General features: G+C 41.1%; 1 protein-coding gene, 1 long non-coding RNA gene and 1 pseudogene across 2 annotated transcripts; all 3 read left to right on the top strand.

Annotated features, from left to right (window-relative positions):
* The window catches only part of LOC131232375 (myosin-17-like), a 7,260-nt pseudogene extending 4,804 nt beyond the window's left edge, over positions 1–2,456 (top strand).
* A 44,728-nt stretch (positions 2,457–47,184) lies between these two features.
* LOC131233180 (glycerophosphocholine acyltransferase 1-like) lies at positions 47,185–71,847 on the top strand. The gene is made up of 8 exons (XM_058229797.1): positions 47,185–47,338; positions 47,478–47,597; positions 51,283–51,340; positions 51,444–51,544; positions 52,246–52,341; positions 52,429–52,522; positions 70,433–70,676; positions 71,301–71,847. The coding sequence occupies exons 1-8, from the start codon at positions 47,270–47,272 to the stop codon at positions 71,620–71,622; spliced, it is 1,104 nt and encodes a 367-aa protein (XP_058085780.1). The 5' UTR covers positions 47,185–47,269; the 3' UTR covers positions 71,623–71,847.
* Positions 54,761–55,410, top strand: LOC131233181 (uncharacterized). Its single transcript, XR_009165113.1, has 2 exons — positions 54,761–55,163; positions 55,332–55,410. It is a non-coding gene; the product is annotated as an uncharacterized LOC131233181 (long non-coding RNA).
* Positions 71,848–72,089: the final 242 nt, after the last annotated feature.

The raw sequence follows: 72,089 nt of genomic DNA, 5'->3' as shown, positions 1-72,089 counted from the left end.
CAAGACTTCTTTTTTTTTTTTCCCCTGCAACTTGTATAATCTCTCTATCTTGTGGGAGCTCATCTGATGGAGTTGGTGAGGGTTACTATTTTTGTGAGTAATGTATTAAGGGAAGTTCTCATAGCTATGAATTATCTGCTGATATTTGCTAGAAACTTCATGCAGAAGTTAAAATTTGGGAAACACATCAGCCACCTTTTCAGGCATTAGTCATCAACAGTCATCTTCAGTTTCTTCACATCAGTCTGATGTGTATGCATGGAATTCTATTTTTGTATGGATTCAAGCTTGACATCAAGATGCTAGATGTGAAACTAATGTGTATGGAAGAATCAGAAGTTGCAATTGATGTACACCTCTATAGAATGTTTATTTATGAACTGACATGCTTCATCATTCTAAATACTGGAATAACTTGCATCAACCACATGCTAATTGGTGAACTTCTATAATTTTTACAGGCTTTGCTTCTGATAGAAAGGCAGAAAACACATGAGGCCAAGCAAGCTTCTGCTGAAGCTGAAAGTAAAAATGGGGAACTGGTCAAAAAGCTTGAAGATGCGGACCGGAAAGTGGAGCAGCTTCGAGATTCCGCACAAAGGTTCTTGACAGAATTTAAGAAATCGATCTGTTTTGGATTTGTTATATTTCACCAATAATCTGCTGTCTGATTCGTCTACTAGTGTTTTTTTCATTGCAGTTTCCTGTTCATTCTTTTTAATCCTTAGGAGCCAATTTTTTGACTTCTACTTGCTAGAGCTCTCTTTTGCTGCCAATGGCCGAACATGGATGCTCTGTGTTATGGAAGTAAAATTACTTGTGAAGTATTGTTCCTTCCAGGAATAGTGGGTCTGTGTGCTCACTCTCTTTGTATGATCCAGTCTCTAGGATTCTGACACACACAAGAAAACCCAACCTCGCCCTGCAAACCCCTCGTTGTCACTCTCTTTCTCAGCATCATCAGAAGCTATTTTCATCTTGCTATTTACAAAAATTGACCAAGTAATAATAGAGTTACATTTTGCAAAAAAAATAAAATTATTTCAGACTTGAAGAGAAACTTTCCAACCTTGAATCGGAGAATCAAGTTCTTCGTCAGCAGGCACTTGCCATTTCCCCAACTGGTAAAGCCTCATCAGCACGGCAAAAAACAACCATACTTCAGGTATATATGTTTAATGAGTTGTCGTGCATCTCTTGAATATCCCACATTTATGTCCATGGAAATGCGTACTTAGTGGTTTTTCTCTGAGTTGCAGAGGACTCCTGACAATGGCAATGATCAAAATGGTGAAACAAGGATGGCATCGGTAAGTGGATACCTTTGAGATATGTATTGCAGCAGTTTGCTAGTTCATGTGCATGTATAGCCAGCCCCTCCACAAACCGCCACATGTGCCAAGCTGGCATGTACAGTGAGCATCCAAGACATCCATCTGGTGCACCCACCGTGTAGATTTCCCGTGTCAGAACCTGGCTTAATCATTCGTCATGTGCGCTAAGTTAAAAAGGCAAGGTACAGCTAATAGAACATGTTATAGCTGTTCATTTGTTTCCCGTTTCCTACCATTTTAAAAAATGTCTCAGGATTTGAGTCTTGTTGTATCTAATCCGAAGGAGCTTGAAACTGAGGAGAAGCCACAAAAGTCACTTAATGAGAAGCAGCAGGTAAGCCCTCGAAAATTGTCTACTCCGCCAATAAGAAATTTGTCGCTAAAAACACTCTGTATATTCTGTATTTCACATCAAACTTACCATCAGCAAATTTTTTATGGTTCATTTTCATTTCTGATGCACTGCTTGCCATCTGTTTTTCTGGTACAGGAGAACCAGGACTTGCTGATTAAATGCATATCACAGGACCTGGGATTCTCGGGTGGACGAGCAGCTTGTGTAATATACAAGTGCCTTCTTCATTGGAGGTCTTTTGAAGTTGAAAGAACCAGTGTTTTTGACCGCATGATTCAGACGATAGGCTCAGCCATAGAGGTATCACTGAATCCTGTGTTTCTGTTTAATTCCATAATCTATATTTTGGTTAGTGAAGTGGGGCCATGAAAATTTAACCCTGAATACCTTACACTTGGTACAGCTCAAACACAGGACTTCACGATGCAATCACACAAGTATTCCCACATGCCAATGAGCAATCGATCAGACGCCTTACTATGTTTGTATCAGATGTTGTTCCTGTATTTTACTGATATTTGCTATTTGTGTTGCCGAAGGCCCAGGATAACAATGATTTATTATCGTATTGGTTAACAAATTGATGGGGACATCATGCGCACATGTACGCCCCTAAGCATGTACACTAGGAGGAGGAGGGCCCCACCATCGATTTGGATCGATAACGATGTTCAGGGAGGACCTTCTAGCTAGAGGACTGCATTTTGGTCCCTTGGAGTAGACCCGAACGTTATGTGAATCCTGCCATGGGTTCTCATGATCGTGTCCCATTACTTTGAGTTTTGGTTATTTTTGTTATTAGGAACATCATGGACAGTTTAGATTGCTTTGATTAGTTGTTATTTGTGATTACTCCATCTCTAAGTAATAGGTTGCGCACATGGCGCGAGTTTTGGGGTATAGGATTTTATTATAAATAGACACCCCTTGATCATTGGATGGCTAGCTTTTTTGTGGCTTTATATCCTTTTCCTTTATATGTGGAGTTAAGATGATACTCAGGTCCGCTTGAGAGGATGTATGAATGATGTGAGATATTTGGATGATGTCTTCAAAATGTAAGTATGACGATGTGTATTTTTAATTTTATTTTATTTTTAAAAAAAAAAAAAAAAGAAAGAAAGAAAGAAAGAAAGAAAGAAAGAAGAAGAAGAAGATGGAAAAAAAGAAAAAAGAAAGAAAGATTGAAAATATTGGACTATTTTAGAAATGTAATTGGAATTACCTGTCTTTCCCTCTTTTCTGCCTCCAATTTCCTAAGGTTTTTGAAGTCAGTGATTACATACCTTGCATCAGAAAGTTGGCAATCCTTGATGTTTTTACTACCATCAGATAAATCACTAGACATCTGTATCTGTGGTTAGGTTATTTCAAATATCAGGGTTCTGATGACAGAGGACTCAAACAATGTAGTCAGCAGTTCTTTCTTATTGGACGATGATTCCAGGTAATGCTTTAGATATTCCCACGAGCTTTAGGCTTCATTTGGAAAAAGCTCTCAAATGGGCATTCTACCTGCTACTCACTCTGCCCTTGTTTGTTTGGAAAGCCCACTGCTTGGAAAATGATAAGTGCTTTCAACATTGAGCGGAGATTCACTAGAATAAATCCATCCCTACATATTGGAATAGGATATGGCGGGACTATAACCATTGGATCTGGGATTGTCTGGTGATTCAGACCATTTACAAGATATGCCTTGCGGTCAATTGAGTATACCTAATTGTAAACGCACAGATTTGGAGAATATTTTTCTGTATTTCAAACAACCCTAAAGGGTTGAATATATAGAGTTTTACAACGACTATACAAGGTAAGATGATAAATACAAAATCTTCTATACAAGGAATGTGGGCAATCTAACATCCCCCCTCAAACTAATGCTTGTCATCAACAAGTAATAGTTTGCTAACTAGAAATGAGTGGTGTGCAGACGTGAGGGACTTTGTGAGAATGTCAGCAAGCTGATCATGAGATGCGACATGTGGTAGCGATATGATCCGAGACTGAAACTTCTCGCGGATGAAGTGACAGTCAACTTCAATATGCTTTGTCTGTTCAGATGAACCCAAGTCAGAAAGAAGTCCACGTAACCAGATAATCTCATTACAAGCTGCTGACATTGCTCTATACTCGGCTTCTGTGCTTGATTTGGAAACAGTGGCCTGCTTCTTACATTTCTAAGAGATGAGAGAAGTGCCGAGAAAAACACAATAGCCAGTGGTATACCTATGTGTGAGAGTACAACCAGTCTAGTCAGCATTTGAATAAGCACGAAGGTCCAGAGGAGAATAACAGAGATCAATCCAGAGTTCCATGTAGATACCGTAAGATGAGCAATACTGCAGTCATATGAATAGTTCGAGGAGCAGAAACAAATTGGCTGACAACTTGGACCGCGTAGGCAATATCAGGACGAGTCATTATTAAGTAAATCAAACTCTCAACCAAATGACGGTATAAGGTGGGATCTGCAAGGAGTGTACCATCGTCACGGCCATATTGAACGTTAAGTTCCAAGGGAGTCTGAATTGTCTTCCGATCCGTTAAGAAGGCCAAGGCGAGAAGATCCTTGGTATATTTATGCTGGCTGACCAGGATTCCACATACAGTACGCGAAAATTCAAGTCTAAGAAAGTATGTCAAATTACCCAGGTCCTTCATCTTGAAGGATGACTTCAGAACTTCCTTTAAAGCCAAGATACCAGTATCATCACTACCAGTCAGAAGTAGTTCATTAATATATATAAAAACAATTACAATTCCATGCTTAGTGGTGCACAAGAATAATGATGGATCATAACCACTTTGAGTAAAGCCAACTCCTGTAACAACATCATGAAAACGTTGGAACCATGCCCGAGGAGCTTGTTTGAGACCGTATAGGGCTTTCTTTAGGCGACAGACTTTATTGGCAGGGATTAAAGATCCAAGGAGGAGGTTTCAAATAGACTGTTTCTTGGAGGTCTCCATGAAGAAAAGCATTTTTCACGTCCATCTGAGTGAGGGGCCAAGAGCGAACTGATGATACTGCCAGAAGAGTGCAAACAGTTTTCATCTTGGCCACAGGAGCAAATGTCTCATCATAATCAATTTCGTGTTCCTGTTTGTATCTCTGAGTGACAAGCCGAGCTTTGTATCGATCCAATGAGCCGTCAGACTTGAACTTCACTGAATAAATCCATTTACTGCCAATTAATTGGTGGTCAGGAGGTCGAGTAACAATGTCCCACGTATGGTTATCATCCAATGCTGCAAGTTCTTCTACCATAGCCTTCTTCCAACAATCATGACTGACTGCCTGATGATATGAAGTAGGAATAGATACAGTATCCAGGGTAGTATTCATGGCAGACATAGAGTATATCAAGCGATCAGGCTGTCGATGTTCATGAGTGGAACGACGTACCAAAATAGGATCTGGATCGGTTACAGGTATAGCAAGTGCAAGAGTAGTAGGTGATGGATTTGTACATGGTCGTCATGAATAAACCTGCAATGGACAAGAAGGTGGACTCGATGCAACTGGAATGTTAGAAAAAATAGTAAGACCAGGAGAGTCTGGTATGGGCGAAGGAGGACTAGATGAATGGAAGGCAATATGCTCAAGAAAAACAACATGTCGTGATACCCGTACACGATGAGAGACCGGGTCATAGCAACAAAAGCCCTTCTGAGTTTCTCCAAATCCCAAATACATACATTTTACTGATTCTGGGAAAAGTTTGTTATGTTCACGTGATGCCAGATGAACATAACATACACAACCAAAAATACAAAATGTGGAATATGTAGGAAGAGAACCGGTGAGAACAAAGTAGGGAGATTTACTATTCAGAACTGTGGTTGGCAACCGATTAATTAAGTAGACTGAATGCACCATAACTTCCGCCTAGAAGGAACGAGGAACACTCATAGCTGTTATTAATGTATTGGTAGTTTCAACAATATGGTGACTTTTGCGTTCAACCACCCCATTTTGTTGTGGAGTATCAGAACAGGTGGTCTGATGAGTAATCCCATGACCCTGAAGATATCTACGAAAATTGGTGGAGAGATACTCTCCCCCTGAGTCAGAGCGGAGAGTTTGGATTTTTACTTGAAATTGTGTGTCCACCATAGAATGAAATATTTTAAATTTTTCAAACACCTGTGACTTCCTAATATATCTTCCTGATATATGTATGGCATCCAAACTGTCATCCATTTTCGTGAGCCCCACCAGGTATGTGCTATGTCAAGCCACCCATCCATTTTGAATCCCTACCGTCCATCTGATTTGATGGTGGACCAGCGGCGGATGTCAGCTGCTGCTGCAAGCACCCTGGGACCAATGGAGCAGATTCACTTCTCTGGTGGGCCACCTACGTGGACCCCACCCCCTGATGTATTTGGATATCCATGACATCCATCTGTTTGGAGTAGCACCCACCATGATGTATGAGTTTTATTCCATGCTGTCCAGCTCACTGGACGAGTGGAACCAACCCTAATGGGACGTGCTCTATCCCTGTCGTCCATCCAACTAGCGTGCTTACGGCCCACCTGGTGTATATGAGGCCCGTTGGTGTATAAGAGGCCCGTTGGTGCAGCCCATTGATACGGCCCACCTGGTGTATAAGAGGCCCGTTGGTGCGGCCCATTGATACGGCCCACCTGGTGTATATGAGGCCCGTTGGTGCGGCCCATTGATACGGCCCACCTAGTGTATATGAGGCTCGTTGGTGTGGCCCATTGATACAGCCCGCCTTGTGTATAAGAGGCCCATTAGTGCGGCCCATTGATACGGCCCACCTGGTGTATATGAGGCCCGTTGGTGCGGCCCATTGATACGGCCCACCTAGTGTATAAGAGGCCCGTTGGTGCGGCCCATCTGGTGTATATGAGGCCCGTTGATGCGGCCCATTGATACGGCCCACCTGGTGTATATGAGGCCCGTTGGTGCGGCCCATTGATACGGCCCACCTGGTGCATAAGACGCCCGTTGTGCGGCCCATTGATACGGCCCACCTGGTGTATATGAGGCCCGTTGGTGCGGCCCATTGATACGGCCCACCTGGTGTATATGAGGCCCGTTGTTGGGACCCATTGATATGGCCCACCTGGTGTATATGAGGCCCGTTGGTGCGGCCCATTGATACGGCCCACCTGGTGTATATGACGCATGTTGGCGCAGCCCATTGATATGGCCCACCTGGTGTATATGAGGCCCGTTGGTGCGGCCAATTGATACAACCCACCTGGTGTATATGAGGCCCGTTGGTGCGGCCAATTGATACGGCCCACTTGATGTATATGAGGCCCACTGGTGTGGCCCACGTGACACGGCCCATTGCGATGTATATGTGGCCCATGCGATGCGGCCCACTTGATGTACATGAGGCTTAGGTGATGCGGCCCATTATGATGTATTTGAAACCCATGGGTTGTGGCCCATTATGATGTATTCAAGGCCTATGGGCAAGGCCCATTGTGATGTATTCGTGGCCTTATAAGACCCATTAATGCGGTCCACTTGATGTATATTGAGGCCCATGGGTTATAGCCCATTATGATGTATTTGAGGACCATGGGTCGTGGCCCATGGTGATGTATATTAGGCCCGTGTATTCGGCCCATTGTGATGTATATTAGACCGTTGTATGAGGCCGTGGGCCTACTGTATGCTCGGCTGGCCATTCCTTGGGAGCAATGTTGGTTGATGGGCAATGATGGTTAAATGTCCACATTGTGACCTTCCCTTAGGCCTTGTTTGGCCACCCTCATTAATGCCAGTTGCCGATTCCGATTATCGAGGCCGATTATTGATCGATTCCGGTTGTTGTGGCCGATTGTCGATTCTGATTATTCATCAATTCCGATTGTTATGGCCGATTGTCGATTCCGATTATTGATCGATTCCGATCATCGTGACCGATTACCTATCCCGATTATCGATCGATTCCGATTATCGTGACTGATTGCCGATTCCAATTCCGATTGTCATGGCCGATTGCCGATTCCAATTTGTCGAGGTCGATTGTATAAGCCGATTCCGATTTGTCGAGGCTGATTGTATAGGCCAATTCTGATTGTCAAGGCCGATTTCAATTTGTCAAGACCGATTGTATAGGCCGATTCCAATTGTCGAGGCCGAATATCGAGGCCGATTCCGATTTGTCAATGCCGATTGTATAGGCTGATTCCGATTGTCGAGGCCGAGTATCGAGGCCGATTTTGATTTGTCAAGGCCGATTCTGTTTTACCGAGGCTGATTGTATAGGCTAATTCCGATTGTCAAGGCTAATTCCGATTGTCGAGGCCGATGTCGATTGTTGAGGTCGAGTGTCAAGGCTGATTCTGAGTCTCGATTCCGATTGTTGAGATCGATTTCAATTATCGGGGCCAATTTCGATTACAAAGGCCGATTGTCAAGACCTATATGATGTATATGTGACCCGTAGTTGAGGCCCATTGTGGTGTGTATTTGGCCTGTGTGATGTATATGCAACCCGTGTTTAAGGCTTAATGTGATGAATATAAGGTCTATTTGATGAGGCCCGTTGTGATGCATTGGAAGGTCATGTGATGGAGCACATTGTGATGAGGGCCATGTGAGAGGCTCATCGTGATGTGTATTAAGCTCTTGAGTGAGGCCTATGGTGTTGTATATTAGGTCCTTGTGTGAGGCCATGGGTCCACTATATGTTAGGCTCTATGTGGGACATTTCTTGGGGGCAATGTTGGTTAAATGTCCACATGGTCGAGGCCGATTATCGATGTCAGTTATTGATACTGATTATGAGTATGTGACAGCATAGCATAATGATACATGCCCATACGCATCATCTGCATGTTTGTTATGAGATGTAGATGATCATTGCATCTGTCATTGGGCAGGTTATTATGAGACTCCTTGATAGGCGGAGGTTATCTCACATGAGTGCACGGTATGCGCAGGATTGATGCATGACTGGATTGTATTAGTCATGTATCTTGCATTGTGATTACTGTACGCCCTAGCGACATCAGGGCCGTAGCCTCCACAGGCATGTCGTAGATGGCCAGATGGGACACCGAAAATCTATTCTAGCATCGGGCTGCCATAGATGGCCCTGGGTGAAAATTTCTAAACCCTCTGGGTACCAGAGGATGCCCCAACATTGAAATCGAGTGGATATATATGAGCACATGAGGGTCATATACTAATAGGTCGCGTCTCCCACTGTATCGTGGTCGATTGGGAGGGAGTGTGGCCTTACCCGCCTGAGGGAGTAGGCATAGCTAAGCTGAGTTTGACCAGCTCGTGAATGGGTCCGCTATCGACGTGCCGGGTAAATATTGGCTGACTACTGGTCAGGCGAATAGTGAAGTCTTTTCTACTTACCCAATTGTGCGCTTGATAGGGCGGCAAGCTGGTGTAGAGTGTACTAGACCCCGGTGATGATCCCAGAGATGAACAGTACTGATATGTGGACTTATTGGGCAGGAGTTATATATTCATTCATTCTTTCTTTCACTATCCACTCGGGCTGGTGGTGCGTAACTATTTATTACATGTACCTTTACATGGCCAGGATTTCGGTTAGGCACGCAACTAACCTGAGATCAGGAGTTCACCACATTGAGTCTAACTATCTAAATTATGTATAGGATTAGTTTGGATAGAAGTCCATTATGATGGACCCCATAGCCTACGATACTACGTACTATCATCCCGACTTCATACTCTAGCTTGGTCATTTCATTTGCATCACATATTGCAATACATCCGCGACATATGGCATTTTGAATTACTGTGTTTCTGCATTTATATGGTCTAGGTATGACTGATGCTATATGTTAACTCATCAGAAATTTTATATTACATTGCATCATCGGCATCTGGTATTTGGCTCTTTATGACTCCTCATTTGCATAGCTGATCTGTATTGTGTATTCTAATATTGATTAAATCATGATCTTACCAGTATTTACGATATTATATAATTATGGCATTGTATCGAATACTTGGCACTTACCTTGTGTACACATTTACACCACCCTCTAAGCTTTCTATAAGCTTATGCACAATAAATGCGTGTAAGTGATGTTAGGTTGTAGCAGCGTGGAGCTTGGAGCATGTAGCCGACTTCTGGAGCTTTGATTTTGACAAATGTATTTTCCTTTCAGCATTATATTCAAATGTTTATATTAGTGGATATGTGATGATAATATTGCTTTTGTGATTTGGGTAAACTTGTGGTTATGCTTCTTACGAGATAAATGTACATTAGAAAATCCTCCTTGTACGATCCCAGGATCAGAACCTGGCATATAGGCGCTGGGAGCTGAGAATGGGGAACTATGGAAGCTGTCGGCACTAAATTCGACGATCGAGATTCCTATGAATTCAATTTTCGGGTTTGAAACGTGATAGAAATTGGTATCCGAGCATAACTTGGGAATTCCTGAAGATAACATCATCTACTGATAACTACCCTACACTATATGATTGTTGAGAACCTAGAATGGTTAGATCCCCGAGTTCAAATAACTTAGAGATTTTCTAATATAGCTCCCGACCGTTAAGATCATGAGGCTGCATAGCATTCCAGTTTCGATCATTTCTGATCCGGGATCCAAGGTTCAGTAGAGTCACTAAAGTGTTGATCATGCGTCTTAGGAAGGCGAGGTTGAGATTAGGGAACACTAGCTTCATTCTTTTGTAAATTGATTGAGCCTTGACACATATACTTGATGATGTTTCCTCTTCCCTTGTCTGTTCTGTAAATTTTCAAGATGAAATTTTTATTAGAAGGGGAGAGCTGTAAGACCCGTATCCTAGCCCATACCATTCCATAAGCCTTTGCGGTCCTCCATTTTGGTGACCCGCGATCTGTTATCGGCATTTGCGCATGATCTTGAGTTGTGTCCCGTATATCAAAGTTTGCTCGATCCGAGACTTGTACCCTAACGACCGCACCGTCGCCGCAGTTCCGACACCGCATATTACGCACCGAGGCGATACCCAAGCCAGGAGATGTGGGCCAATGTTTAGTTTAAGAAAAACACCGCGTGTTGCAATTTTCAAGAGAATCTCTACCCTAAACGTCACATCAATCTATCAATCAAAGTCTAAGTACACAACCTTACCTGGCCATCCCCTTTTCACCAACAAGGCATGGCACCCTCTTTCACCCAAAAGTCAACAAGCACCATGCTCCCTCATCCCATCACCCCATCCATCACCACTCCTCTCGCATTTTTTTTCTCACTCCATCCCAAGCAACTCTTATGTGAGTGGACGTCCAAGCTCTCCATGGGAGAGAAGCTAGGTGTGGCCCACCTTCCTACCACCCAATCCCACCCTCTAAAATCAATCTTAACCGTTGAAAAACATTCTTTGCATCTATAGAACGCGTTGATGGAAGAAGGAATAAGAGATCTTGAGGTGGGTATTCATCATCTTGATTTATTTATTTTTTTAATTTGAGGGCCCACATATGGTGGGACCCATTTTGATGTATGCATTTTATAGGGAGGGCCCATAGTGGCGGTGTCCCTCCCCTTCACACGTCTCTCTCTCTCTCTCTCTCTCTCTCTCTCTCTCTCTCTCTATATTTTCACTCCGTACCTTTGGTACTCGGGTGTTACCCCTGATAACCCGGTTATTGAGATTAAAAGACAATTAAAACTCTGCGCGTGTAGGTCAAGACTCTCATCCAACAGTAAAGCCAACCACCACGATCCGTAGGAGCCAAGTTGAACCCAACCCCAGCTCGGAAAACTCAACAATTCCTTAGATTCAAACACGCTATGAACACAATTAATCAAATTACATTGTCACCATGAATCCACTAACCACCTTAGAATAAATTACTACGGCCAACTAGGCACTTGGAACCCCCTTGAATCCCTGTTCCACCGTTAAAACAAAACCTCGTGCCCATCTGACCATTGAATCACAACCTATGGACAAAGTGAGGCTCTGAATGGCATAACATGGCCCACCTGGGCCTAACCTGTGCCCCAAACAAGACCAGGGGCCCTATATAGGGGACCCCTAAATGAATGATCGGTGTAGATTTATCACAAACATCACAATAAACCCCACACAAGGTGCATGTGCACCTTGGGCTAATGTGCAGGATGTGCACCAAACCAAGCAGCTTGGTCAAATGGCCTTTGACCAAGCCAAAAACGAGAGAAGTCTCTCCCGCCATTAGAATTCTGAATCTAGAAGATTTTGAGCCCTAAAGTGGGCCATCATAGCCACTTTCTGGAAGATCCAAACCGTCCATTTTAATCACGTGGGTCTACTGAACAAAATGATATAAGATCTTAGACCCATGCAATGAAACTGTGAAGATCAGTTCCAACCGTCCAAGCCCTTCAAGCGTGGCTAACATTCAATGCGAGACTTGAGATGCACGCTAGCATGCCGTTATCCACGGATTTCAGCCGCCTGGTCGCCTGCACACGAGCTGCCAAGGTCCCCTCATGGCCTGAAATGGCTAGACAAGGCCAATTGACGGTTTCCTTTTGTAGGTTGGGGAGGGCGGTGACACAACCGCTGTCTCCTGGCTGCATAAAGACCCACCACCAAGCCTTGTCTCTATCTACCTATATAAGGAGAGGCCCAGCCCTCTCAAACCTCACACAGAAAGAAAAGTAAGGGAGGAAGCAGGGAGAGAAGTGAAGAAGAAAAACAGAGGGAAGAAAGGGCGTTTTCGGTGAGTCTGACGCTCATTGCCCCAACTCAGTCCGTGAAGAACGGACTGAGCCAAGTCAGTGAGTGTACACAGCAACACCATTTGAGAAAGGAAGAAAAGAAGGAGAAGAAGTAGGTGAGACTAGTGGGTGTGTGCGTGACAAACCAAGACCGGGTCGGACCCAACTGCACCAGGTAAAACTTCTTTCTCTAGGAGCTCTAAAAATGAACTTGAACTAAGCTCCACCATGCCCCTCCTGCACCTCAAACAAACCACCAAACATAGCCCTGTTCGTAGCTGAAGAAAACCCATAGCAGGAACCATACATAGAGCCGAAACAGGCTCTGTTTTAAAGCTCAAAATAGCCTGCGTGCAGGCACTGTGTTAGGACCAAACGTGGCCTGAGTTTCAGGCCCTGCTTAAGGTCAAATAATGTCATGCAGATGGCCCCAGCTAGGGGTTGAAACTCCATCCAGAACCAGCTCACAAATGGCTCTGTTTGAGCTGCAACGAGTCCCAGGGAGCGGACTGATATCAGTCCAGAAACTCGGCTAAAAATGCCCCTGTTTCGGGCCGCTCTTTAACGGATTAAGTGGCAGCCACCGTACCTCCGTTTGGGCGCTAGTATGAGTTGAAAAACGGCCCGGAACAGTGACACGGTTGAGCTAGAAATTAGAGCCGGGAATGGTCTCCAAAATGGATTCCATGTCATTGCAGGGGGGACAGCCCTGTGCACTGTAAAAATAGGCGGGCTGCATATGGGCTTCACCAAAACGCAGGTGGGCCCCACCTAAAACCAGTAAGCTGCCCTAGTGTTGGGCTCTGTACAAGTGAAATTGGGCCACACCCTGCATCAGCAGATGGACCCCACCCTACCACAGTTGGTGGGCCATGTATGTGGCCCCACCTTGATGATGTAGCTCAACCAGGCCGTCCATCAAAAGCCAAGCCCTTGGCGTTGCTGTATGAGAAAGAAGAAAATAAAATAAAATAAAATAATAATAATAATAAAATAATAATATATATACACACATGCAACTGTACGTGAGTTATAGAACATTATAACATATAAGGCCTCGCTGGTATGTGCAGCACGGTGCACGTGGATTTCATCCAAACCGTCCATCCATTTTAAAAGCACATGGACCCCCACTTGTCTCACCCTGGCCGTCCATTCCAGCTCATCCATCCGTGGGAGTCCAGTGCTGGACGTTTGAATATAATATATATATATATATATATATATATATATGTGTGTATATGTACACCTGTACATGAATGCAAACTCTAAGGTACCTCTGATACATGAGATCCATCAAAGCGGCGTGAGGTACGTAGATTACATCCTGACCGTCCATCATATAACATATGCACGTGGTGAGCCCATGTGGGACCCACGCTGACATCATACTCAAATAAATAACAGATGCATGTGATATGGATGATATTTACATGTGATATACATACATCAGATGCTTAGGACGTCAGATGCATGCATACCCACATATATACCAGATGCATATGACCTGATATAATATTTTAAATATGTACCAGGTGCATACGGCGTTGATACAACATTAGACACATGAGGTGGGCCCCATGTGGAAACCACGTTGATATGGTATTGGAACCTACATCAGATGTGTATGATATATAATAATTAAATATGCACCAGATGTTTAAATATGTAAGTATATAAGTGTGGTATATAACGCTTAAATATATCAGGTGCATGTGTGATGGTGGGGTTTACCCAAACCGTCCATCCTAATGGAAGTGTCAGCTTAAAGCTTGAGACAAAATAGGACAGATCCATCAGGAGGATCACAATGCGGTAAGCAGTGGAGATTAAACGTCCAACATTGGAACCATCCAGGTCACAGAAGTTTTGTGATCAATATGATAACTAATTATTTTCCCCGGTCCGGATCCTTGTGACTCTATGGACGGCTTGGATGGAAAATAAAACATCATGATGTGCCCTGTGGGGTTCAACAGTAGGGATCGTTGCTGCCACCGATATTTGTAATATTGTCCAGGTGGTCCTTCAATTTGATCTGTCCCCTTGAAAATTTGCTGCAGACAACTTGTAAAGACCAAATGCAATGAATGTCATGGTGAGCCCACTGGCTTATAGAATATGTACACCGCTCACCGGCCATGATGTATAGGCCAGTCCCACTTGGGTCAAATTTGGACCCAACACTTGGACCCAAATTGGGCCCAGTTCGGCCTATAGTGGTGAGCGCAGTTAGGCTACCCTACTTGGGTAAGTAAGATGGGCCTAAAGCCTAGAAGACCTTAACGTCCCTTAAGACTCTTCCCTCATTCACATTAGTAGACAAAAGCATGGAAATGCTTGACAAGATATAAATGGTGATTTTAGGGGACTCGTTTGGTGACCTCAGGCCACAAAAGGACTCGGACCAAGTTCGAGAACACTACCATACAGGTGATGACTTTCCCCTTGAGCTTTCCATTTCTTAATTAGCTAAACCTAGTTTGCACTAGATTATCATTATTGTGATACTTGTTTCCACTATATGAAAGGCTCACATGCTAGTTAACCCTTGATCACTATTCACATAACTTGGTAATTTATCTCCATGAGTTGTTAAACTCTTGATGCTTCTTTACATGTCATGTATTGTCACATGATAACATGATTTACCTCTATACATAACCTATTGTTGCGACACATGGAGGATTCCATGATTGTATGCAAGCCACATTTGGAATGCAATTAGATAAATGTGTGAAAATAGGGACCTTGAACTAGTGTCATTTGATCAAGGTACCCTATTAGAACATCCCAAGGTGGAGGACCTCATGAGCCGGGGATGATGGTAATGAGACACTATGCTCGAGCTGTCGGCCTACGCTGGGTGTTGAGCCCCCCGTAGTGACCATTGAGTTGCTTAAGTTGGCTGATTGTAATTGGATTAATAACGGCTGGCTAATCATGCATTCATAGCATATTGGCGATGACGGATGGCTAATTCTGGATGCTGTAGCACGTGCCCTAAAGTTGTTGGGGTATCGTTTCGCTAGCTCCCAGACCATCGACTATCGACCCCTGTCCGACTGGATGATTTTCCCAGGTCGATGATTTGCATGGGTGACGAGCCCAAGTCCGGCTGGATGTGCATCCCCAGGCCGATGTGCATTCATGCATCCATGCATGTAATAAGACTGCATATTGCCTGTTTTGGATTACTGCTTGTTTTTCCTTTTAACTATGTTTACTAAGGCGGAGATGTGTAATCTTGAGGGGAATTCACACTGAGCTGGCCACTCATTCATCAACTATCCAACCGTACAGAACATGCAGGGACGAACGTAGAAGGTGTCGATGCCAGCCTTGATGATGCCACCATGGAGCCAGAGGAGGAGTATTACGAGGACGAGCCGCATCAGGATGCAGCGGCGTATTTTGGTGTTAATCAGTAGTTGATACTTTATATTTTAGTGGTTTGGTATTTTGGACTTATGGATTTTTGTAACTAAGACCCCCAGCTGAGCGGGTCAAATTTTGAGCTCTCATGAATATGCATGCTTCTTTTGGCTATCGCACTCTGAGTTTACATTCCGCTGTTTCTCTGATTCATTAACTCCCGGATTTTTGAAAACGAGTCTCGTACTCGGGTTTTAGAAATCGGGGCGTTACAAAGTTGGTATCAGAGCGGAGTCTGAGATAGCCTGGCTGTGGGATCTAAGTATACAAAACCCTTAGGTAAATAACCTAGGACAAACATAGATATTTCCCTTTGAAAATAGCTAGGGTGAACAAATGTAGAAAACAAAACACATAGGACCCCTTGAGAAACATCAAGACAGTCATGTGAACTTAGAAACAGAAATCTTAGCCTCCCCTCAGAAAATTCAACCAGGGACATCCCTTAGTCAAGTAATGAGATAACTAACCTTAACACTACTTTGCGAAAGATTAAGGACATCCTCAAACAATTGAATCACGAATTTTGACTTCTTAGGGAATCATGCCGCCAGTGTTGCGATCACACCGTACTGACACGGTCGATATCCACCCTATCCCCTCGAGTGAGCGCCAAAGAGAGCGCAGTCCGGAGTATACCCCAGGCCTTCCACCGGGCATCGCAAATACAGACAATGCGTCAGAAATGGTGGGGGATTCTCCTTCCCCACGAGACTCACCACCGAGCTGCCATCCCAATACTTCGTACAAGGGACGCCGACCACTGGAGCATCCGCAAGAGATCAGACTGGGGCTGCAGCCTTTGTAGCCGTTGAGCAAATGGCTGCAGCTATGCAACAGCAACAAGATGTATTCATGCGCCAGCAACGAGACATGCATGCCCTCATGATGGAATCTTTGGGGACCAGAGATCGCGGGGAAGCATCCCGAGAAAGATATAGTCAAGGTGCGGACATCTTTGAAAGGTTCTTAAAGCTCCGACCTCCAACGTTTGAAGGAGCACCGAATCCTGTACAAGCAGAACGTTGGCTAGCAAGGATTTACAAGATTATGAGGCCCCTGGAGTGCACCGACTCCCAAATGGTAAACTTGGCCACGTACTTGTTGGAAGGCGAGGCGGAGAACTGGTGGCAGGGCTTACAACGGAGTGTCCCGCCCACATATGCATGGACATGGGCTAGGTTTAAGACGAAGTTTCTTGAAAAATACTTCCCCCGGTCATGTAGGAATGAGAAGATAGCTCAGTTCTTAAAGCTGGAGTAGGGCAATCTGACCGTCGCCCAATATGAGGCCCGGTTCGATGAACTTTCTCGATATGTGCCGAAAGCCCTGGAAGATGCTGAGTACAAATTACAGAAATTCAAGGAGGGGCTTCGACAGGGAATTCAGTCGCGACTGTGTGCTTGGGACTTCGAAGACTTCACCGAGCTGGTGGATAAGGCTATGAGAGTCGAAAAGGATTTTGAACGCGCCCTAAGGACTCGTTCCTCAGCTAGGGAAGCCCCAGTCAGGCCCAGACAAGCGCCTCCGGCACCATCTACATCGGAAAGGAGGGCCAAGGTCATGCCTACAGGTGCACCACCTATGCCTGCCGTAAGAGGTTGTGAGTACTGCCACAAGATTGGGCACTCTGCACGAAGTTGTTTCAAAAAGATGAGAGACGAGGGCATCACTCCACCAGCAAGTCGCCCACATCCAGGACCTGTAGCTACCAAGGCAGCACCAAGGCCGCAGATGCAGAGAATGGGACCTCCAGTCCACCAAAGGGCCCCTGCTCGTGTATTCGCCGTAGCCCCGGCAGACACCGAGGAAGACCTCCATCAGACCATTCACGGTACCGCTCACATACACGGTACCCCTGTCTTTCTCTTATTTGATTCTGGTGCAACCTTATCTTTCATGGATTCTACTATTGCAAATAGACTAGGGCTGAACATAACTCGCATACATGCTCCCTTAGTCATAGCATCCCCCATGGGTAAATTCCTCGAAACAGATAAGATATGTAAAGATTGTCCCCTAACTCTTGCACACCATGAAGTGGCTGTGGACCTAATCCTCATGCCTATGAAACAATTCGATATCATCCTCGGGATGGATTGGCTTTCTCGAGCCCGGGCAGTAATGGACTGCCGCAACAGAACGGTCACCATAACCGTCCCTGGGTAGGCCTCCTTCACCGTGAAAGGGAAAAGTAAGCACGGTACGCTAGAAAGTTTACAAGCCCTGGAAGAATCAGAATCAATCGAATCCACCGTGAGCCAAATCCCAGTGGTGCGAGAATTCCCTGAAGTATTTCAAGAGATACCAGGTCTACCCCCAAGGCGAGCAGTAGATTTCTGCATCGACCTCAAACCAGGAACTGCCCCCATATCATTACCCCCGTTTCGAATGGCCCCTTGTGAATTGGAAGAGCTTAGGAAGCAGATAGATGAGTTGCTGACCCAAGGTTTCATTCGCCCCAGCGTTTCTCCTTGGGGAGCACCAGTCCTCTTCGTGAAAAAGAAGGACGGATCGATGCGCCTCTGCATAGATTACCGGCGGTTGAATGAAGTGACGATAAAGAATAGGTATCCTCTCCCGCGTATCGACGACTTGTTCGATTAGCTTAAGGGTGCCAGATATTTCTCAAAGATTGATCTGCGATCAGGATATCACCAGTTAAGAATCAGGGATGAGGATATCCCTAAAACTGCATTCAGGACTCGTTATGGGCACTACGAATTCCTAGTAATGTCCTTTGGACTTACAAATGCTCCGGCAGTATTCATGGACCTCATGAACCGAGTCTTCATGTCATACCTAGACCGGTTTGTGATCGTGTTCATCGACGACATCTTGGTTTACTCCAAAAGCCAAGAGGAACACGAGAAACACTTGCACATGGTTCTGAGTACGCTGAAGGAAAATCAGTTGTATGCCAAGCTATCAAAATGTGAGTTCTGGGAAAGGGAAGTGAAATTCCTAGGGCACGTAGTGAAGGAAGAAGGCATCGCAGTCGATCCCGCTAAAGTCGAAGCAGTATCCAAATGGGACCAGCCCACCACAGTGACCGAAGTTCGAAGCTTTTTAGGCATGGCAGGGTATTACAGGCGTTTCATCAAGGAGTTCTCTAGGATCGCGCGACCACTCACCCAACTAACGAAGAAGAACGCTCGATTCACATGGGACGAGAACACGGAGGCAGCCTTCCAGGAGCTGAAAATGAGGCTGACGTCTGCACCAGTACTCACCCTTCCACAAGAAGGAGAACAGTTTGTGGTGTATAGCGACGCCTCGAAGATGGGCCTTAGCTGTGTTTTGATGCAGAATGACAAAGTGATTGCTTATGCCTCTCGCCAACTGAAGAAGCACGAAGAGAACTACCCGACTCACGACCTGGAGTTGGCAGCGGTAGTCTTTGCCTTAAAAATATGGAGGCACTACCTATATGGTGAAGATTTTCAGCTGTTCTGCGACCACAAGAGCCTGAAATACATATTTACACAGAAAGATTTGAATATGCGCCAGCGCCGGTGGATGGAGACACTCAAAGACTTCCACTTTGATATCTCGTACCACCCTGGTAAAGCTAATTCTGTAGCTGATGCGCTGAGTCGAAAGAAGAAACATGAGCTGGTGGCCACTCTAATGATCAAGGAGTGGGAGATGATGGAGTTCGTACAGAATTTCGACATCCAGCTTACCCTCGATGAACCCGATGCGTATGTAGCTTTGTTGACTGCAAAGCCGACCCTGGTCCGACATGTGATCTTCGCCCAGGACCAGGATGAATGGCTTGTCAAGATGAAAGAAAGATGCAAGAGCGAAAAGATATCGGGCTGGAGGGTTGGTAGCGATGGTGGCCTTCGGTATCAAGGGCGGATTTGCGTACCCAACGATGCAGAATTAAGAAAGGAAGTAATGAAAGAGGCACACCACTCCAAAATGGCCTTACATCCAGGGAGTACGAAGATGTACAACATTATAAAGAGGCAATACTGGTGGAGTAACATAAAAAGAGACATAGCCAGTTTTGTAGCAAGATGTATGGTGTGCCAGAAGATAAAGGCCGAGCACCGCAAACTCGCAGGCCTTCTTCAGCCCCTACCCGTAGCTGAGTGGAAGTGGGACAGCATCTCTATGGACTTCATTGTTGGACTTCCAAGGACTCAGAGAAAACATGACTCAATCTGGGTCATTGTGGATAGGCTAACAAAGTCTGCTCGATTCTTGCCTATTCGAACGACAGATTCAACTGACAATCTTGCAAGACTCTATGTTCGCGAAGTCGTTTGATTTATGGAGTTCCTCGGGAGATCATATCAGATCGTGACTCCCGCTTTACATCCACCTTTTAGAGAGGGTTGCAAGAGGAACTCGGCACAGAGCTTAAGTTCAGCACGACATTTCACCCCCAGACAGATGGACAGACAGAAAGAGTAAATCAGGTCCTAGAGGATATGTTAAGAGCTTGTGTCCTCGACTTCAAGGGAAACTGGGACGACCATTTGGCCCTCGCCGAGTTTGCTTACAATAACAGCTTCCAGTCCAGTATAGGCATGGCACCATACGAAGCTCTATATGGTCACCCCTGTCGAGCCCAGCAGTGTTGGGCCGAAATAGGAGAGCGGAGTTTGTTAGGACCTGAGCTCGTCCAGATTACCACCCAAGTAATCGATGTCATTCGGAAGCGTTTGCGTACCGCTCAGAGCAGCCAGAAAAGTTATGCAGACAATCGACGACGCGATCTGGAGTTTGCGGTAGGTGATCACGTATTTTTAAAGGTCTCCCCTATGAAGGGTCTGATGAGGTTCGGACAAAAAGGGAAGCTTGCACCTCGCTTCATCGGGCCTTTCGAGATCCTGGATCGTGTGGGAGCCGTAGCATATCCCCTTGCGCTACCGACTGCACTAACTAGCATCCACAATGTTTTCCACGTATCTATGTTAAAGAAGTACACGCCAGACGAATCACACATTGTTAGCTGGGAGCAAATTGAACTTACCGACAATGCTTCTTATATAGAGGAACCTATCCGTATCTTGGACTACAAAGAGCAGATCCTACGGATGAAAATGATACCATTAGTCAAGGTTCTATGGTCACACCATGGAAAAGAAGAGGCGACGTGGGAGCGAGAGGCTGAAGTTAGAGAAAAATATCCCCACTTGTTCAGTGACAAACCGCAGGTAATTTTGAGGACGAAATTTTTTTTTTAAGGGGGTAGAATGTAACACCCCGTACCTCTGGTACTCGGGTGTTACCCCTGATTGAGATTAAAAGACAATTAAAACTCTGCACGTGTAGGTCGAGACTCTCGTTCAACAGTAAAGCCAACCACCACGATTCGAAGGAGCCAAGTCGAACCCAACACCAGCCGGAAGGTAAAACTCAACAATTCCTTAGATTCAAACACGTTATGAACACAATTGATCAAATTACATTGTCACCATGAATCCACTTACCACCCTAGAATAAATTACTACGGCCAACTAGGCACTTGGAACCCCCTTGAATCCCTGTTCCACCGTTAAAACAAAACCTCGTGCCCATCTGACCATTGGATCACAACCTATGGGCAAAGTGAGGCTCTGAATGGCATAACATGGCCCACCTGGGCCTAACCTGTGCCCCAAACAAGACCAGGGGCCCTATATAGGGGACCCCTAAATGAATGATCGGTGTAGATTTATCACAAACATCACAATAAACCCTACACAAGGTGCATGTGCACCTTGGGCTATTGTGCAGGATGTGCACCAAACCAAGCAGCTTGGTCAAATGGCCTTTGACCAAGCCAAAAACGAGAGATGTCCCTCCCGCCATTAAAATTTTGAATCTGGAAGATTTTGAGCCCCAAAGTGGGCCACCATAGCCACTTTCTGGACGATCCAAACCATCCATTTTAATCACGTGGGTCTACTGAACAAAATGATATAAGATCTTAGACCCATGCAATGAAACTATGAAGATCAGTTCTAACCGTCCAAGCCCTTCAAGCGTGGCTAATATTCAATACGAAACTTGAGATGCACGCTAGCATGCCGTTATCCACGGATTTCAGCCGCCTGGCCGCTTGCACGCGAGCTGCCAAGTTCCCCTCATGCCTGAAATGGCTAGACAAGGCCAACTGAGGTCTCCTTTTCTAGGTTGGGGAGGGCGGCGACACAGCTGCTGTCTCCTGGCTGCATTAAAGACCCACCACCAAGCCTCCTCTCTATCTGCCTATATAAGGAGAGGCCCAAGCCCTCTCAAACCTCACACAGAAAGAAACGTAAGGGAGGAAGCAGGGAGAGAAGTGAAGAAGAAAAACAGAGGGAAGAAAGGGCGTTTTTGGTGAGTCTGACGCTCACTGCCCCAACTCAGTCCGTGAAGAACGGACCGAGCCGAGTCAGTGAGTGCACACAGCAGCACCATTTGAGAAAGGAAGAAAAGAAGGAGAAGAAGTAGGTGAGACTGGTGGGTGTGTGCGTAACAAACCAAGACCGGGTCGGACCCACTGCACCAGGTAAAACTTCTTTCTCTAGGAACTCTAAAATGGTCTGAGACTAAAGCTCCACCATGCCCCTCCTGCACCTCAAACAAACCACCAAACAGAGCCCTGTTCGTAGCTGAAAAACACCCATAGCAGGAACCATACATAGAGCCAAAACAGACTCTGTTTTAAAGCTCAAAATAGCCTGAGTGCAGGCACTGTGTCAGGCCAAACGTGGCCTGAGTTTCAGGCCCTGCTTAAGGTCAAATAACGTCATGCAGATGGCCCTAGCTAGGGGTTGAAACTCCATCCAGAACCAGCTCACAAACGACTCTGTTTGAGCTGCAACGAGTCCCAGGGAGCTGACTGATATCAGTCCAGAAACTCAGCTAAAAACGCCCCTGTTTCGAGCAGTTCTTTGGCTGAACGAAGTGGCAGCCACTACACCACCATTTAGGCATCGACATGAGCATAAAATGGCCGGGAAACGAGCCGTGTTTGAGCCAGAAAATGGCGGGAGCGGCCTCCAAAACGGCCTGCTGTTCCATGTCATTGCAGGGGGGACAGCCATGTGCACTGTAAAAATAGGCGGGCTGCATATGGGCTTCACCAAAACGCAGGTGGGCCCCACCTAAAACCAGTAAGCTGCCCTAGTGTTGGGCTCTGTACAAGTGCAATTGGGCCACACCCTGCATCAGCAGATGGACCCCACCCTACCACAGTTGGTGGGCCATGTATGTGGCCCCACCTTGATGATGTAGCTCAACCAGGCCGTCCATCAAAAGCCAAGCCCTGGGCGTTGCTGTATGAGAAAGAAGAAAATAAAATAAAATAAAATAATAATAATAATAAAATAATAATATATATACACACATGCAACTGTACGTGAGTTATAGAACATTATAACATATAAGGCCTCGCTGGTATGTGCAGCACGGTGCACGTGGATTTTATCCAAACCGTCCGTCCATTTTAAAAGCACATGGACCCCCACTTGTCTCACCCTGGCCGTCCATTCCAGCTCATCCATCCGTGGGAGTCCAGTGATGGACGTTTGAATATAATATATATATATATATATATATATATGTGTGTGTGTATATGTACACCTGTACATGAATGCAAACTCTAAGGTACCTCTGATACATGAGATCCATCAAAGCGGCGTGAGGTACGTAGATTACATCCTGACCGTCCATCATATAACATATGCACGTGGTGAGCCCATGTGGGACCCACGCTGACCTCATACTCAAATAAATAACAGATGCATGTGATATGGATGATATTTACATGTGATATACATACATCAGATGCATAGGACGTCAGATGCATGCATACCCACATATATACCAGATGCATATGACCTGATATAATATTTTACATATGTACCAGGTGCATACAGCGTTGATACAACATTAGACACATGAGGTGGGCCCCATGTGGAAACCACGTTGATATGGTATTGGAACCTACATCAGATGTGTATGATATATGATAATTAAATATACACCAGATGTTTAAATATGTAAGGGTGGTATATAATGCTTAAATATATCAGGTGCATGTGTGATGGTGGGGTTTACCCAAACCGTCCGTCCTGATGGAAGTGTCAGCTTAAAGCTTGAGACAAGATAGGACAGATCCATCAGGAGGATCACAGTGCGGTAAGCAGTGGAGATTAAACATCCAACATTGGAACCATCCAGGTCACAAAAGTCTTAGGAGCAATATGGTAATTAAATTTTCCCTGATCTAGGTCCCTGAGACCTTATGAGCGGCTTAGATGGAAAATAAAACATCATGACGTGCCCTGTGGGGTTCAACAGTAGGGATCGTTACTACCACCGATATTTGTAATATTGTCCAGGTGGTCCTTCAATTTGATCCGTCCCCTTGAAAATTTGCTCCAGATAACTTGTAAAGACCAAATGCGATGAATGTCATGGTGAGCCCACTGGCCTGTAGAATATGTACACCGCTCACCGGCCATAATGTATAGGCCAGTCCCACTTAGGTTAAATTCGGACCCAACACTTGGACCCAAATTGGGCCCAGTTCGGCCTATAGTGGTGAGCCCAGTTGGGCTACCCTACTTGGGTAAATAAGGTGGGCCAAAAGCCTAGAAGGCCTTAACGTCCCTTAAGACTCTTCCCCCATTTACATTAGTAGATAAAATCATGAAAATGCTTGACAAGATATAAATGGTGATTTAAGGGGACTCATTTGGTGACCTCAGGCCACAAAAGGACTCAGGCCAAGTTCGAGGACACTACCATACAGGTGATGATTCTTCCTCTTGAGCTTTCCATTTCTTAGTTAGCTAAACGTAGTTTGCACTAGATTATCATTATTGTGATACTTGTTTCCACTATATGAAAGGCTCACATGCTAGTTAACCCTTGATCACTATTCACATGACTTGGTAATTTATCTCCATGAGTTGTTAAACTCTTGATGCTTCTTTACATGCCACGTATTGTCATATGATAATATGATTTGCCTCTATACATAACCTCTTGTTGCGACACATGGAGCATTCCATGATTGTATGCAAGCCACAGTTGGGATGCAATTAGACAAATGTGTGGAAATAGGGACTTTGAACCGGTGTCATTTGATCAAGGTACCCTATTACAACATCCCAAGGTGGAGGACCTCATGAGCCGGGATGGTGGTAATGGGACACTATGCTCGAGGTGGCGGCCTACGCTGGGTGTTGAGCCCCCCGTAATGACCATTGAGTTGCTTAAGTTGGCTGATTGTAATTGGATTAATAACGGCTGACTAATCATGCATTCATAGCATATTAGTGATGACGGATGGCTAACTCTGGATGCTGTAGCATGTGCCCCAGAGTTGTTGGGGTATCGTTTCACTAGCTCCTAGACCATCAACTATCGACCCCTGTCTGACTATATGATTTTCCCAGGTCGATGATTTGCATGGGTAACAAGCCCAAGTCCGGCTGGATGTGCATCCCCAGGCTGATGTGCATTCATGCATCCATGCATCTAATAAGACTGCATATTGCCTGTTTTGGATTATTGCTTGTTTTTCCTTTTAACCATATTTACTAAGGCGGAGATGTGTAATCTTGAGGGGAATTCACACTGAGCTGACCACTCATCCATCAACTATCCAACCGTACAGAATATGCAAGGACGGATGCAGAGGGCGTCGGTGTCGACCTTGATGATGCCACCATGGAGCAAGAGGAGTATTATGAGGACGAGCCGCATCAGGATGCAACGGCGTATTTTGGTGTTAATCAGTAGTTGATACTTTATATTTTAGTGGTTTGGTATTTTGGACTTATGGATTTTTGTAACTAAGACCCCCAGCTGAGCGGGTCAAATTTTAAGCTCTCATGAATATGCATGCTTCTTTTGGCTATTGCACTCTGAGTTTACATTCCGCTGTTTCTCTGATTCATTAACTCCCGGATTTTTGAAAACGAGTCTCGTACTCGGGTTTTAAAAATCAGGGCGTTACAATTTGGCCCACCTGATGATACATGTATGTATCATATCCATACCATTTAGGCCACATTAGACCAGCTAATCCACTTTAGACTGATTGGATGTCATATGCACACAAAATGTGTTGGACGTCATCTAATTGCTGGACGTTAGACCATAGGTAAGGTGGCAATAAACATCACGGTAAGCCGTAGGCTTCAATTATGGGTCATTGTCCTAACTGCTTTCTGTGGTGTGGTCCCATTAAGCTTTGATCTACCTCATTTTTTGGTTCATGCGCTAAAATAATATGATATATATATAGATGAATGGTGTGGATATAACACACACATCATGGTGGCCCACAGAATTTGCCACGTCAACACAATACTGGAAACGGATTGGCTACTGACCCTGCCTCTAACCAATGGCTATTGATTGGTGCTCTGTGGGCCCACCATGATGTATGTGTTTCATACATGCCATCTACCCATTCTTCCATGTCATTTTGTGGGATGAGTCCGAAAATGAGGTTGATCCAAATCTCAAGTGGACATCACAGTGTTGATTAAACTCCTACCATTAAAAACTTGATTCGACCCATTTGATTCAGCTCAATGTTATATATATATATATATATATGTGTATATATATATATATATATATATATATATATATATATATATATATATATATATATATATATAAAGAGAACATTAGGCACTACATTAGTTAAACAACTGCTACGTATATATATGTATATACACATATATATATGTATATATATATATATATATATATATATATAGTTCCCTTCATCCAAGTCTGTATAACATAATCAACAGGTTAGATGTCAAATAACTATTACAGTGGGCCTTAGGAGGTTTTTAATGGTGGACATTCAATAACTACTGTTTTCCTATGGTGTGGTCTACCTGAGATTTAGATCTACCTAAGTTTGGAATTAAGCCCTAAAATTATCTTTCAAAATGGTTGGACGCACGGAGTGGATAAAACACATACATCATGATGGGGTCCACATAGCACTGACCACTAGCCACCTGGCTGTTGCCAGGGTCACTAGCCAAACCGCGTCCAATACGGTCTGGGTGTTGTGTGACTTGTGTCTAGAGCTGTACACGAGTCGAGTTGAGTCAAGTATTGCCCTGCTCATGCTCGGCTTGCCCTGGCCGAGGCCTACTCGTACTCGACTCTACTCGGGCGTCGAGCATGGATTCCCTGCTAGTGCTCTACTCGTCCGAGTATGAGTAGAAATCGAGTCGAGTCGATTCCGAGTTTTTGAGTCGAGTTCGAGTCCGAGTCCAAATTTGAGCCCATTTCAAGCAGAGTTTTCGAGCAACGAGTTTGAGCTTTGAGCCGAGTTCGAGTTATAAATTGAGATTCATTTGAATTTCAATTCGATTGTCAAATGGAATTCGAAGTTGAACAAAGCAATAAAATATATAAAATTATGCACATAATTTATGATTAAAAAACTTTGATAATTACATATTTACATTACATTGTTCAAAATGACAATTTATAACTAATAACCTCCATAAGAAGAGTGTCTTCTTGTATTGTCATCCGATCCATCGAAATTGCTATCTATTTTTTCATATACATATTAGTTCACTTCCTCTGAGTCAGAAGGTGAAGAGATATTTCCTTCATGCTCTTTTACACTTTAAACTAGATTTTTCAAACTTTTTTATGTGAAGAATTGTATGTAGTACCCAATGCCTTATAAAATTCACCAAGACGGATCAAGAATTTGAATTTGTTACTCTTTTTCTTCTTCTTGCTTGTCGTACTCGACCCTGCTTCAACATCATGTTGTCTTTGACTCGAATATCGCTGAAGTCTAAAAACATCTTCTATACTGCATTTTAAGGCGAGTTGAAATTGTTCTTCCTCCAAAGCTTTTAATCTGGCTTCCTCTTCTTCATCTTTTGTGGATGTCATTCGTATACTAGATCCATAAGCAGAAGGTTTGGATGGAGTTGAAGGTTTTCTATTCGAATCTAGGGCTTGAAAAAAATTTGGACATCCTTAGGGGCATTGGGACATGGTTTTGCATCACCACCTCGACATGACAAGTATAAGCGAAAGCGATTAGTCTTGTTCACAAATTTTGCGCCACACAAACCACACTTAATATTTATTTTTCCAAACCTTAGTGGTAATTCAATCAGGGAAGCGTAATCCCAAATGTTTGTCGATGGGTCAGATGACGACATATCTACACTCAATTTTTAATAAAAAATCAAAATATTGATAAATAATTTGAACTTAATATAGAAACAAAAGAAAGCAATATAAATGTATCAAAATTCAAAAATAAAAGCAAATGAACAGGTATATGTAAATAAATATCAAAGATTCAAAGTCTTCCAAACCACATTCCAAAAGGACCAACACTTTCATGTTTGCAGTTGCAGTAAAATAATATTACAGATCATTCAACTTTCAACCAAAAAGAATTGAAAAACCGAAAATAATTACTGATCTGCAGGTAGAGACTCGTCACGAATCTCAATCTCCTCTTCTTCATCATCATCATTCATATCTTCTCCCCATATCGAGCGCAACCAATCTTGCGTACAAATCAACGCTTTAACTATATTTGGTAAAAGTGAGCTTCGATACTTACTCACAACCCTGCTCCCTGTGCTGAATACAGATTCTGATGCCACTATTGAAATTGGTATTGATAATATGTCCCGTGCCATCACAGATAATGTAGGGTATTTTGATTCACTAACCCTCATCTTCCACCATTCCAACACATCAAATTCAGATCGCACTACGATTGGCTCCTTGAGGTACATTTCTAGCTCTGATTCCTTAGTATCAACTCCCATTCGTGCTTGTGTCAAGTATGATATATATTCATTTAGCACATTCAGATTACCAGGTACAGAAATATCCGCATCTCTACTTTCTTCAACACCCGCTGCAAGTAAAGTGTTAACATACAATTTGTACAAATCTTCAAGGGTTTGACGAACCTTAGACGTCTTTGTTGTCACTCTTTCAGTAGGATAAAACTCCATGAAAATAAAGCTAACCAATCTCATATTACAACGAGGATCAAGAACAATTGGCAAGGACATCAATAGATGACATTCGTCCCAGTATTTATCAAACTTCATCTTCATACCAATTGTCATCTGGCATATGAAATCTGGACCCGCACTGGCATTTTTTCGTAGAACATCCTTAATCTTCCAAAGAGACAGAAGAAACAGATTCGTGGTTGGATACTGATTCCCAAAAAAAATCTTTGTGCAATCATAGAAAACTTTGAGAAATGTGTGAACTTGTTGTGCTTTGGCCCAATTATCAGTGCTCGGCAACCAAGAATACGTTCTATTACGCGCCGCGTATTCAGGAAATGAAAGCTGTTATTCTATTGTCGTATTTAACATTTTATAGGTCGAGTTCTAACATGTACAGACATCTAACTTCAACTCTTTTTTAGATGGCACATTCAAACATTGGATGATGTCATTCCATACACTCAGTCTCGATGGCGACCCCCTTATATATTTCACACTTTCTCTTATGTTCTCTATAGTGTTGTCAATTTCTTTCAGCCCTTCTTGTACAATCAAATTTACAATATGGGCATAACATCTGACCTAGAATATTTTCCCTTCAAAAAATAAATTTCCTGTAGCCATGAACTGATTACGTAAGCATGAAATGACACTGTCATTTGTTGAAGCATTGTTTGAAGTTATTGCTGAAATTTTCTTCTCAATGCCCCAGCCTTCTAGACAACCGTAGATGCAATCTGAAATAAGTAAACCAGTATGTGGATGAGGAAGGTTGCAGAAGTTCAAAATTCTCTTTCATAGTTTTCAATCATTATCGACATAGTGAGCGGTTACTGAAATGTATCATTTTCTTTGATTGGACACCGTTCATAAATCAGATGTTAAAGCTATTTTGGACACTAAAGTCAAACTTCTTTCAGTTTCATCTTCTCCTTTTCGTACATCTTCATGCACTATGTCTGCACTGTAACGCGGGAATCATTCTCAGCCCGAGGGTTAAGGAATTGACAGAAAGCCCTAAACCCTTTACTTTTTATCATTCAGAAAAGTTTTTCTTCCAGAATCACTAATCTAGCATACCACTCATTCAACTTCTCTTTGTCAAACTTATGAGTGGACACTACGCCTTGGGAGTCGTCCCCTTCTGACTTGTAAATGACAGCGACTGTTGGTCGAGAGGAGGGAGTCTTGATCTCTTAGGACACGTCTTTAAATGTCTAATTAGATATGTCGTAGATCCTCCTAGAATCTTGCTGAGTAACCCTTTGCAGTGATTATACTTTCTCTTTTATACACCGTTAACTGTCACATCTTCAAAATCATCCTTCTTCCCTTTGCATGCAGTTGACGTGTTTATGTCTCCCTCTACGATTAGAGGAAATGTGGCTGATGCACCCATTCCAGGGGTATTTGGGCTTTCGTCTGACTAGTCATGTATAAAATAAAGTTCTCGATATGTTATACGACTATACCTAGATGGCTAGACCGCTAGACGAGCATACTTGCTTAACTGTTTAAATCAGTCACCTATTCAAGGTTGGATAGATTGTAATGGCTTCATTTTTCAATTTAAATGCTACGCCGAAATTTCGGCAGCATCTCCCCTTATCTCTCCAGAATATATTAATATTGTATTTGATTCTTATGTCAATCATCAACACAAAGTGTGGACATTTGACGACAGAAATAAATACATGAAACATATCCAGAGAAAAAAAGGAGAGACGAAACCAAAACAAGCATGTGCATTTAAATTGGAATAAATAAAGACATTACAATCTATCTAACCCTGAACTGTCCAAAAAGTGACAATTTGAGAATTTCTATGTATCCAAGAACATACTGAATCTATGTCTGGTAACATAGAAATCCTCAAATGGGCAACTGATTATCCAATACTACAATTAGAATAATACAAATAATTCATATCTATGCAAACAAAGGAGCATGCTGAAATTAACATTCATCATCTAGCTAACTAATAACAAAATGTAAAATGAAAAACCAAAGGCATCTTAAAGTGGTAGCATTCAATACTAACAAAGTAATAAGTAAACTATCATTTATAAAGTAAATTAAGAAACATGTAAAATATAACTATTAGGGCATAAGACTTCAATAGTAGATGACAATAATTAACATATTAACAATTTTTATATTAACATATTTCTATAGTAACATATTTCTATATTAATATATATTAACAATTTCTATATTAACACATATTAGCTATATTAACATATATAGCTAATATGTGTTTAGGGTCCTGATTTGGGCAGATTCTTATGCCCTATTTGCAGTCTAATTAGGATAGATTTAAAGGTCATTATGTGGCCCAATTTTGGACAATTTTTATGGGTCACCAATGGACATATTTATGGTTGTTCAAGGGTCCAAATTTGGACAAATTTATGGACCGTCCAAAGGTCCAAATTCGGCCAGTTTTCTGGACCGTCCAGAGGTTCATATTTGGACAGATTTATGGACCATCCAATGGTCCAGAATTGGCCAAATTTGAGGCAATCCAAGGTCCATATTTTGGACAAATTTATGGGCCGTCTAACAGTCCAAAAATGGACTGGTTAGTGGGTCATTTAGTGGTCTAGAATTGGACAGATACCTGAGCCATTTAAAGTTCTTAAAAAAGACAGATTCATGGTACATCCAATGGTCCTGGTTTAGACAGTTTTTTGGGCCATCAAACGGTTCATATTTGGGGTGGCTTTCGGGCTCATTTAAATGTGCGATTTGGGACAAATTTATGGTCCAAAGTGGTTGTTCAAAATGGACAGATTTACTGATTTAGGCTTCATCCTTGCTGTCCAAAATGGATAGATTGTGGGCCCTTCTCATGGAAAAAAATTGGATAGATTTGATGCCAATTTCTCCATCCATCTTGGGCAGAATTGAATCATAAATCGAGGGTTCCACTTGCAAAAAAAAAAAGGGAAAAAAGAAAATTTCAAAATAACCAACGCATACAATAATAAAAAGAAAAAGAAAAGAAAGTATGTATAAGGATTCACATGTGCGTGCAGGGCAGGGATGACGGACGAGTAGCATGGATGATCTGCGGCACCGGACGAGTGGCAGGGACGAGTTGTGCTACCGGATGAGTGGAAGGGACGAGCTCCGGCACCGGACAGGCCGCAAGGATGAGCGGCAGGGTCTAGTACCACCGGACGGGGGACAGGGGAGTGAGAGAGAGAGGGAAGAAAAGGGACGGCTGGATGGGTGCTGGGGGGGGGGGGGATTTTTTTGAATAGACGCTGGGAGGGAAGAAGGAAAGGGGGTTTTCAAACGGGCACTGTTTGAAAACAACAGGACTAAGGTTTTTTTTTTGGGGGCGGGTTATATATACGGGTACACGAGTCAAGTACAAGTCGAGTATCGAGTTGAGTACCACCCTACTCGTACTCTACTCGAAATCAAAACGAGTCTTAAAAAACCGACCATACTCGACTCTAACTCATGACAAGTCAAGTCGAGTCAAGTCGAGCGAGTAACCGAGCATACTCTAATCGTGTACAGCTCTACTTGTGTCGCTGCGCAAACTAAGTGGTGTATAAACTGGGTGTCGTGTCACTTGTGTAACCCGGGTCACACCGTAATGGGTGTTTCACTGATCGTGAGGCCCACCTTAATGTCTGTGTTGTGTATCCAGCACGTCCATTATTTTTTAAAGATCAATTTAGGATATGATCCCAAAAATGAATTTGATCCGATCTCAAGTGGACCACACCACTGGAAATAGTGGTGATTGGCCATTATAAACTTTTTAGGGGCCACACAAAGTTTTGGATCAAGCTGATATTTCTGTTTTCCCTTTATCCATGTCACTGTAACCTTATCAACAAGTTAGATGGCTAAAAGGCATTACGATAGTCCCTGGGAAGTCTTTAATTGTGGTTATTCAATGTCTACTCTTTTATGTGGTGTTGTCCACTTAAAATTTGGATCCACTTCATTTTTGGGATCATGCACTGGAATGATGTGTAAAAACTGAGGGATGACATAGATATACAGCGCATACATGAATGTGTGCCCGACGGTCAGATAAGCACCCGACTACTTTGTTACCAGGTAACCCTGATCAACTCTACCCATCAATCTCGGGAAAGCCCGACATTTCCAGGAACCAACCGTCCAAGAGGTCCACCTTTTATATTTGCACAGGGCCTAGATGCGTACCATGAGATCTACTCCGATCATTGGATGTGTAATCCTGTGCAGGGTCCAGAAACAGGCTCATATGTCATTCAAATGGGTCATACTAATAGAAACAGTTGGAAGAGACGTCCACCCTTGATTGTTAGCAGGCTCACCATGATAAGCATGTGAAATCTATTTCACCCATTGGATTCTACACCAGATTTTAGGCCTGATGGCTAGAATGCAGTCTCATAAATGATTCAAGTGGGGCCATACCAAGGAAATCATTTTTCAGGGTGAGCACTCCTTGTACATTTTTTTTAACGGTGTGGTCCATGTGAACCATTGATGGGGATGATTTCAGGACCCTGGGTGTAACATTGGGTAACTTGGCTAATGGAAGAGGTAGATTTTATATGAACACCATGGTGTGGCCATCCCAAGCTAGTAACTCATTATCCTCTTCAAAGTATCTTTTCCACAGGCATCATTCATTAGCATTAGATCAGACAACTAAGTTGGACATTGCATTTTCGTCCAACTAGCCATGCATTTAAAGAAAGCAATCCCTCTTAATTAATGAAAGTAAATGCTTCCACTGTATACTAATTTCATTTTGGCAGGGAAAAGGGGCCACGGCTTGGGTGGGCCCATCGTTGTGTTAATGTAAAATCAACCCCGACCATCAATTATGTCACCCCATATTAGATCAAGATCTCAAATTTCATCTCCATCCTTAGTTCAGGTCAACCACACGATTGGAAACATTGTACATGGAAAGGTTCACCCACCAAACTATTTCCTTTGGTGTGGCTCACATGAATCATGTATGGACCTGATTTTACAAACCTATGGTTAGTTTTGGTGTGACATCTAATGGATGGAATAGATTTCACAGTTTCATCATGATGAGCCTGGTAAAAATCGAGGGTGGATGTCTACCTCTTCCATTGGTGTGGCCCATCTGAATCATGGGTTATCCTAATTTCTTGGTTCTTTGTCTATAACTGGATTATACATATAATGGTAGGAGTGGATCACACATACACGTCAGAGTGGGTCCACGGAAAATCAGATGTGGGAGTCCATGTGGTTCCTGTTTGGCTGTTCCAAACACACTAGACACTACCGCTTGGCGTAATTTAATATGATAATTAATGCTCATAATGCTTGGCAGATAAAGAAGTGGCATTATTTTGGTAATTAATCCTCGTAATGCCCATAGAGAAGTGATTTAAACTAACTTTGGAAAAGAGTTGCCCGTTTGAGTCAGCCCACCATGGTATTAATTTTAAATCTACCCGAACATCAGGTGGGTGACCTCACCTTACAGTAAGGTTCAAAAAGCAGGTCCATCCTTGTTTCAGGTGGACCACGCAGCTAGAAATAGTTGTTAAAGAAAAGCTTACCTTCCAAGCTATTTACGTTCATGTGGCCTACTTGAAATATAGATGGACTTGAATTTTGGGCCCTAGACCTAAATTTTTAGTGTGGCATCTAATGATTGGAGTGGATTTGATATAATCTCTATGGTGGGCCCTGTAAAAATCAAGGGTGAACGTCTCTATTCCAACTATTTTCCTCAGTGTGATCCATATGAATCACAGGTGGGCTTGATTTTTAGGTTTTATGTCTGGCGTAAGATTACACATATAATGGTTGGAGTGGATCACACATACATGTCAAAGTGAGCGCCATAAAAAATTAAGAGAGAGCGTCCGCTGGAATTCTTTTTTTCCAATAAAATTCCAAGTTGGAGTAAAGTTTAATGTCCAACAAGCACGAATCATCCAACCTTTTTAGTAAAGATGATATCCAACCCGTCCAATGGGTTGGTCTTACTTTTTGTAAAACACCACAGCAACCATATATATAAGCCAGTAGGCTAAATACAATTTGGTTGATTTTAATGGTGGGAATTTCTATCTTAACTATTTACTATGGTGTAGCCCAATCGAGTGTTGAATCCACCTCAGTTTTAAGCCCTTGATCAAACATGAGGTGACCCACGTGATGGACGGGATGGATGTATTCCACATAAGTTCTTTCCTTCTAGGTCTATGAAAGCAATGCCCGATTACCCATAGGAAGGTCCTGCAAACTTTATACTAATATTCCGGATAGAGAGAGGTGTGAAGGGAGAGTAAATGTAGGATGGGATGTATGTTGTTATACATTTGGACCATCCAACTCAAAATCAGATCCATGCATTAGATAGATTACATGTCAACATGCCAGGAGCAAAAGAGAATTTGATGATCTTATGATCAATCATGTCAAATGCTTGCGAAAAGTGGTGGTTGTTAATAAAACAGTCCAACGATCCAAATTTAACATGCATACATACTTTAACTTGTACTTTCTTTACAAGTGTAGTTTCTTAGTTTTTAGTACATAATTTCTCTTTAATAAGTCTTAACTGAGGAGTGGCCTGGATCTTTGACATGCATGTCACTTTACATAACTATGATAGGCATTTTAAAATCCCTCAACGTAAGCATATGTTTTATATAATAGAGAAAATTTTCTTATTAAATGCGTACCTAATTGGACGAAAATGCAATGCTCAAGTAGTTGTGTGTGAGCGTTACTATATATGTGGGTGTGTGGGAACAGGTTTCATGCGAGCACATGGGAACTTCCCATGAGGTCGAGCTGCATGGGCCCCACCATGATGTCTGTTGAACATCAACACTGTGCACTTGATGGATCCCTTTTAAATTATGAGATGTCCCAAAAATCAGCTGTTTACACGGAACTCAGGTGGGCTATACCATTTAAAACCATGTGAAAACATGTCTAAAACATATAAAAGTACTTGGTGGGGCTCACCTAAAACTTAGATGCGTCTAAAACTTGGTCGGACCCCTCTCACAAGTGGGACACACATAATGGATGGGCTGGATTTGTGAACCACATCTCGGTGGGTCCAACAAATGATTATGAATGTTTTAATGGAGAGTAACCCCTCTAAACTTTGCATGTGGTGTGGCCCACAAAAGTCACGGATTGACTTGATTTTTAAGCCCTAGTCCCACCATGGAATGTGCATCTGACTGATGGGGCAGATGTTCCACACGCATCATGGGGGCCCACACAACTTGACCTCATGCGAAGTTCCCATGAACCCGACCGCATAGAACCTTTCCCATATATATTCGAACGTCAGGCGTGCGAGTTTATAAATGAAAGATTTAAATGCTACAATTCCTTGGACTGAGAAGTTGCATTGGAGTTGGTAACGAAATAAACATAACATATTTTAGCCATTTAAATGCTTCCTCGAAGAGAGGAAACAATTGCATTGAATGGTGGATAGAGGAGCCCACGCTCCTTCTCGATGGATGCTCAGACACACGTGTGGATCCTTTTCCATCCACACGCAACCACATATCACATATGCTAACATGGAACACGTGTGGAGGATCCGAACTTTTAATCAGATGTGTCCCAATGTTTTAAGATCTTCTGTCAAAAAAATCAGGCTATTTCAGTCTTCAAGGTGGTTTTAGCCATGCATTTGTTTTGTACACTGAAATGGCCTGATTTTTAGGCCAGAGGTCCAAACGATGTTTTGTACTAGAATGATCCAAACCGTTGATATGATGGGCATCACCGTCTTCTTGCCACTGCATCGACGCCGCGCCACTTGGGCTAATTATATCAGCATTCGGAGACACGTGTTCTCTATTTGGACCGTCTAATATGTAAGAGGTTTTGCTACAACATTCTCAACCTACTCTATCCGTTGGATCTAGAGCGTATTAGAATGATCCAAACCGTTGATATGATGGGCATCACCGTGGATGAAGATACCCTAAATACGAACTCTTAGATTTGAATATAGACCGTTTCCTTGACTATTACTTTCGAGGCCATTGATCGAAATTTAGGATCTTTTAATCCTGGAGATCTTCAAGGGAGCTACCAACTGATGTATATCTAGCAAGATCAACGATTTGGATCACCGTGCATGACTCCATATCACGCAAATAATCTCAACTTATTGTGTTGTCGTTGAATTCAATCGAACAAGTCTACACGTGTGAACAAGGGGCATATACTTAATTTTCGTACGTGGACATGATGCACGGGCATGCTAGGGTTTACTCAATTCAAGGTTTGATTAAATTGATGGTGTTCTCCTATAATAAATTGGATACTAAACATAAGATTCAATTATTCTCTCAACCATTTGTTACGCTCAGCGTTCAAGCTTATTTGTGAAATATATGGGTTAACCATTTCGAAAATATTCATTTTACCTTGTGACAATGGCATGCATATACAAACTTAAGAACTTTTTTTTTCAACATGATTCGCTATTATAATTCAAAGGTAAAATAGAGAAAGAATATATAAGCTAAAAGTGTTTTTTTATTTATAATTTTTATAATAATGGCACTCATGATTGGCTTGAGGAACAATGATTTGTTCGTTGCCCGATCAAGATTGAGCTTTATAGTGGAACGGTCGTGATGTGTGGGACGGTTGTCTCTTCATCCCTCGATTGGAAACCGGGCCTCATGGCAAGACAATTGATGGCGGGCAGATCTTCACCAATCTATTCGTTGTTCGGTTAGAACCAGGCTTCGTAGCGAGATGGCTGGTGACGTGACAACCTATTAGTGGTCTTGGTTGGAACCAAGCACGTGGCAAAACGATCGTGAATTGACTATCCGTTCATCGTCGAGTGTGGACTAGGCTTCGTGGCAAGACGGTCGGTAAAATTACCTACCACGTAGTAGGAAAGGCCCGCAGCCTTCTGTTCAAAACTGAGTGATATTCTTTGTGATTCAACGAATGTCATGGATGAATGGAAAGATAAACTAAAAACTAAAAATTAAGGGCCCCATGCTAGGAGTAGCGACGGGGGCTAAAAATAAATTAAAATAAAATAAAAGAATAAATGTCCATGGTGGACAAAAAAATAAAGCTAGGTTTAGTTGTAATAACGTGAGCCTGGAGCTCTTTGTGGAATATTGTTTATATAGGCTTCTAGTAGGTGGTAACCTTACATATTCTTCAGCATCGTGAAGGATTTGAATGATCGGTTGTGAAAATCTCTTTGATTCTTCCATATCAACGTGGCCTATTACATACGGTCACATGTACAAGTGATATACTCTAGCGGCATCGACTGAAGTCTTCACGTCACTAGAGTCCCACATTGGAAAGTTATTGTGATCCTTACGTTACTTGGCTTTGGCATCTATAGAGAGTATTTTTGGCATGACTCTAGCATTTAATACTGCATAGAGATCTTCTTTAATGAAATTCTGATATTTAATGCTAAGAGATAGACTTGCTTTAATGAGACTTGCGTTTTTGCAAAAAGCAATTTTTATAGAACTCTAGCATTTAATGCTCTCTCATATGCATGTCTTTAACTCCTCTTCTTAAAATCGTCTGCATCTCATATAACACGACTAACATGTGGTGTCTCTTAGACCGTTTATTTGAACACGTCAGATCAGATGTAAATAATACTCATGGTACACGAGTATGATTTCGCCCATCACGACACATGGCGGCATCTCATCGACCAACGTAAGTGTGCCAAAAACAGGTGTAAACACATGTAATAATACATGAAATGCATTGTATGTGTCTAAGTGATATAGAACCAATAGACTTTTAATTGATCCTTGCCAATGGTTAGGCTTATGACCCCAACACCAGCCAACTATAAGGTCTAAGGGCCTCATCATGATGTATGTGTTTTATCCAAGTTGTTCATCCATTTTGTCAGCTCATTTAAAGGCATGAACCCAAAAATGAGACATTCAAATCTCAAGTGGACCACACTATAGAAAACAATGAGATTGAACACTTATCGATAAAAACATTTTGGTGGCCACTAAAGTTTTATGTCAAGCTGATATTTATGTGTTCCCTTTGTCCATGGCTATAGGTTGGATGACAAATAAATAGTAAGTGGGTCTTAGAAAGTTTTTAATGGTGGACTTTCAATCAATGTTATTTTCTAGTGGTGTAGTTCACCTGTGATTTGGTGTAACACCCTGTACCTCTGGTACATGGTTGTTACCTTTTAAACCTGCATCAACCTAAATCAGAACAGATTAATCAAATAGCTTGAACTCAACTTATGCAGGGGGGGACCTTCAAGCACCATTAAGGGCCACCCATCAGAGACCCCAGAAGCTGGAATGCACCCCCATGTCACTCTAGAAGGTAACTTTGTCTAAACACCTTAGGTTAGAATAATTCCAACCCAACTAACTATAGCAATATACGATGGATCAACCTCCGAGGGCTAGTAAATAGTCAACCGAACACCCATTTCTCTCTAAGACCACAATAAGTGGTTGAAGTTTAATATCAAACCGATCCAACCATCGGATCAGCGGTCATGGGGCTAAATGGAGCCCGGGACGTGTGGTATGTCCCACCTGGGCCTCAGGTCCGCCCTAAAAATGGGCCAGTACCCCCTTATGGCGACTTATAAGATGTTTGGACGAATCAGATTCATCGTGACCATCCCGATGGACCTCACATAGTGTGCATGTGCATCCCATGCACTTGTGCACAAAGTGCACTGGAGTTATTGGCCCGGTCAAATGAGCTTAGACCAAGCACTTTGCAAAAAGTGAGAAACAAATGCTCTCCCACCAAAACAGAGTTCCAAATTGGCGATCTTTAAGCTCTTAGGTGGCCCACCCTGGCCACTTTCCAAACCATCAGAACCGTCCAACTTCTTCGTGGGACCCTCGTGATCAAAACCATATAGGCTTTTGAGCCCTTGTAAACGGACGAAGGAGATGGGTTACAACTGTCCAACACACCACATGTGGGAGGCAACCGAGAGGTGGGACCAATCTGGGATCGGTTGGATGGCTCACGATCGGTCCAATCATGCAATCTCATCCATCCATCTGCCAAAATGAGGCGTGCTCTCCCTTTGCCAAGAATAGCCCAACAAGGCCTGAAAATGGAGAAAGTAAGAGGAGACCTTTCTCTCTGGGGAAAAACAGGGGGTGGCATGATCTTGGCCATCCTTTGTCCGCGTCAGGATCCGACCGTTGGGAGCTCTCTCCCCAGCTCTATAAATGGAGGTCCTGTAGACCTCGGGATTCGCACCCAAGTGAGAGAGAAAGGAAAGAGAGAGGAGTGGCCGGTTCCTCCTATTGTAACTCGAGAGAAGTATCCACATAGCTTAGGTGACCATCTCTCCCATCTCCCTGTGGTTTTTAGCTAGGAGGAAGTGGCTCTTGCAAAGGCTAGTTTACAGCACCAAACCTGGCCCAGTTGGGGCTCGTTTCCATCTGATTTTAGCTACGTTTAAGGTCCAGATGGGAGCCTGATAAAGGCCTGGATTTAGCTCAGAACTGAGCTTCTGTTAGGCCTGCTGCAAGTCTTAAAACACGGCCATTGCTTGGCCGGTTCCCAGCTCAAAACAGAGCCCCAATATTACTCAGTCTCGGCCTGGCACACGGCCATTGTTGGCCTGATCTTGGCTCGAGACAGATGCTACAGTTGGGTTTGATTTCAGCTCGGAATAGAGTCTCAGCTCCAGTCCAAAATAGAGATCCAAACCTAACTGGTTTCTCAGTCCGTCCCACAGCCATTGATTGGCTTAGTCCCAGATTGAGACAGAGTTGTTTTCCAACCTTGTTTTGGGGCCTGATCATAACCATCATTTGGCTGGTTTCCAACTCGAACTACGGTCGCTATTTAGGTTTGTTGTCTGCCTAAACCCGGCCATTGTTTGGCTGGTTTCCAGCCTGATACAGCCATTGGTTGGCTTGCTTCCTGAGCCTATTTCAAAGCTCTATTGAGAGCTCAAAACAAGGCCCAACTGAGACCTGAAATAGTGCCCCTACTTAACTGTGTTGCAGCTCGAAGTGGAGCCATTGCTTGGCTCGACTCCAGTCCCAAACGTTGCTGTTGCTGGACCGAATCCCAGCCATTTCTCTAGACATGTAATCATTGTGTAATAATGATGTTAATCCTATCTAATACAATTATATATCGTTTAATTTCACGGACTAAATAGGTTGTAGCCCTGAATCCACTTTTTTATTTTTTGGAGGACTATAATGCCCCTCCATTACAATTGTGCTTTGTGCATCATGCTCTCGTCTCATAAAGTGAAATGTCCTTTTAAAAAGGATGCGGACCCCACCCCAAACTAAAATCCGGTCCACCTTTTAGCTGATCCGATCCATTCATTTTTATCGGACAATTATGAATCGACGGAAGGGTTTTTCCAGTTCTATGTTTGAAGCTCTCTGTGGCCTACAACTATATTAACATTGTGTGTTAATTCTAAATTGTTTTCTTCTCTGTGGTCCATCTGTGATGTGTTTTACCCTCAAACTTAGGCCAACGACATAAAATTAAGTCCCCCCACATGTGGACAGAATGGATTTGATTCAAGACAACCCAGTGGGCCCCATAACAATCTCAGGACACCTTTTCATCTTTTTAAAGACAAAAATGCACCTTTATGATAGTTGCTTCTCGTACGGTGTTATTTGTCTCAGAAGGACAAAAGGGGTTTGGAAGGGATATTTTTGGCCCCACAAAAATAAGAAAGAACGGTCATTGGTCGATCTAATCCATTCATATGATTCGAGGGTCCCTGGGTTATCGAAGGGCGTTGATTTCATCTTCATTAGAGATCGTTGTGGCCATCAATAGAGATATCAACGGTCTTGCCTCTCAGAGCTGTTTTCTCTGGTATTATCTGCTCCTGATGTCTTCTTCCCTAATTTTTGGAGCCATGCCAAGAAATTATCGAATTTCAAAAGGAGATGCACTGTGAATTTTAAATTAAAAAAATGGTCTAAAAAGCCATTTGAATTCCAAAAGGCCAAATTTGGTAGCATTCAAATTTATTTCTGGTAGTTATGTTGGAGAGAGGGGAGCACCAACCTTAAAGGTAATTAAGATTGTTGTGTCACTCCCATGGGACCCACTTCGGCGAGCATCTGGCGTCATTCCGTCCATGCCATCGAGTTTTTCGTGACTTGTTTAATTTATACTCTTGAGAAGGGTTGTACTCTCCCATGACAATTGGTCCTTCTATGGGTCCCACCCTCATCATATCCTTCAGTGGGCAACATTGTAAGAAAGGTGGGTCTAACATTTATTGTATGTGTTTTTTATCGACTCAAACGGATCCATTCCAACGAAGATCCCGTCAGAGCAACACAACAAAAGATCCACATGGACTAAGCTTAACAATGATCTTGAAAAAATGCACATCAGAGATAGATACATGGACTGCGGATGACAGATATTTACCAAGGACCTCTGTTATTAATTGTGGATGTCTGATATTCGCTATGGTATGCTGATATTCGTTGTTGGACCACTAATATTCACCTTAGACTGCTGATATACACAAGGGACTATTGATATTCAGCATGGACCACAAATATTCACTGTGTTTCGGTGATATTGGCCGTGGATCGCATGATATCCATAGTGAATATTGGCGATCCACAACACATATTAGCGGAACATAGTAAATATTGGCAGTCCAAGCTGAACATCAGCGGTCTACAGTGTATATCGGCGGTCCATAGTAAATATCCATCTAATGTGCAAATTTTTAGCGAATATTGGCGATTCACTATAGTATCCTAGTGAAAATGCACAAATTATGTCCTTCAAAATGACAACCAAAATCTGTTTTGGATTATTATACTATTATTATAAGTCTAATAGCCCAAGCTTTTTTCCTTTTAGGTAAATAATGGCATTTTGACTCATATGTTGTTATTATAATGTAAAGCTAGTATATGAATGAGTGAATTGATCTTGCAAGATTGGCGATTCTAATATGGTCATTGTGAGCAATGAAATTAGATATAAGGAGCTCGTATCCAATGTGCATAAGATTATGAACACAACACCCGAGGATTATGAGGTTAGAATGAATGTTATTTACGCTTTGCTTAACAATGTATCACTTCGTCTACAAATTATAAAAGACGACGATGATGTCATGGCGTATATGATTATCGTCGGCCATAACCCCATACTTCAACTACCTTTGTTTATAGAGGAAGCCAAACATATAAATTATATAGTCAAAGAACCCGTCTTCCTAGATATGAATGAGCCAATAACAAATGTGGATACCTCTGTATATAGAGAATAGTACATAGAGGTTATATCATCGGATCGTACAGACATCGCTAACCCATCAATCAATGCACCTGTTCAAGATCTAAGTTTTGATAGTCTGGACGCGCCGACTTTTCACTCTCCGTCTCATGAAGAGAATAAGGACATCCATAATATTCTCTCTTTTTCTGCGTTGATCTATTGTCAGTCTGATTCAATATTTTTGATATTTTCCACTTTAGACAGATGATTAATGCAAAGTCCACCTCTCTGAACCTAAGCATGGTGCCATGAAAGTCAAAGTCAAAGTATAGGTCACCCATGTGCCCCTGCATTAAGCAATACATTAAGGGTCCATTTGCCCTCTATTCTCCTTCATCAAAATTAAGAAGATATCCAAACTAACTTTTCCTAAACATCTCCCTCTTGATAGGGGAGTTGTTGAAATCCTCATTTACAACACTAAGAAATGCAGAGGAGCACTTTAAGGATACCTTCATGTTATGGTAGTCCAGGCAAGGGCCAGGTTCCCCCACCTTGCAAACAGATTATGTAGCATACGAAAGACAAAATATTAGATTAAAAAATAATCATATTTACAAATGACCGCTTATATTAATAGAGGATTGTTAATATTCATTGTAGATCACCGATATTGACAGTGAACAACTGATATTCACTCTGGACCGCGAGATATTAATAGGGGATTGGTGATATTATAACATCAACGGTCCATAGTGAATATCAGCGGCGCACCGTTAATATCGACGATTCATAGTGAATTCCATTGATATTCATTATGAACCACGGTATGTGAATATTAACAATGGCCTATTGATATTATTTGCGGTCCAAAGAGAATATTAGCGGTCCTCCATTAATATCAGATATCCACAATTAATTCTCCTAATATTCACTATGGACGTCGAATATTAACATTGACATGCTGATATTATTTGCGGTCTATAGTGAATATAAGTGATTCACTATTAATATCGGCGATGCACAACGAATTCTAGTGATCTTCACTGTGGATCGCAGTTATTAATAGTGGCACACTGATATTATTTATGGTCCACGGTGAATACCAACAATCCACTGTTAATATACGTGGTCCATGGTGAATATCAATGGTTTGTAGTGAATATCTGCGATCCATGTGGTCTCACCATTCAAACAACAAAAAAGGGACTCCATGCTCCCTTCCCTTTCACAAAGTCCCATCATTCATACAATAAGAAAAACCCACAACATCTATAAAGGAACCATCACACCCTTCTTCCTTTCAAAAACTCCCACCATACTCTCTTATCTTTCACAAACTTCCACCATTCATTCCCACTGACAAAGACAAACTAAAGAAAAAAAAAATCTTACTTTTGCTAAGCATAGCTTCCATTTTGGAGATTGTGGACGGAAAACTTTTTTTTTTTTTTTTTTTTAATTACATCGGAGAGTGGTCTATGCGTCACTAGAGCTTGACTGAAATTTTTTATCGTTGCCCAGAGAGTGTGGATTCTGGCCATACAACTACCAACTGCCGAAGAAGCTTCGGCTTTGTGTGGTTGTAGGAAGTGAAAAAAAGAAGAAAAAGAATAAGAAATGGCCAAATGGCCTCGTGTGGCAAGGGTCCCATGTTTTGAATACATCCATATCTAATGTGGGGCTCATTGGGTTATCTTGAAACAAATCTATTCCGTCCACATGTAAGGACTTTTTATTTCATGTCAACCCCCCAATTTGAGGGTAGAGCTCATTAAAAATTGACTACATAGGCAAACAATTTAGAATTAGTGCAAACATTAGTGTGCTTGTGGGTTACAAAAAAAATCAAATAGAAAACTTAAAAAATCCTCATTTGAATTCACGGTTGTCCGATTAAAATAGATGGATCATATCAGCCAAGGGGTGGATTGAATCCTTATTTTTGGCAGGGCCTGCATTACTTAACAAAAATATTTCTCCTTCTAATATGAGAGCCTGATGTACGAGGAGCAATAGTGGTATAGGGACGGACACTTAGGATCTGTTGAGTTGTTGTGAAACAAATCTATCTTGTCCACTTACAAGGGATTTTTATTTGTTTTCATCAGCCTAAGTTTAAGGGCAAAATTCACGACTGATGGGCCACACATGAAAAAAAAATTCAAAAATAATGAACAGCGTTAGTATAATCGTGGGTTATAAAGAACTTTAAACAGAAGATTGAAAAAACTTTATTTAAGGTGGTTTATGACTGCCCAGATAAAATGAGCAAATGAATGGAGAAGGCCTACCAAGGCGTAAGCTACATTTAAGTTTTCGACGGCGCCACGTCCGTCGGCAGAAGTACCTTCCAATCTCTTGAGAGAAGATCCTCCTTTCTGTCCACGGAAGATCCTCCTGTACGAATGCTCCGAAACGTTTAAGTATGGTGATCCTGCAACCACCACGTCACAGCATGGGAGCAATTGACCAAAAACCCTACAATCATGGATCAAAACGTTAAGTACGGTGCTCCTGCAATCACCACGCTCACAGCATGGGGGCAATCTGGACCAAAAACCCTACATTCTAGGAGCGTAGAATCTAGAATATGGACGGTCCTGGTTATCCCCTGGGATGCAACCCCATGGGAAAGGACGCAGATTAGTGAGTAGTAACTCTTCGAGCCCACTGTTATGTATGTGTCATTATCCAGGCCGTCCATCCGTATTTCACCCCCATTTTAGGGAACGAGGCCAAATTGTAAGCATATTCAATCTCAAGTGGACCACACTACAGGAAAGAGTGGGAATAATGTCATCCACCCTTCGGACGTTCTTAGGGCCATATTGATATTTATTTGTCATCCAATATGTTCATGAGGTCACAGAGGCATAGATAAAAGGAAAACATCCAAAGGAAAACATAATTATCAGCTTGTTCAAAACTTAGGCGATTGTCATCCAACCTACTTATAAGGTCACGGAGATATAGATGCAAGGAAAACATAAATATCAGCTTGATTCAAAACTTCTATGATCCTTGGGAGTTTTCAACGGTAGAAAATCATATGGTACGAAATCTTTCAATTTTAAGATCATGTTCTAAAAAAGAGCTAAAAAATTGATGGACGGCATGGATAAAACACATACATGACAGTGGGACCCACAAAGTTGACTCACCACGCGCAGCTACACATCGCGTTCAGGTGAAAAACCCACTACCGTACTGTACCTGTGAAACAGATACGGAAATCATGCAGTGAGTAACTCTAAACCCCTGTGGGACCCACCGTGATGTAAGTATTTTATCCACTCGGTACATCCGTTTTTTTCAGATAATTTTATTTCAATATATTAAAATTAAATTATATCCAACTATCAAGTAGACCACACCACTAGAAATAATAGGAATTAAATTTTTACCGTTGAAAACTTCTTGGAGGCCACAGAAGTTTTAGATCAAGCTGATTTTGTGTTTTACATTGATACATGTCTGTGTGACCTTATTAACAGGTTGGATGACAAATAAACATTAAAGTGGACCCTAGGAAGGTTTCAATGGTGGATATCATTATACCCTCTGTTTCCTATGACGTGGTCCACTTGAGCTTTGGAAATACTTAAAGTCTGATATCATGCCGTAAAATGAGATGATAAATCGGATGGACAGAATGGATAAAGTAAATACATTACAGTGGGTCCCACATGGTTTACTTAGTACGATATAGCGTACTGAGTTTTGAGTCCACAATCTTGTCCCAAAAACCCACCACTGGGCACCGCATCCTCCAAAAACCTGGCATTTGCTATCAAAATTCAAAGTTACGGAACGCTGCTGCTGGTTTTGATATCCAGGATACAGGTGAGACTCCCCACCTAAGACGTAGCAGTAACTCAAATCGGAACCGTACAATAAATGGGACCTACTTCAGATGGATTACAAGCCAAAATTCGACTGAGAATATGATATAACTTACTTATTTTTGAATATGAAGAAGTAAACCGTCCAAACTTAACAAATAAACGTCCATTAATCAGAGGATAGATTTATTCAAACTAAATGACTATATGAGCTATCTGCATTGGCTTCTCAATTTGGGCGGTTCAGATATGAGGTAGATTCCACGTGTACGATGGAAAGCCTCACCTATATCCGATGCAGCTCTATTCAAAAGCCAGCAGCTGTCAACCTCCCTTCGTTGCTACCTCTCCGTCTTCAATAAAAAAACAGGGGAGAACAAAGAAAAAAACGAAAAAATGGCCGGCGAAGAGGCCGCGGACGATACAGCAGATTACTTTCGCAAGAAAATCTCCCACTCAAACATGGTCTCTCTCTCTCTCTCTCTCTCTCTCTCTCTCTCTCTCTGTAGCTTGAGAAAGAAAGTGAAGAAATTCCTTTCGATTTTTATCTTTGATTTGTTTTTCCTTTCTCTGTTTAATGGATTTGAGAGTGTTGGGTTTGCAGAGAGTTGCTCAAACGAAGGAGATATTGTCGAAACAAGCGATCCAAACCAAAGAAATTTTGTCGAAGCAAGCCGAAAAGATCGCAAAGCAGGCCGAAGAGCATGAGCGCTTCATTAATAAGGTTCCTTTCTCTCTCTTTCTCTCTCTCTAACTTTGGGTAGTTTTAGGGCACGTTTGGACGCCTGTAAATTTTTCAAGTGGTAAATGATTTGCAGATGTAGATCATTTACAATCTGTCCTGTTTGGCTTTAAGCTGTAATTTGTTTACGGGTAAATAGTTGTCTGTGTTTGGATAGACTGTAAGTTGTTTATAGGGATGTCATTTGCCACTAAAAGTTCAAAATTATAGCCATTAGGCTTAAATGATTTGCAGGAAAATGAAATTACAGCTTTTCAGACGGATTTTCATTTGTGGCCATAAGCTGTAAATGATTTACAGTCATTTTTCAGCATCCAAACACCGCTTGTAAATCATTTACTTGTATTTCATTTACAGCCAGTGCAATTTACAGGCATCCAATTGTGTTGTTTTTTATTCGTGTACTATATGTAGAGGTGTACATGAGTCGAACTGAGTCGAGCTTGGCACAGCTCGGCCACTAGCTGACCCCCAGCTCGAACTCGGCTCGGTCCTCGAGCCTGACTGGCCAGGTCGGCTCAGTTCGGTCAGCAGCTCGGGCCAGTTCGAGCCAAGATTGAGCCGAGTTCGCCTGTGCAGCATTTTGACAAACACATGAACTGGACCTTCAAGCACCTTGTAGGCATCATCAAAATCAAGAAAAAAGATATTTGTTTCGTATACATACCTTCCTTGCCACCAGCCGACACTTCGTTGAGTCATTTCATCGAACACTTGGTGAGCAACATCAATATCAAAGTAACCAAGTCACCGATCTGGTTCAATCCTATTCGAGCTGGGGTTCAATCCGAGTCGAGTCGAGCTCGGGCAAGCTCGAACTCAGTTCGAAATTTTTTCGAGTTAAAAAAATCAGCTCGACTCGGCTTGAACTCAGTTTCGAACTGAGTCGAATCGAGCTTTTTTGAGTCGAGTTGAGCGAGCTAACCGAGCTAACTCAGTTCATGTACAGCCCTAACTATCTGTTTGAGTGATTGCATTGGCGTGGTTTCAATTTGGATTGCTTATTTCATTATATATGTTCCATTTCCTAATCGTTTGTGCGATTGCATTGTTGCCCAGAAATCTGTTTCTCCTACCAAATACCTGTGGTTCTTGCCTCCTCTTTTTGTGCATCCATTACATGCTTCTAGCAAATTAGTATAACTACTTCCCTGAAAAAGGGACATTTTGCAATGTTGGATGTGGGCCTGTGGGCAACCACTAGTGGGTGCGTCCTATATGTTTTCCTCTCTGATATTCCTTTTTCAATTTTCTCTCGGAATTTAAAATTTTAAAATAAAAATTCAATGAGAGTAGGATTGGGGATATGGAAAGAGACAAGGGATGCAAAAATGGTTATGTAACGGCCATCAAGTAATGCTAACGATGGCCATTGTTGGATGTTATGGGGCGGTAATGGAAAATGGCCGGGAATGGTTGTTGTGGGCCGCTTATATATATATATATATATATATATATATATATATATATATGAGAGAGAGAGAGAGAGAGAGAGGAATGCTTTGGTGCGAACCGTCTTACGTGAGCACCCGTGCGCACCTTTGCACCCGTGTCATGGGCACAGAATCTGAACGGTCAACGTGATGCGGCACCCCTTGAAACATCACAAGCCCAACTTTCAGCCCGATACATAACTTTGGTGGCCCATGGAAAAAGGAAACAAATTCCTCCCTTGATTTGCATTTCTCTTAGCTATGGCCCACGGAAGTTTTGGATCAGGCTATAAATTGGGCTTGTGAGGTTTCAAGGGGTGCCACATCACGTTGACTGTTCAGATTATGTGCCTATGACACGTGTGCAAAGGTGCTCACGTAAGAAGGTGCGCAGGTGAGCATTCCTCTCTCTCTCTCTCTCTCTCTCTCTCTCTCTCTATATATATATATATATATATATATATATGAAAAAAATTTCCTACATGAAATGACTTGTAGTTACATGTGACAGTTGCCATTATTGCCACCGTTACCGTTATTGAATACCTTAGCAAGTGATCGGATGTGATAGGGATAAGCTCTACCTCATCCAAATTTCTCCCATATCCTCCTGATCTTTCTCTTTATAAAAAGAGAGGTATTCTCTCGTTAAAAGCTTCCCAATCGAGAGAGTTTCTCATAGAGAAAATAGAGAGAGGAATAATACCCATTGTCCATTAAGGCCCGCCTCTAGACAATCTAAACCATTAATCGTAATCCTGGGACCATCTTAACTGTATAATCAAAGGAGTGATCGAATCCTCTCCACTCTTGTAGTGATTAGACATCTTTGGCTTTGTGCAAAGGTCCCCAAAATCATGTAGATATTGTCAGATCTTGTGGGTCCACGCATCGTATCTGTTTTGGTGATGGTGTTGATGGGTTTCCTTTTGGGTTGTGTTTTATGTTGATGTTATCACACTTGTTACATCATATGGATAGTTATGTCTGAGTAGTGGTCCAATAGGAATTCTTATTACTTTGTTAGGGTGAAAACTCCCTCGGGGGACCCAGGTGGGTCCACATATGATCATGCTGGACCACTGGATGGGAGGAGCCTATTGTAAATCACACATGGCCCTGAATTCACCCCAATCGGATGTTCAAAGGAATCCTATTAAGACCCTACAAGCTGATATTAACTTTTTTACTCCTAACATCTGTGTTGCATGCCATTAATTGGATGGATTTGATCATTGAATCATGGCATATTGGGGTTGCATTCAGTCAATGGTTGAACCCGTCTATGCAACGGTAGTTAGTGATCGTAGGTTTGATGCCTAGGTCACAAATGAATTTGTACTGGAATAAGGTAAGAAGAATGCATGCTGGATCATTGCTCTTGCTTCTTCTTCTTCTTCTTCTTCTTCTTCTTCACATGCAACCTGGCTCTATGTGCCAACATGACATGCATCTATGGCATCCGAGCAACGGATAAGGTGGGTCACACCATCAAGATCACCTGGGACAAAAGTCAGGCTGGTCAACTCATTAGGTGGGCTGGGCGACACTTGCACATTTGTATCAGACAGTCGGTAGGTCCAGTTTAAACTGTCCATTGTTTTGTACAGGCTGTCTTGCTTGCCTACCTGATTTTTATGCCAGGGGATGGGCGGGGCCCACATTATGCATGGCTTGGTTGTCCTTCACATGTGCCGTTTTTCACATTTGGTGTTGTGTTATGTATGAAGTTCATGTGCAATGGGTTGTAGGTGATGAGTCATCCTTTTTGTGTTAATTTCATCATATTCATTTCATTTCCTAATAATTTGGGTGATTCTGTTTTGGGGCTTTCATTTATGCTCCTTTTATATTGATGTTGCTGCATTCTGATACACTTTCAAAAAAGCGTTTGGTATATTGATGGTTTTTTACGCTGATTTCACTACGTATGTTTCATCTCCCAACTACCTTAGGTGATTATATTGATTTGCTTTCTTGATTTTCTTTTGGTTGTTCTTGTGTTGATGTTATCCCATATTCCCATTTTGTACGTTTATTTTGTTTCCTAATCATCATGGCTGGTTGTTTTGATGGGCCCTCTTTTGGCTGTTCATTTGTTTTCATTCGGTATGTCTACAAATCATTTGGATTGTTATATTGATTTCTTTCAGGTATTTATGTTGCCTTTATATTCGTGTAAATGAATATATTGATTGGTTTGTGTTATGTTTTGTTCTTTCTCTGAGATTTAGGTGACCCATCTGTTGAGTGTTCTTGGATTCGGTGCTTTTTGCTTCCTATTGGGATCCAGTAAGTCATGGTTGTTTGCTTTTTGGAGGATTTGGTTCTTTGACCGTCATAAAGACAACTTTGAATATTTTAGTTTATTTATGTTTTAATTTATATTCTTCAGGACCACATGACATTCCATATGTATATTGTTTGTTCTATGTAACCTTTGTTCCTCTCCGATGGATATACTATCGATACAAGAAATGGCATTACTATCTTCTGGTGAGCATTATGGCTGTAGCAGTTCCTTTCGACATTTTCAATATTTTGTTTGAGCTACAATCACTTGAAATTGATTTAAATATTTTCTTTAAACATAAGTGGGTGATTTGGTGCGGACTTGGGTTTAAACAAAGCAAACTCCCCATATTTTGGACTAATCTTTAAAATGTTTCAAGTAAAATCCATAAAATTGAATATGAATAACATGTTAAGAATGGGACGTTGATCTATGTCCATATCTTGGATTATGAGAAACGGAAAGTCATATCTGCATTGCCACGGAACCTTTAACATCAACCTCTGGGTGGTTGATGGGCTTGATGCTTGGCTTCCTATTTGATCTTTCTCAATGTTTGCTTCCCAACCATTGGTAGAGAATTTTATGGACATGAAGTTGGTGAATAGGAATTTGTGGAGAATGCCAGCAGTAGCATTCCACTAAACACTGAACAAAGCCTGAGAGGAACACCTGAAGTATAATAGCATATCTCTACACTTCAGGTTTACTGCATTTTAGAAATGAGTCTGAATTATGATTTACCAAGTATTTGCTATTGGATAGGGCAATTCCTATATCATAATGACTACACTTGATTTTATTGTTATCATCGAGTCTTTATTGCTTATCATTGACATTTATTCAGTATTCTTTTTCTATAACTAACTTCTACATTATCCTAACTGATCTTGGGATGTTGCAGGACTTTTGCTACTATGCTAATACAATTTTCTTGGTTATGCTTCTATTATATCCAAGAAACGAAAAGCTTTTCATGGTTTGCTTCTCATTCGCAGAAGTAAGCACACACTTCTTGTTGCTTTCTGCATCATTACCATCAACTTGGCAATTTATATTTCTTGTCACAACTTGTGGATTTCTGCAGGGACCTTTGGCGTGGGCATTGATTGTTTGGCGTTGTAGCCTGGTATTTAGTTCCGTCGACAAGATTGTGTCTGTTCTGATACATCTTTTACCTGGTGAGCAGTTCTCTTTCTTCTTCTTCTCCTTCTTCTTCTTCTTCTTCTTCTTCTTCTTTTTTAATTTATTTAAATTGTTGGTGTTAGTATTGTGCTTGTCAATAAAATTTATTCTATGTCATATTCTTCCGAAAAGAAGCCTTGGTCTTTTGTTAGCATGCATTTTCTCAATCACTTGGAAAGAGACCTTTGTGAACCAGCTATGATCTGTGACTAAGAGAAATCCTAATAGCACACTAGTTCCCATGGGACCTCTGGTGAATGTATACAAGATCCACAACATTTGTCAACTGTTTCATACCATATATGGGCCATGGAAATCCATCTGATCAGTTTTACAGGGCCCAAAATGGGTGGTGGTCATTCTTCTTCAAATTGAGCAGTTATTCTTCAAGTAGCCTGTTTTTTGGGCCATGGCGAATGTATTGTGTGGCTTGTTAGACGAGTTGTTCATATCTTTACCCATCGACAGTTCACCCATTCCCATGGAAACTCATGTACAAAAGCGTATGCAGGAACCACCCCCCAACCATCCCAAGTCCCTACCCTAAGGAAGGGGATTCCCTTGGCACTGGCCAAACTAGTTGTTTGTGCCACTTATGTTTAGCCAATTTCTTCAAAGAAGAAGCCAAGAGCCTCTTGTTACGAAGAACCATAATTTCCTACTACAGCTTTTGCTTAAAGAAATGGCCAAGAATGTTGTTTTAACTACTCTTTCTTGTCAATACTGAGTGACGTTGCACAAAAGAATATTCATGGCAAGTTGGTAAAGATCATCTTGGCGACTGGATTCATTCAACTGAGTCATTATCCCCAGGTGCAAGTCATTCTCTTTTACTTGGATTCAACCTTCACCAAGCATAAAAAAAGATCATTGAACTGGTATATGCTTGGTTGTGGCGGTTAAGAAGATTGTCACATGGAAGAACTAGTGTGAATGGACAATGACTCAGGATGCAGTTTGCTAAATGAGTAGTGACTGTTTCAACTCAATCAGCCATGTACGAGATCCTGAGAATGAAGCCTATAAAGGAGTATTCTTGATTCATACTGTTTGGATCCGGATTTCAAGTATGAGCTCCAAGCAAGGTTTCTTGAGCATTGGTGGACCATACTTGGAACTAGGGTGCTCCTCGATGCCAGAACATTGCATGACATTGCTAGGGACTGATCAAGCCAATAGTATCACTCCGTTTGAGGTCATAAAGTAGATGGGCCTATAACTGTGGGAGTACTATTAGAGTCGCAATCTTAAAGCAGTGCGCCTTATAGAGTGCTGTTGGACTTCTCTTCCCACAAGGGTGGCTGCAGGGGAAAATTTATGATGTGTGATAGTGATAGGCTTGCAGCTAGGAGGGGAAAGGAGAAAGATGTTGTAGAGAGGGTAGGGGGACATATAGGTCCTGGAAGAGAGACCATAAGCGTAAAGTATGGAATTAGGGGTGGCAGTGGGGACCAGGGGCTCTAGCCCTGGCCTTGGCTCTAAAAGTGGGGTTTTCAATGGGCTGGGCCTAGCAAACAATTTTGAATTGGCCCAGCCTGAAAAAAAAATCAAAATCTGGGCCTAAGACAAGCCTAGGCCCAGTCCATTGACAGCCTTGCCCACAAGGCTGGGGCAACCTTGTAAAGGAAAAGAGAGGGTAAAAAGGTGGGTACGAAATGGGTGCAAGTCCTAGTTGCCCCTCCAGTGGGTCCCATGGTGCAGGTTCCGCTCCAAAAATTCATGTTTATTCCCAAATTAGGTGGCATCAATTTATAAAACAAGATTGTATCAGTTAGCGTGTAAAAAGGAAGTATTGGTTCCCAAGTCTGCAATAGAATGGTTTATCATCTAATGGGGGCACCCACAGTTTGGAGTGAGTACATTAGCCTTATGGAAAGTTTAAATAGCGCATCCCGAGACTAGGGAAAAAGGGATGGATGGCGATGGGCCTTTGAAATGAATTGTGCTTTCACTGTAAGTTCATTTTACTCATTGTTAGCTGGAGACTCTAACAAGCATTCCTAGCCTGGTCCTGGAAATCGAGTTTAGGCTAGGACCAAGTTTGGGGGCCCAGGCCCCGGCTCTACGGGGCTGCCCAGTGCATTGCCACCCCCAGAGATGATACAACCTTAGCTGTAGAAAGCATTAGGGAAGCAGGAAGAAAATTGGGTGTTGTAGTGGGAAGCATTTGTCCCGTATCGGCCGATACGGGCCGTTACGGGCCCATAACGGTAACTTTTTTTTTTTTCATTTTTAGCTCATTTTTTGCTGTTTTTTTGAAACATCTTGCTTCCAAACTGTTTCTCACTCCTTCTACTACTAATTTCGACCAACCTTGGCTAGGTATTTGAGATAAAAACACATTATATTATGAATTTTCTTGAATCAAAGCTCGGTGGGCCATTTTTCAGAAATTCGTCAAAAATAAGTATTTATACTTTTTTTAATATGTTTTGCTGTTTTAATCATATCATATGATGTGTTAATCATAGTAGAACATGTTAACGTGCATTTTACAGATTTGGGGTGCCATTTAATAATTTTTTAATATTTTTTTCTATTTACGCATGAATTTTGACCCCTTTTTTAAAATTCGAAAAATCAATTTTTAATGGTTGTTTTGCTGTTTTAATCATGCCATTTGATGTGTTAATCATAGTAGAACATGTTAATGTGCATTTTACAGATTTGGGGTTCCATTTTATATTTTTTTAATATTTTTTTCTATTTACGCATTTATTTTGGCCCTTTTTATGAAAATTCGAAAAATCATTTTTAATGATTATTTTGCTGTTTTAATGATGCCATATGATGTGTTAATCATAGTAAAACATGTTAATGTGCATTTTACAGATTTGGGGTACCATTTTATATTTTTTTCTATTTACGCATTTATTTTGGCCCTTTTTTGAAAATTCGAAAAATCATTTTTTAATGATTCTTTTGTTGTTTTAATGATGCTATATGATGTGTTAATTATAGTAAAACATGTTAATGTGCATTTTAAGATTTGGGGTGCCATTTTATATTTTTAATATTTTTTTCTATTTACGTATTTATTTTGGCCCTTTTTTTGAAAATTCGAAAAATCATTTTTAATGATTCTTTTGTTGTTTTAATGATGCCATATGATGTGTTAATCATAGTAGAACATGTTAATGTGCATTTTACATATTTGGGGTGCCATTTTATATATTTTTATATATTTTTTTCTATTTACGCATGAATTTTGGCCCTCATTTGAAAATTCGAAAAATCATTTTTTAACGATTCTGTTGCTATTTTAATGATGCCATATGATGTGTTAATCATAGTAGAACATGTTAATGTGCATTTTACATATTTGGGGTGCCATTTTATATTTTTTTTTATATATTTTTTTCTATTTACGCATGAATTTTAGCCCTCAAAAATAATTGCAAACACCTAAATGTAAGATATTTTCATATTACATTCATTCTAATATATCTATCATTGATAGTAGATAGTTAGAAAATTAAATATATGAATTTTGTAGTCAAATTTAGGTTATCTGGTTCATAAATTCATCAGACAGTCCGATACAACTTCTCACCAAAGAGTGGACCGTTACACCACCATAAACATGTTCCAATTTATAAATGAATGCATATTTGGAATGCTTAGAATATTCCGGATTTAATCCATATTTTTGCAAAAAAAAAAAAAAATGCACCGTTACGGGCCGTTATGCCCCCGCCCAGGCCCCGGCTCTATGGGGCTGCCCAGTGCATTGCCACCCCCAGATATGATACAACCTTAGCTGTAGAAAGCATTAGGGAAGCAGGAAGAAAATTGGGTGTTGTAGTGGGAAGCATTTGTTACGAGTTTAGCAAGTGTAAAAGGAATCTGACATCTAAGGAGCAAACCCCTGGAGGAATTCTTGACAAGTATGCAATATGCATTTGGTAATATGCGTGTGGTGAGGACAGCAGTAGGGAAATTCTTGTGTTTTGTAATAGTGATAGGCTTGTGACCAATGACTTGAAATTCCTGTGAACGGTGTAATTTTTTTGCCAAAAAATATGAAAAATATGGATTAAATTTAGAATATTACAAACATTATATATATGCATTCATTTATAATTTGAAACATGTTTATGGTGGTGTAACGGTCCACTCTTTGGTGAGAAGTTGTATCGGACTGTCTGATGAATTTATGAACCAGATAACCTGAATTTGACTACAAAATTCATATATTTAATTTTCTAACTATCTACTATCAATGATAGATATATTAGAATGAATGAAAATGTATACATTAGGTGTTTGCAATTATTTTTGAGGAATTTCTCGAACATACCTGTGGTCCTGTGCAGTGTGGTGCACCATGCACGTGACTGTGATAGTGTAATTCCTGTCTATGACTTGTCATCCTCAAGTCAAGAATATTAAAAAAAATAAATTAGTAGTGTCTGATATACTCCCCTGCAACTTGATTAAGGATTACTTGATTGGTTGTCAGGGGAGCTATTTTAAATACAAGTTCGGCAGTGTCAAGTGTGTGCATGGCTTCTTGCAATAATACTGTTGTGAGCTGTCTGCTGCAACAAATACTTACCTTAACACAAATATATACTCACAAGTCACAATCACAAGTCACCACCAAAATGAAAATCTGCTTTTTTGTGGTTGCTCGACCTCCACATCATCGTCATCGTCACCATCAGGCTGAGGCTGTCCAATAGGTGTAGGTGCTACATATCCATAATATCCAGTGCCAGAAGGAAATACTAGATCAACGAAACTAGAGGATGACTGATCCTGACTAGGCAACGACTCTGACCCGGAATAAGGATATCCACCAGTGCCCGTCGAATAGCCATACTGGTGCCCATACTCAGGCTGTTGAGAATCTTGAGATTGAGAGTGCGTCTGCTGTGATGAGTAACTTGGATTTGGATCTGGATATCTATAATCATATGGATATTGATCGGGAGGGCTACTCCAACATGAATGTGATGGAACAGGCTCAGTATAACCATCATAATTCAATTCACCATAAGAATATCCATCATAATAACCAAGACCATGAGCCTGCCGATGTTCCGAACCTCTCGGACTCGGTGCACCACTAGATGTACCCACCTCCTGCTGGCTGTATTGTGACTCGGTACACTCATAAGTCCGACCTCGTGTACCACCTCGTCGCTGTTCATCGACATCGTGATCTGTAGACGGCTGTATAGGGCGCTGAGCAACACCAGAAGTGCCAGCACCAGGGGCAGGGGGGTCATCGTCTTCATCCGACACGGTCACGCTACCACTGCTCGTACTCTTTTGTTGATCTTGAGCCGTATCTGTACGTGGCATAAACGCGGCCCCTCTTACTGGGTCCAACACATCTGCACGACTCTCTTGTTGCGCTCTGCGTATTTCTGGGTCATCAATTTCCAATTCTTCACTATCCTCTTCAATTTGCTTTTCCCTTGTTTCCAACCAAGGTAGAAGTGGGTCATCCTCATCATAAATATTATCCAAGTTTATTGGACAGTAGTCTCCGTCATCAGTAGCTGTAATGCTCCTATGATGTCGTCGCATTCTTAGTTTTATATTGTAGTGCATGAAGACAAGTCTATCTAATGTTCTATGCAATCTATTCCTATTCTTTGAATGAATGAGCGCAAAACAACTCCAATTCCTTTCGCAGCTAGAGGAAGATGTTGTCTGGCTCAAAACTTTTACTGCAATTTTTTGGAGAGCCTTCGTACTCTCTCCGAAATTAATCCACCATTCGGCCGGTTGCAATCTAGATACTGCATGCTGTGCAAGAGCATCTCCAAAGCTACCAAGGCGATTTCCAAATGTATCTAATTCATTTAATGCCTTTATTTGCAGATCTAAGTCGCTCTAATCTCTTTATCACATTTTTAGCCCGACACGAACTTCATCATCCGCAACAAATGATTGGGCATATCTATACCTAGGATTTAGGTAGTAACTGCTGCATGAAGATCGTGATGGAGTTGGTTTGTCCATCTCTTGTCGATCATCTTCCAATAAGTCTGCCAACTTCTACAATCACGTTGAATTGCAAGCTTTACCTTATCCATGGCATCATATATGAAGCCCATGGTAGGTGCTTCATCGGATTCAACAAGGACGGAGTACCCTCATTAGTGGCTCCATCACCTTTAGGATCGCCTTGACCTTCTTCCAATATTTGTTGTCCCGTATGGTGTTCACAACTTCGACCGGTATTCCTGATGTCTTCTTCCCATGTTTTGTGTTGAGCCATTCTCGGGAAGCGAACATCTCACTCAACTCTTCTCTATGCTGGAATAAACTCTCTAATGCTATAAAGTTTGTTGCGAATCTAGTCGCCGCAGGCCTCAACAACTCTCGTCCTTTCGTAAACTTTCTCATTATTGCAACTACTTGATTATGGTTGTAAATAAATGTCGTCACTTCCCTTGCCCTTTCGACCATTTCCTTAACATTCTTCTTCTTCCCAATATCTTCCAATATAAGATCAATACAATGGGCAGCACATGGTGACCAAAAAAGATGTTTTCTCTTATCCATCAACATATGTCCTGCAAGCTTATATGTTGCTTCATTATCTGTCACAATTTGCACTATATTCTCCTCTCCAATCTCGTCCACAACTTTATCCATTAGTCCATTAATATAAGTAGAATTTTTTGTTGCCTCTGAGGCATCAATTGACTTGTGGTATATAGTTCCTAAGTGGCAGTATACCATGAAGTTGATCATGCTGCGTCTGGTTGGGCCAGTCCAACCATCACACATGATTGTGCATCCTCTGGCTTGCCATACAGGTTTAAAGGTAGCCACGTATGCTTTCACATCCGCATACTCTGCATCTGTCCATTTCTCCCTAATCTCCTTAGCCGTGGGAGCTTTTATTCCTTCACCTGCTTCTGCTGCTGCATCAATTACCACCTGCCAATATGGAGAATTGGCTGCGTTAGGAGGTATGTTGGCATGTATAAATAACTTTGCTGCTGCTCTACCTAATTTCTCAACGGAAGTTCTACTCCACATTTGTTTTATCTTCTTTTGTTTAGTTGATTCTTTCCTAAATAGGATTGGATCAATAGAGGGTCTCCTAGGCTCATTTACTTCTTCATCCAAACGTATAGGGGCATCATGTGAAGATGTCTGTCGTCGGCTCCCAAACATACGTCGTAACCCACCAAACCTAACCCCACCCCCACCTGCAGAAGCAGTTGCACTTCCAGTTGCACTCCCACTCCCATTCCCCCCCCCCCCCCCTCCTTGTATCACGCACTGACCCATGCGTGCCAAACATGCGGCGACGTTCTTCCTCTTCACGAGCTAGACGCAAGCTCTCTCTCCTAGCTATAGTAAGTTCTCGATCTGAATCTTCGTCAGAATCAATAATATCTTCATCACGAATGCCCATATATTCAGGACCAAACATTTCCTATCGAGTTGCATCTAAAATATCATCTTTCTTTTTTTGTACAACAGCACGATTACCCTTCGACTCATCCAGACTAGCTTGCATTAAAAGCATTATCTCTTTCGGTACTCTACTACATGGCGCAACTTGACCCTTTCGATGTGCCAAATGTTGTTTGAGACGGGTAATTCCACCAGTCACTAGTCTATCACAATACTTGCACTTCATTTGGTGCCTAGTACCACCAACCCTCTCACAATGTTGCCATCCAATATCATCACTTACTTGTTGTTGGCCAGACCCAGACATTTCTTTAGGCTTAGGTAGACACTAGATAATTAGATTTGAGTATAAGTGTATGACCTATGTTAATAAAGATGATTTTATATTCTAACTAAACCCTAAGAAGCTCTAAGGCAAAACCCGTCCAATATAAGCAAATAAAAACATGAAGTCACTAATTCGAAAATAGAAAAAAAATTATAAAATGACACCCCAAATCTGTAAAATACACATTAACATGTTCTACTATGATTAACACATCACATGGCATGATTAAAACAGTAAAACAATCATTAAAAAATTATTTTTTAAATTTTAAAAAAAAGGGCCATAATTAATGCGTAAATAGAAAAAAAATATTAAAAAATTATAAAATGGCACCCCAAATCTGTAAAATGCACATTAACATATTCTACTATGATTAACACATCATATGGCATGATTAAAACAGTAATACAACCATTAAAAATTGATTTTTCGAATTTTTAAAAAAAGGGGCAAAATTCATGCGTAAATAGAAAAAAATATTTAAAAAATATAAAATGGCACCCCAAATCTGTAAAATGCACATTAACATGTTCTACTATGATTAACACATCATATGGAGTGATTAAAACAGCAAAACAATCATTAAAAATTGATTTTTCGAATTTTAAAAAAAAGGGGCAAAATTCATGCGTAAATAGAAAAAAATATTTAAAAAATATAAAATGGGACCCCAAATCTGTAAAATGCACATTAACATGTTCTACTATGATTAACACATCATATGAAGTGATTAAAACAGCAAAACAATCATTAAAAATTGATTTTTTGAATTTTAAAAAGAAGGGGCAAAATTCATGCGTAAATAGAAAAAAATACTTAAAAAATATAAAATGGGACCCCAAATCTGTAAAATGCACATTAACATGTTCTACTATGATTAACACATCATATGGAGTGATTAAAACAGCAAAACAAAAATAAAAAATTAAATTTTTGAATTTTAAAAAAAAGGGGCAACATTCATGCGTAAATAGAAAAAAATATTTAAAAAATATAAAATGGGACCCCAAATCTGTAAAATGCACATTAACATGTTCTACTATGATTAACACATCATATGGAGTGATTAAAACAGCAAAACAATCATTAAAAATTGATTTTTTGAATTTTAAAAAAAAGGGGCAAAATTCATGCGTAAATAGAAAAAAATATTTAAAAAATATAAAATGGGTCCCCAAATCTGTAAAATGCACATTAACATGTTCTACTATGATTTACACATCATATGGAGTGATTAAAACAGCAAAACAATCATTAAAAATTGATTTTTTGAATTTTAAAAAAAAGGGGCAAAATTCATGCGTAAATAGAAAAAAATATTAAATGGCACCCCAAATCTGTAAAATGCATATTAACATGTTCTACTATGATTAACACATCATATGAGATAATTAAAACAGCAAAACATATTAAAAAAAGTATAAATACCTATTTTTGACAAATTTATGAAAAATGGCCCACCAAGCTTTGATTCAACAAAATCCGCCAATATAATGTGTTTTTTCCTCAAATATCCACCCAAGGTTGGTCGAAATTAGCAGTAGAAGGAGTGAGGAGGAGTTTGGAAGCAAGAAATTTGAAAAAAACATCAAAAACGGACCTTAAAATGCAAAAAAAAATGGCCGTTTTTCGACCGTTACGGCGCTGACCGTTACGGGTGACCGTTACGCCCGTATCGGCCGATACGGGTACAAAAATTGGTAGAAGAATCTGACATCTAAGGAGCAAACCCCTGGAGGAATTCTTGACAAGTATACAAGATGCATTTGGTAATATGCGTGTGGTGAGGACAGCAGTAGGGAAATTCTTGTGTTTTGTAATAGTGATAGGCTTGTGACCAATGACTTGAAATTCCTGTGATTCAGTAATAGACGAGTGATTAAGAAAAATTGTGGTATGTAAAATTCTGCCCCTTGATTTGGCCTTACCTTTGAAGGGAGTGAATGATGAATGTGGAGGTGGCTTCTTTCCTGGTGTTTGAGAGGTGATTATGACAAGATTTACATATTTCATGAAGAAAAAGGGGAGGGGAGTAGAACTACTACTTGCGGGAGAGAATTTCCAAAGTTCATCTTCTTAAATCCGCCTTCTTTTTTAGTCATTCTTGAATCCACTGATGCTCATTGGATGTTGGGGAAGGATGGCATGCCTTCTCATCTGTGGATGTTAATGGAAACTTGTAAGGATCCCAAATTCCCAGTGGATTTTGTTTTTGTGGATTCTTCTTTTGTATGGGGATTCCTTGTCCTCTACCAATCATAAAATTTGTGAGAAGAGAACAGCGTAAAGGCGACAGAGTTGGTTTCAACAATGACTGATGACGATATAGTGGACGCAAGGAGATGGATGATTGGGGAGAGGTCGTGACGAGAAAGAAAATAATTGATCCTTCTAGAAGATTTTCCTAGTATACCTTGTTTTGAGTCAACTATTCTCTTTGAATCCAATATTGATGAGATGATTTTTCATTGAGATTTGCAAGGTCAGAGATGCTTTCATCCCTAGGTGCAAAGAGACAAGAAGGCCAAGAAGTTTTGTCACCATTTATGAATAGATGCAAGAATATGCAAGAAGTTGATAAAGCCATTACATCGATGGGTGGCAGTAGTTTTCAGGAAAAGGCCGAGAGTCCAAATAATAATAAATAAATAAACAAAGAGGATGGGGTGAGGTGAAAATTTTCAGAGGAAGTACGTCCTCATCTGATGGATATGTCTCCTCCGGAAGACCAAACTTAGCCAAGAAGAGAGGAGGGGGTTGTGTTGAGTTTGTTGGAATCATGATAATGTGTTGTGCTTGTAGGATTAAAAGAACAAACAATTAAGAGTCAAGAACTCTGTTCTTTGAAGTGGTGGTGGTGTGAATCCTAAAGCTAGGGCTGTCAACAGTCTGGGCCATGGGCTGGATTTTGAACTGTTCGGGCAAGGCTTTCGATTCGGGCCTTGTCAAATTTTTGCATTTGCTAGGCCCAAGCCTGGCCCATTGACACTGACAGCCCTACCTAAAGCTAAGCAACATGGGAAGATTGTGCTAAGAGGTAGAATGTGGAGAAGATTAAATGAGGGAAACAACAGGTTATTGTCAAGGAAAATCCTGCGGCAAAACAAAGAATTAATTATAGCTCGTCTGGTTGGCTGATGAAAGAGAATGTAGACCTTATCTTCCATTTGGGAAGTTGTACTCAGATGGTGATGAAATGGGGCAAATGTGAAAGTCCTAAAGCTAAATTAATTGGCTTCTATCCTTCATAAATTAAAAAAAAAATAAAAATTGACATCTATTTATTAAGGTCTCATTTGAAAGAGAGGTGGCAAATTTTAAGAAAGAGTAGCTCATCTTGGATTGGTGCCTCCATGCTGTTTTTTTCATGGAATGTGATAAGGACATCCAAGTACCATGTTAGAGGGGGGTTGAGCCAGTATCTTTATAGCTAGACGACTATTACATGGGGGCACACTTGGCCCAATTCACATTCCTAGCTACATTGAAGACCCCACGTGCATATTCGTGCATCTTTGAAGACTCCACACTGGGAAGATGCCCGTAGGCTACATATATGTGCTTGATGGACACATCGGACCATTAGATCGAGTGGACACGATGATCAGACCGTTGGATCATCGTCATTGGACATCTCGATTGTAGACCCCCATGGGCTACGAAATAGTTTAGTTATTTAGTTTGCTTACATGTTTTGTTATTTTTGGCATAACTCATATTTGTGTTGAAAGTAGGGAGTTAGGAACAACTTTTAATTCATTAAGCGTCTTTATGTTAAGAATCTTATATGAGAGCGCATTTTTGTAAAATGTCTTTTATGAGACTATAAAGGGTTGGACGTTCCCACCCTAGCCAATATACATGTTATGAATGAAAGAGATTTCTCTCATTTTGCTTTGAGATTGAACAAAATTCCATCCTGTGATTAAATTGGTGGTGCAAAACCACAGGAAGCGATTTCCTAGTTATCTTTTCTTTTTTTCTCTCTTCTCAACAGGGTATCATCTTCTCATTTTCTTCATCATCTCTTCATTTTTTTTTCTTCTTTGTTACGATCCAAACCCTAATCCACAAACCTTAATTTCCAAAGCTCTCAATTTTTTTTTTTAACAAAAACCTAAATCCCCAAGATATGAAAATCCCATCCAAATCATAAATCCCTATTTCTCACAACCTAAAACCCATATTCCCCAATTCTAGAAACCCAAAGTCCTAAAACCCCTAACCCAAAATCTGAAATTCCAACCTGAAACCTCCCCAAAATCTCAACTCTAATGTTCCAACCTTAATACCTCTAAAGCCTAGATACCCCAAACCAATTTCCCCCAGTACCTAACCTTTAAACCACCCTAACATGTCAAAACTCGTACAAGTCATGTGATTTCCATTGAATTCAGATTTAACCTTATGTTAAGATGGGGGTTCTATCTCCCATAGGTCCTGGCTAATATGTAATTTATGAGATTCACATTGGATGACTTGTTGAGATGTGGAGCCACATCTAAACGGCCGCTCGACTGGTCGAGTGGCCGACTTGACCAATCGTGGATTGGCTCGGCTCAAAGTCCAGCGAGTATCGGTTTTTTGGTTCCGCGGTACTCGACCGGTCGAGGCCCATGTTCGACCAGTCGAGGGTCCGCTCAACCAGTCGAGCACCCTGCTCGACCAGTCGAGGTTACGCAGATTCGTTTCCAGATTTGATGCGGACTGCGGATTTTTGAGTCGGTTTTCGCAGAGGTGCGAAAGGGTAGTTGCCTAAACTATAAATAGGGGTCCCTAGGTCTTTTTTAAGTATAATGAGAGTTATTCAAAGGTGTGGGCAAAGGGTTTCTCTATACTTCTAAGGGAAGATGTTAGTATATTGCCTTGTAATCTTCGTTTTTCTTCATAGTGGAAGTTTGCATCCGTGGTTTTTTAAACCCTTGTTGGTGTTTTTCCACGTATATCTTGTGTTGTGATTTGTTTGGAATGCTTTGATTCTTTTTCTAGTTTATATTTTTTCTTGTTTATCATTTGTGGGTGAGACCTGAGATTGGATCTCGGTTCACTGCGTTGTTGGCATGTTGCGCAACATAACTATCATAGGCTTGAATATGGACATGTCATGAATCTAAAGATTTTGAATTTATGGTAAATTAGCTTTATTTTGTTGTTCCATTGCTCTAGTTAATCTGTCTTTTAATTTCATGGCATCATATTAGGTTAGATCATTCTGTCCTGCATTAGAATGAATCCATGTTCGCGGAGGGCCACATTTCAGACTTGATGGTATCCCCCCTGTGCACGGTTGATAGAGACCTTTTGGTGTTGGGCTCTTGCGTAGCAAAAGTTTAGGAGATCGACTTCCCTACTATCGCTAGTGATTGTTTTGGAAGTCAAAGTTAAAAATCTATGGTGGGATGCAGATTGATGAATCTCTCCTTCTATGAGTTGATGGAAAATGCTTTCCAATCCATGTAGAAGAGGAGGTTTTGGAAGCTTAGGATGAGTATCAATAGAATGGAATGAAGGAGAAGATGCCATTGTTTTCCAAAAAGATGAGAGGAAGAAGATGATTAAGTGGTGGCATATTGGAGTTTCAAATGGATTAGATAGATTTATCATTGAAAAGGTATGGTGTGGGAGCAATGTATCACATGTTAGTCAAGATATTTGAACATGTCAATGCTTTAGAGACTAGAGCCCTAGCTAGATTTATGGATGATTGCTTTAGAATCTAAAGGATTTACAATTAGTCGGAATAAAACAATGTATATGGGGTGTAATTTAAGTAACAATAGGATTGGGAACAAGGAATTAGCTAAGATCACCAATGAAGAAGTTTCCCAAAATGACCGATTTTGAGATCTTGGGTCGATAATTCATGAGAGTGGAGAGATTGAGAAGGTTGTTACCCATAGAATTCAAGCGGGGTGGAGAAATGGAGACATGCATTGGAGTTCTATGTGATCGTCACGTACCACTCGAATTGAAAGGGAAATTTTATAGCTTGGCTATAAGACTAGCTATGCTTTGTGGGTAAAATGTTGGGTGGTTAAGGAACAACATGTTCATAGGATGAGTATAGCTGAAATGAGGATATTGAGATGGATGAGTGTAGCTGAAATGAGGATATTGATATGGATGAGCAGTAAGACAACAAAAGATAGAATGAGAAATGAATGCATTGGAGAGAACTTAGGAGTAACTCCAATAGTTAATGAGAAGAGGGAAAGTAGACTTGATTGTTTAGTCATGTGCAATGGGGACCAAGAACTATGCTCGTGAATAAGTGAGCGAGTACAAGTAGAAGGGTCTAAAAGAGCAAAAGGGAAGGCCTAAAAGGACATGGGTGGAGGTAGTAAGAAAAAGACTTGATGACCTATGGTCCTTGATAGAGTGGAATGGCAGGAAAGGATTCATGTAGTCAACCCCAATTGTTTGGGACAAGGCTATGGTGATGATGATGATGGGCTCTTTGGAGCCTACTTCCGTCTTGCTGATTTGCTCACTGCTTATAGGTAGAAATGTATCATTTGCAATTTAGAGTTCTAGAGAATATTGGACAAAGCCGGGCACCTCTGTTGGCAGGTTATATTCTAACCTGTAGACAACTCCCCCGAAACAATTCTTAGGCAGCATCATCAATAAAACCAAACACACAACGTTCATTATATATTAATGCTTGCTCTCCATTCATATTGATATGCCGAATCTTCTCCACACACATGGAAAAGCTTAGATGCCGGAATTTATCTTACAACAATGCCCCAAACTCAAATAGTTGTAATTTGGGTTGCATGAATTTGAAGCCAAGAAACCCTTAGCAAATACTCTTAGGGGCCATTTGGATGGGAGTAAATGGAGGTAAATGGGGGAACTTGAGAGTAAATGGATGTAAATGGCATTTGAGGTATGTTTGGATGGGAGTAAATGCATGAAAATGAAATGAAATGGGAGTAAATGGATCTGTAAATGAAATCCTCCCTGTGAGAGAGGATTTGGAAGTAAATGTCTTTTTGGAGCTCCCTTGGAGAGTCGCACAAGTAAATAAAGGTGGAATACGCGCATGTCTTCCATGCATGTGGCATGTTGATGATACTCTGAAACAATGCAATTATTGACTACATCACTAAAATCACACCAATAGAATGATCCAAATCGTCCAAAGGTTGGCCATCTAAATGATGGTTAAAAAATGTTGGCAAGTTGCTTGTTTGTTATCCTTACGTTTGTGGCCCACCCAAGGCTTAACATTTCCTGAGTTTTGGTTGAAGTATATATTCCAGTGGGCTTATTACAATCATTTTGTTAAATATCACATATGTACACTAATTTGGGATATTAAAGTTGATGATGATACAAATCGAGTGATGGCGCTAGCAGAGAAGTTCTTGGATCATTTTGAAAATAGCAAAAATGCTCAAAACAGTCTGATATGAGATTAGACGGTTTGATTAGATGAGTTAAGTGGGGGACTCTCAAATATACCCATGATTGGATCATTATTCAATAAAGTGTCTACACATTGTATCTAGATTGTGTCTGGATTCGTTATATCTAGATTGTGTCTAGATTCGTTGCATATATACTGTGTCTACTTCGAAATGTGAAATATAACAAGAACTAAAGAGTTAACACAAGCAATATATGTAAAATACTGCCTTATTAGTGTTGATTTCATGTCCCAATAGGCTCTACCAACAAGGTTTACACTAAGAAAACCAAGCCGAGAACTTTTACTAATATGTAAGAATTACCAAGGCCCCCCTTTACTCATTTGCAAGAGTTACATATTTATAAACATAAAAATATGAATCTAGACACTTTATTCTAGATACAATGAACCTAGACACAATCTCGATTCAATGAATCTAGACACAAATTAGATATAATGAATCTATACACTTTATTATAGATGTAATGCACTTAGATACAATCTAGATTCAATAAATCTAGATATAATCTAGATACAACAAATCTAGACACTTTATTATAGATGCAACGGACTTGGACACAATTTATATTCAATGAATCTAGATATAACGAATTTAGACACAATCTAGATACAATGATTTCATGCACTTTATTGAATAATGATCCAATCATGGGTATGTTTGTGAATCCCCCACTGAAATCATCGAATCTAGTCATCCAATCTCATAAAAGACCCTTTCGAGCCTTTTTGCTATTTTAAAAATTATCTAATAACTTTTTTGCTAATGCCATTGCTCGATCTATCTCTTCATCAAAAGTTGATTTAGGATATCACATATGTTCGAGGGAATGTATTGAAAAATTCCAATGCATTCCAATTCCTCCCATTACTCCCATCCAAACAGAAAATTTGGATTTCAATTGCATTTCATTTGCTCCCATCCAAACACAATTAAGCCATTTACTCCCAATTCATTTACCTCCAATTTGATTTCCTATTCATTTGGCAAGTTCCTAAATGAGCCCATGGTATTCAATAATGGTAACAATCGACCATTAAAACCGTTATAGTTATGGGCCACAACAGCCTGATAACAGTCGATTTTTTTGAAGGAAAAAAATCTAAAAATATTGGGAAAAAAAATACTAAAAATGAGAGTATTCCAAATATGCATTCTTTTTTTTTTAAAACATTCTTTGGTAATAATGTTGTCTCTGGCTCTACCTGATGATTTTATTAACTCGAGAAGTTTAGACTGACTTTAAAATTCCTATATTTAATTTTTGAAATATCTAATATCAATGATTCAATGTAAATAAGATTATATGAGCATTAATCTAATGATGATAAAATTATAAATGTATATTTATATAACCATTTAACACCATTTTCTCAGGAAATTCGAGGAAGAAAATTAAATATTAAATTCAGATGAGTAGTGTGAGGCAGAGTTGGGACCCACTCAAATCTCCCCCCCCCCCCCCCGCCAAAATAAATAAATAAAAACAAAAATTGAAATTCATGTAATTTGTAGAATTCATCACACTAATGCATGTCCATAACCATTTGAAACTATTTTCTCTAAATAAATTTGAAGAAAAAAATAAAAAATAATTTTGGATGAATAGCATCAGGTTGACACCATTTCCCTCTAGAGATTTAATGATTTTTTTTTTTCTTTTTTCATAGATGATTTAAGGAAAAAATTAAAATTAAATTAGGATGAATAGTGTTGGGCCGATTTTGGACCGTTTCAAATCCCCTAAAATGGGCCGAAATTTATGCAATATGTGGTATTCTCCATCTAGTGTATATACCTGAGCATTTAACATCATTCCCCTCAAGAAATTTGAGGAAAAAAATTTAAAAAATAAACTTGACATTGTTCATTCTAAAAATGATATGAAATTACTAGAAATACCAAAGAAAGAAAAGAAAAAGAAAAAGAAGAAGATGAAATACAATGATTTTATGCATGCATGTGTAGATGTAAACTCTTTACATCTATTTGAACAATCTACACTCTAAATATTTTACAAAAAATAAAAAATGACATTTGTTGGAAATTATATAAAAGCTAGCGAAAATGCAAAAAACAAAAAAGAAAAGAAAAAAAAAAAAAGTATACAAGGATGGTGAAATTGAGCACAAATCTAGCAAGGTTTGGTCGATTTAGTAATATGATGTTAAATCGATATATTTATAGCAAGAAAAAACAATTTCATTTTTAAAAATAAAGGTGAGAAATTTTATCTAATTTTCATTTTCCTCCAAATTTGGCCATAGATATTCGATTCTTTGAAAACGGCTTAAATCTTGTGTTCTAACCTTTATGAATTGAACAAATCTAGTCGAAATTGGTTTACAAAATAGTCCCAAGAAGCAAAAATATAAAAAAGTGGAGGAGAAATTGTGAAAATTTGGAAAAAGTTCCTAAAGGGGGCTTAATGCTTATATATGCGTAATGACCCTAGGCTGTTGCGCTGGACCATAACGGTCTGTTGCGGTCCATTTTTTTAAAAACATACCATTACGACCCCATAACGCATAATGGCCCAGACATTCCCATTATATTTATGGCCATTGGAGCACCGTTTTTTTAATACCATGGAGATCACTAAGGCAAACATTTCTGCAGATGAGTAAGAAGACTTTTCTTTAAACTGTATTGCAACATCTTTTCATCTTTTCATACAGCTTGGCTCTTCCCGCGCATGTATCTTGGCTCCATTGATTTTCCATTGCGACTAATGAAGTGCTGCTGCACTGTAGGGATAGTTTTCTTCACCATTCGTTGGTGGGACCCGACGATGTTTGCAGCCGTGCACCCGGAGGGAAATGCAGTGCATCACAGAGCTTCATGGCCTTATGTAACAGAGAAGTCCCACCTGTGGATGTGGCTGTTTATCATCCCTTTGGCTGCTTACACCCTCTGGCAGCTTCTTTACTTTCTCATTGTTAATGTGTTGCGTCGACAGAGACTGTTGAGGGATCCTGAAGTAATGACTTCGTACAGGTTCTTCCCTGCTCTTTTTTACACCTCTCCCTATCAAATAAACTTGAATTTTCAAAAGGGGAATAAGATGGCAGTCTGCAGTCTCCTTTTGGCTTAGGCAATAAGACCAGTGTATTGGGTGTGTTACCCTACTGAAAATGGGTGGTTTCTATTACTCTCAGCAAAGACAAGCCTGTGTGAGCTTACAAACCAGATCTCATCTTTTCAGGTGTCCAGTTATCTAATCGCCCAACTCTATACCCCCTCTTTTGTTCTCCTGGAAATGCAATGCCCAGTCCCTACTAGTGATGGTTGTTGCAGGCCATCATGTAATGCTGGTGGGTCCCACATGGATAGACGATGCTGCAAAATCTCCTTTGGACATTCATAGCCTTCCAATCCTTGTCCTTAAAGTGATCAGTTGAAAATAGAAAATGTCTGTTGCTCTGTAATGTATGCGGCGGGCTGTGGAAGGTATTTGCTCAGTGAAGGAGACTTTCACCCCATTGCATACCCGTGGTGAGGCCCACCAGACAAATGTTTTGGATCACAGGAAAGTGAACTGTGCTGTTGTGAGAGAATACAAAGTTTAGACTAGGCATTGCATGTGTCCTCCTCTTTAGTCTGCAGTGCTGGTTTTGACAGGGAACTCTCCAAGAAAGCAAAGAAAGCGAATAATGTGTGGTGGCGTTTGAGCGGGTTGCTCGGGGACCAGAACCGAATGTTCATGTATATATTGCTCCAAGCAGCTTTCACCATTGCGACCATGGCCCTCACTGTCCCCATCTTCCTGTCGTATGAGATGCACGTTACATTCCAAATACTCAAGGTCTCCGCCTCCATTTGGAACGGTGGAAGCTTCCTTTTAGAAGTGATGCCAAGGCAGGTGGTGCTCAAGGAGGGTAAGAAATTGGAGACGAAACCCATACAGCAGCAGCAGCAGCCAGACCAGGCTGATGTCAAATAACCTGAACCATCGTTGTGACCGGTCAATGACGGTGATGCCCATTGCCCGATAACATTCTGCTTGAGCCGCTGAAATACCGTATGTTTTATGCTAATTTTCTATGTAGGACGACCACTTTGAATGATGTTTCTCCTTCACTTTTTTTATTATTCGCAAGTAGTGTTAATGGCTAAGTCATTGAACGCTCGAACGTTCAATTTCTATGCACGCATCACACATTTAACAGGTCTGAACTGTTCATTAGCTGACCCTACAGTGGAGAGGCCATGCATCTGAAATTTCCAGTTGCACCCGGAAATCGGATTCACTATTGAAAGTCAACCGTCGGCTGGAAAGTCTTTTGAGACCTTTGTAACTCTAATGGGTCCAACCAAAGGCTAGGAGTAACTGGCAGCTGTGATTTTTGGGGTGCAGCCTTTCCTTGACGGGCCCGTCAGATGAAAGGTCTAGATATTGTGAGTGCATAC

Source organism: Magnolia sinica, chromosome 18 (genome assembly GCF_029962835.1).
Source record: "Magnolia sinica isolate HGM2019 chromosome 18, MsV1, whole genome shotgun sequence".
Classification (NCBI taxonomy): Eukaryota; Viridiplantae; Streptophyta; class Magnoliopsida; order Magnoliales; family Magnoliaceae; genus Magnolia; species Magnolia sinica.
This window is presented reverse-complemented; position numbering and strand designations above follow the sequence as displayed.

Bases quoted from the DNA above. Each gene is read 5' to 3' on its own strand.
- LOC131233180 (XM_058229797.1), top strand. From the start codon at position 47,270: ATGGCCGGCGAAGAGGCCGCGGACGATACAGCAGATTACTTTCGCAAG. The intron at 47,339-47,477 runs GTCTCTCTCTCT...TTGGGTTTGCAG, and splicing joins AAATCTCCCACTCAAACATG to AGAGTTGCTCAAACGAAGGA. The intron at 52,342-52,428 runs GTAAGCACACAC...GGATTTCTGCAG, and splicing joins TTTGCTTCTCATTCGCAGAA to GGACCTTTGGCGTGGGCATT.